This window comes from Centruroides vittatus, unplaced genomic scaffold, assembly GCF_030686945.1.
Source record: "Centruroides vittatus isolate TY-2023 unplaced genomic scaffold, ASM3068694v2 contig_3254, whole genome shotgun sequence".
NCBI lineage: Eukaryota > Metazoa > Arthropoda > Arachnida > Scorpiones > Buthidae > Centruroides > Centruroides vittatus.
Window position 1 is genome coordinate 121,117 of NW_027122087.1, and position 52,360 is coordinate 173,476.

A 52,360-nucleotide genomic window follows, 5' to 3' on the forward strand; every position below is an offset into this window, starting at 1 on the left:
CAGGATTAAGGCTTAACACTTCCATTGTTGATAGAAGTGTCAAGTAACAATGGAATTGTCAAGAGAAAGCGACGTGCAAGACGCAGATGCAGTTTTTTTCGTTTTCGCGGGAAATCGAACATATTTTTAGACCCATCTAAAAATTCTCTAATTTTTCTGGAAACGGGGGACCCAATTCTTGCATTCTGTGAAAACGGGTAAGGTTGAGTATAACGTAATAATCTTAATCTTCACTATCGTTACTTTTGCCCGAGCAACTCCGGGCCTACCTGCTAGTGTAATATATATATATTTTTTAAATATCTTTTTTTTGTAAGAATTATGTTTTAGTTTTTGTTAAATTTTTGCCAATAGATGGCGCTATGTGTAAATCATCAAATTGAATGTAGATAGAAATTAATTGATTTAAGAAATCCAATAGATATTTTGAGATAGGATGCACGGCAATATCTAAGTTAGGGGTATATTAAACGTAACTGCCGAGTTTCGTAGCTATTGGTCAAACGGCCTAGGAGTATATAGCGAACAAACACACTCGTTTATATATATATATAAATGAGGGTATATAGAAGATTTATCAATTAATCAATAAATAAATCATTGCAATTTAAAAATTTTATTTTTACATTTTTGTAAAAATTTATTGTTACTTTTTTAACCGAAGATTTAAAGCCAATTTAATATTTAAATAGAAGAAATTATAAATTATTATTAATAGCCGGGTTTAGTTTTTACATCTTTTCTGTGTACACGAAAGTTATATTTTCATACAGTTCTTTCAAAGCACGTTGCAATTCCATGCAATGATCATGGTCTCTAGTTTCACATACAATAGACATCTGTTATTACAAAAAAAATAAATATTTAAATATTTTTAATTTTGTACAAATATTTGAAGTATATAAAAAAAAAAAAAATTCCAGATTACCTCTTTTGTAAGAAACACTGCATTATATTCATCGCCACAATAAACATGTCTGATTCTGAAAGACAAAACGCTTTTATTAGGTGACGTCTATTTTGAAGATGGAAGTAATTTTTACATCAATATTATACTTGGCTCCTAATTTTAACACGTGTTCGATTGGTTCGGAAAGATTTGTTTCTCTCGGCAACGTAATTTGTAATTTAACAATTCTATTCTCAAATATCAATCCGTATTCCAAACAATAATTCAAAACTGTAATATCTATATTACCGCCAGTTAACAGAATCACGACTCTAAATTTGAAGATTGATTAACGTTAATTGTAATTTTCAAGACATTAAAACACAGAATTATATTTACTTCTTTCCGGCTAATTCTGGTAATTGACCAGCTAAGATGGCGGCCAAACCGCAGGCTCCAGCTCCCTCAACTACTGCCTTTTCTATCTGTACTAATCGATAAATCGCTAATGCTATATCTTCTTCTCTGGAAAATGAAATATAAGATAACTTATCATTTTCACCAAAGAACAATTTAATTTTTTTCAGAAAATTCAAAATGTTTTTAATTAGAATACGTAACATGTGTACACACACAAAATTTATGGAAGTGAATTTGATCCGTAAAAATTAAATTACCATTTTATCAAATTTATTTTATTTGCTTATAAAACTTGCTTTTATATCGAGCTTCAAGGCTATGTATACCGTCGACGAATTGTTGAAATGCGTTTTATAGTTGAGGTGTTCGTTTTCAAATGCAGGTGTGTACACAGGCGAAGCGACAAAACTGTTTCAACCAACGAGCTAGAATACACTACATAAAGTGGCTGAAGCGACGCCATGTTTGAATATACGTCCGCCATTTTTCTTTTAGTCAAGTGGCGTGGCATTTGTGTTGTGTAAAGGCAACGACCTAGAAATATTCTAACTCTGTAAAAGTGTGCAAAGGAAAGGAATAGTTTTAACTCTGAACTGAAATGGTGCGAATCAAAATGGACCCTACTTAGTTTTTTTTCTAATTTTAAAGGAATTTAACAAGACAGTTCTTTCTTTAACCCTTTATTTAAACTTTTCTAAACAAGACAAAATATTTTGTAGCAATAAGTTAAATGCATTTCTAAACATTCTTAACTTTACTTTTCCGGCTGTTATATATACATAACAAGGGAAAGCATTGGAATCGTGTCAAATTTCACTCACAGAATTTTTTTGTAAATCTCCACGTTTTCAGATCACCTAAACCAAAAAGTAAAACAAAAAATTTCGTGTGGTATGTGTTGGCGTTTATAAGAAACGAAATTTGGTATGATAGCTTGTGTATAAGGAGCATTGTTGCTCCTTATTGTTATTTTATAGCATCATAGCTCCTTAATATTAAAGGGGTGGGGAGATAGTATTTTCATGTTTCATATCTCGAGAAATAGGACTTAATGAAGATGTTATTCGTTATTATCATTTAGAATTTTTTTAAAACTCATCACTACCCTCAAAATTGAGCTTTTTGCCGACCGATAATTAAAAATATAAAAAGTAATAAGTAAAGGTTTCTTCTTTCAATAGTGAGACTAGTGATATTTATCACGTCCTTCTTAATTATTAACAGAGCGAGATTAAAACAGTTCACTTTATTTCGCCTATTTAACAATTGGTAATTTTCCGATCCTTCTCCAGGCTCACGGCTTCAGTGTCTAAGGTCGTTGTCTACAACTTAATTAACGAACAAAAGGTTAGTTCGTCTTAATATACTTTTGTTATCCAGAATGATAGATACAGTGCACAATTTGTACACATCCTAATGGTGTATTTTCTACATATCAGTCTTTTTCACTTACTGGGATGTTTTCTTTGTCTGTTTTTAATGGGAAAAGTTCAACACTTCTTCCATTTCCCACAATTGTTAGCTCCTTATTACCCCTTAGAAGGATTTTAACTTATCAATGTGGTTCATAACATGACAAAGGTCAAAATGTAGTTTTTCATTGTAATTTAATATTGTAATTTGTCATTTAATAAATATTTTCACAAGTTGAAATCAAATTTTTCACAAACAAACTATAACTTTAATAAAAACACTAAAACACTACTAATATTCTGCAAAAGAAAAAAACACTCCGAAAACATCAGCCGATCAGACTGACCTGAGTACACTAAATAAACAATCCTATCGCCAAGAGTAAGCCCTTCAAAACCTGGCTCGTACTTAGATTATAACAATATTGTTATCTTGAGGGTTACCACTTTAAACTCTGATCTTACCCTCTTTATAATGATTAAATAAAATCTAGAAAATAGTAAATTCAAGATGAAACAATCTAAATTTATATCACTTATCTAATTGCCTAAATCTCAAAGCACTCTATGAAGTATATTCTAGCTAGTTGGTTCCAACAGTTGCCGAAGTTGTGGAAGGCCACGATGCATTTTTGTATATGACTACGCTTGGCTGTCCCAACAAAATTAATTCGGATAATTTTGTCTCTACGGTGTAATCAAACGGAACCGTGTGACAATGCTGTCATCACTCACTAGATTGTCACCTTGCTGTTTTCAGTTAAAGACTGGTCACTCTCAATTGATGTCAAACGCAAGGATATATCTTTACGTATATAATTATATATATATAAGAGCCCATTATAATGACATTTACAACACAACAGTAAGGACAAAATGAACTCCAGTGCCTTTTCCTCGTTGGAGCTCATTTCGTGCATTTCTCGTAGCCCTAAAAACTGGTTATGAGAGCACAAATAGCAACCACTTCTATAACTTCTACTTGTTCATGATGCAAAACTGCTGAAATATAATATATCAGTTTTCCTGAAAATAATTCTGTGTCCTGTGTACACTCCTACAGATGGCGCGACTATTTTGCCTTTCAGTCGTTGTTAGTTAGAGAAATAAATGAGTGTTTCAACAATTTATCAGCTGTGTACACACATTCTTAATCTATCGTTTAACAAGGAAATTATAATAAATCAGCTCAAATTACTTAACGGTTACGACTTTATCAACATTATTCTTAGCTGTCTCCAATGAGTTTATTCCAACTACAGGCACACTTAAACCTACAATAAATTACAGTAAGTAATTTTATTTTATTATAAATAAGATTTTAAGCTATTCGAGTATAATTTATTTTACCGTCTGCTAAAGTTTTATCATCCAAAGGCTGAACGTAAACTTGTTTTCCGGCTTTAATTGCAGCAGAAAAACTGGGACAGTTTTCGGATTCAACGGCCTGTTATTGAAAATAAATAAAACTTGCAAGCATATCTTTCGTGATTTTATGTTGAGAATCGGTTCTATTTACAATTATTTGACACTTGGGATTGTGATGCTTCATAACAACACTAATTCCCGCAACCAGACTGCCGCCTCCAACGGGAACAATCACAGCATCCGCGTCGGGAACATCTTTTAAAATCTCCAAACCTGCGGTTCCTTGACCAGCGATGATTTTCGGATGATCGTAACTTAAATAGAAAAATGTATTATACGTATCATATTTATTTCATTAATAAAATAAAACTTATTGATATTTTTACTACCCGCTAACATAAATCATGTTATTTGTCTTGGCTAACTGTAGTCCATGTGTTTTTGCCTATAAAATAAATATTGTTCAATCTGCTATTATTAATTCAAACAACGAAAATCATTAAAATGTATCATTACTTCTAAAAGATTATCTCCTTTCAATATTACTGTAGCGTTGTATTTTTTACATTGATTAATTTTGTTCAATGCGGTATTGGTGGGCATCACTACCACTATCGGAATGTTCATCGAATAACCGTAGAAACACAGGGCCGATGAATGATTTCCAGCAGACGCAGCTATTAAACCTTTCTTCCGTTCTTCCTGTAATTAATTAATCGAGAATCGGAAAGCTCGTCAGTTTATTTTTATCAAAAGTTAAAACTAGAATTCATATTGGATTGTGACGATGATTGAAGTAATGAAAGACATGGGCGAGAGCTGCCAAACGAGAGGTGCCTTCCGGGACGACTCTATGGAAAACTGGTCCCATTTGCGTGTTAGATATGTAAAGAAAACCTGGAAATCGAACCCGCTACCAACTACTAGTGTTCGATGGTGGCCCCGGAATTAATATTTTACCTCGTTAAGAGTTTTCAATAGATAGTAGACGCCTCGTTCTTTGAAGCTGCGAAAATATATAAATACATTTGCTATACGGCATTAATCATTTAATTTTTGCTTATTTAATAATAAATAACATTAGCCTACAAATGATTACCTTCCCGTTGTTTGTAAAAACTCCTTTTTGAAATATATATCGCAATTTATTATTGAAGACATATTGGATTTCTAATACAAAAATTTGATATAATTTAGATATATGTTTATGAATTTCACACAACGTATAACAAATTTCAATTATTAAACGTATTGTAATCAATCCAAACTATTAATAAAATATATATGCAATATATGCAACAATTTAAAATAAAGGATGTTTTACTTTAATTGAACATAAAATTAAAAAGATATTCATATCTATCTTAATGTATTATTTTAAAATATTCGTAATAAATAAATACTGTAAGCAATATGTTTACCGTACAAGGAGTCCATATTATAGTATTTTTTATATAATCGAATGCCTTTCTTATATCCTTTATATCGATGATTACAGGATGATTCGGATCGCAAGCAGGATCTGCAATCTCAAAAGACGACGAACTACAACTTTCTGGTCCTTGGTGGTGTTCGGTTTTTTCAGCACTGTTCTTACTTTTAACTGTTACCGATCTGTAAATATCGGGTGATCCTAATAAATATATTACTTTCAACAAGTTGCGATTGTTCTTAAGTGCTAAATTCAGTGGCGTAGCGTGGGTGTTAGCCGCCCAGGACGGAAAAAAATTTCGCCACCCCTTATTTAGGTATAAGTAATGAAAAATTCCGTGCTCATTTCAATCGGTCCGAGTCGTAGGTGCGACAAAAATATGAAATGAAATGGTTCAAATTTTTACAGGATGATATTATTTATTGTGAAATTTTGCCGCCGCCCCCGCCGCGCTAAGCCACTGGTCCAAATGCAACCACATCTGATATGATGACATTTCAGAATGTGGAAGAAATTTACATAAAAAATTTAATACCAAAACCTCATCACTATGACACATTTTTTTTTAAACTCTTTCCTCTCAGTGGGCACCTTATAGCAAGCCCATTATGGGTTCGGCCAGGCCCGCAATGGGGCGGCCGGGTGGTAAGGGATGGGGACCAGACATATCCGGACGGACCACCCCCGAAAAATTCCTGGGGATTTTTCGACCCGTCCGGATTCGATCCCGGGTTCCTATGGTGGCGGGCTGCTAACCTTGACCGCTCGGCCATCCGGCCCACTATGACACATTTTGCGCTGCAAACATTTGATTTGTACAACACAATCATGCTATACAGAAACCTTACGACCGGCGCAAAATAGGCAATATCGAGGCAAACTGGTCGAAGCAATTTAGTTCGATCATCCCCTGCTTGATGACCATCGATTTCCAGTCATTGACTCTACGTCATACCCTTTGATGGAAGCCGCTGAAGCTAACATCAACTACAAAGGGGTCGTCATTTTACAAAACAAACTACTGAGCAATAGTTCGTAGAGGAGTAGATAAAACGCTCATTGGTTCTATAGAACTACGTCACGAATAATATCACAAGAGGCAAATTTGTCCGATAGTCGAAGCAAACTAGTCACGTGGCCATAAAATTTGCCTTTGACGTCACGTCAAAAACGATGGCCTTTAGAGATGCAGGAAATGCTGCTTATTCTACGCATTCTACACAAATAATCATATATAATTTAATTCAAATAGGATTTCTCAAACGGGATTCCGGTTGTTTTTTTATACCGGGAAATTTTTGTCATCTCGGGAAATCCCGCAAATTTCTTAAAAGTTCACTTTTTTCTTATTTTGTGTTAAGGTTGAGGAAATTTTTGCCAATTGAAAGTATAATTAACTCATAAACTGTCAGAATACATTTGTATTTATTAATTTTAAACATACTTATTAGTTTTTTTTAAATTTTTGCTCGTTATGGCATGTCATAGATTGTCAATAATCAATACATAGCCTATTTGTGACCGGACTCTGAAAATTCTTTACTTGTCAGAACATGTAATAGTTGGAATAATTGTGCTTACGCTGTCTTAATTTTTAACCGTGCCCAGTAGCTTCGAATCAGCGTAATGCCAGGTTGTGCAAATTGGGCAAGGATACAAACGAGTACGAAGTCTGCAAGTATAAAGTTTTTTTTCATAAACCTAATTATTAAAGCCAAACGAATTGCCTAATTATCGGGCTATAAGCTCGATGCCTCTATTAAAGCAGCCGAGGCAGACAAATCAAAAATACTATAGAGCAAAAGAAGTACTACAATCTCGAAAACGAACTAGAAATCTTCCAGGCTACAGGTGAAAAAACACAACAACTGTCTTCTCTTAAATGCATTAAACACGATTCCACTCATATCAATTGAATGGGAAAGAACATTCTCGATAGCGGGACTTTTCATTACTAAAATAAGAATCAGATTGACTGATCGGAGTATTGACCATCTTTGCTTTTTAAAATCTTATAAAAATTTACAATGATATTTTGTATTGTGTTTTATTTAAAAAACTAAAATTGTCTTCTAACTTAGAAGTTTGATCTAAGTTCATTTTATTCTTTAAATTTTCAACTCAATTCAAAGACATTTTTGTTGTTGTTGTATGCAGTTTCCAGCAAACTTTAATAAATTTTTTCTATTTGTGAAATTTCTACGTAATTCAAAGGTAATTTTTAATATATATCTTACACAGCATTATAATATGATTTTGGAGGTTGCAGATCGTATTAAATTACTTTTAAAAAATGAAAAATAATTATATCATTTGATTTCAAGATATTTTGTATATCTTAAAAATAATTAATTCTATCCCGGGAAACAGTTCACTTTTATCCCGGAATCCCGGGACAAGCAAAAGACCGGGAAATGAGAAACCCTAAATTCAAAGAACGTGTGAGGTTTGCCGAACGACTGCGTTAGTCAGAATGTCGCGCGGTCACGATCCACGTGTGGGAGTGAAAGAAACTCTCAAGAGACAGGTTTTCATTCGTAATCCGTTTATATAACAAAAGGTGCTTACAACTACGATACACTTTTATCAGCGGCGGCATTCGAGTCTTCTGGACCCCCTCTCGGAATCGAAAGTCCATAAGAAAAGTTCTCCGATGTTTCGCAGGAGTATGATGGCCCCGGGGCGCACTGTTCAGCTTCTCGAGGGAAAGTTCCGGACGCAGGGACGATTCAGATAACAGGTGACAAATCCAAGGGAGTGGGTGACCTTCCAAAAGAGATGTAATCCAACTGCCGAAGATCACAAAAAAAAAACCCGTCGTAAAATCGTGAGACAAAGCTTTAAGAGCCAAGAACCGAGAGAACTAATGACCGAGAACGTCACATCCTTTTTTCTCAGGGTTTTTATAACTTTCTTTTGAGTCCCAGATCGAACATTCCGATAGGTCGATGTCGACTTGCCTCCGCTCTCTAATTGGCCCCCCTCGTTACGCATTGTAACGAGATCGGAACCCCGGTCGTCGGATGAGTCAACATCGACTGACAATTCGATTCCTACCGAAGATGTTCGATCTAAGTACTCAAATTCATCTATTGTTTCAACCTGAGAAGAATGGCTTTCTCAGAAATTTCTACAGACATGTTCTTTTATGGACATGTAATATTCATTTTTCGTTTTTACTATTTTTTTCTTGTTTGACGGTTTCTTTTTACAACGTTAATTTATAATAACAACAATTATTATTATTTGCTTTTATACAAAAATTAGAAAAAAAATTTTCTTATTTGCACAAATAGTAGGCCCACTTCCGAAGCTTCACAAACGGTTAATGTTACCTATGGTTCCAAGATGGCGGCTTTTCTCTGATTCCAGAAAATAGAAGAAGGGAAGCAGTGGGGATGCACGTTCTAACCTAACCTATTCTAATAAATTATCATAATTACAGCAGAGCATCGATTATCCGACTCAATTGGGGACTGGGGTTGGTCGGATAACTGAAAAGTCGGATAACCGAAAAGTATGAAAAAATACATTATTAGTATAGTGTATTAGGCCTGGTTTAAATACTAGCCTCCCTTTCATGGTCGAGCCAGTGCTGCCAGCTGAAACATGCAAAAATTTAACAAAAATAATATTAAAGTAGCCAAGACATGACCAAATATTGTAGCGCCACATCACTAGCGGACATTTGAATTTGCCGACTAGAACGCGGTCGGTTAACCGATAAGTCGGTTAATCGGGGTCGGATAATCGATGCTCTACTGTCTAACCAACAAAATTATTAGAATAGGTTAGGTTAGAACGTGTTTCCCTACCGTTCATTTCTTAATGTAAACCCATAGACCACGTGTTGACAGTCGACAGAACATGGCGGCGATGACTCGTGTGTCGCTATTCTGATATCTAGGTACCCTACTTCAAACTCACGGGTAGCGCCACGAAAGTGGTTCACAAGAACTATTAAACAGTAATCAATCACGTTGATTCAGTTAAATCTCTGTTCTTATATTGTGTTGTAAATATTTTTAAAAAATTTTATTTAAATTATATTCCAATTTTATATTTTAATTGTAGATATCGAACGACAATAGTTTTATATTTTTAGAAATTTTTTGAACTTACATCTATTTAATAAGTTATTCATGGTTTAACGAAAATGTGTTTGTGTTTTTTCATCATATTTTGTATACCGTATACTCAATTTATATTATGCATAAAATATTAGTACATTTAATGCAACTTTATGTCTAATTTTTTTAGTTGAAACTTACAGTAGAAGTAAGTTTTAAAAATATAAAACTATAACTTTTATATGAATTTTGTATTGTGTTAAATATGAGCATATATTGAAATTTATGGATTAAAATAAAGTAATTTACTCTTTCAATAAACTATTGATAATTAAATGAGACAACATAGCTTAAATAATGTAAATTAAACTTACAAATTCATATGCTGAAACATTGTGTAAAATTAGTTTAAAAATGGAAGCTTGATTGTATTGATGGAATCATTCGTCCCATTCTCGTTCTACATTTCAAAAACGTTTCAAATATTCATTTATTCTATTGGAACTTACGAAATTTTAATTATTTGAAGTGATTTGTATATTCAAAGATTATTCTTAATAATCAAATTCTATGTTAAATTATTAATTATAATTATTAATAATACAGTATTTACTATAAATATTATGTTATATATTTGTTTTATTATTAAATGACAAAAATATTCAATGAATATTGGGACTAAAATAAAAAAATATACAAGGAACTGTCCCTAAATTACCTAACGCGGGTATGACTGGGTAGATACGAAATCGTTAACCCTCCGAGAGATGACCGTAGTCCGACGTCATTATTTGCAGACTTTACCGCAAGATGGCAGTACTAGCAACTATGGTGCCGTCTTCATGAGAGCATTAAAAAAGTATGGTAAGTGAAAAAGTATGATAACTTTTTTATTTTTCGTCTCCGGTCCAAAACTAGGGTACCGTTGAACTCCTCTCGGTCCCCTGAGTTCCAATATATAGAACTAGTGGAACTGCGTTGAGCCCCACCTGTACGCAGGCAAAGGAAACTTTTTCGGGAAAACACCAGCGTCTTTGGGTTAGATACGTACTGAGAAAATGATCGAAGCAAAATTTAAAAAAGAAAAAACATTAAAAATTAATTATTTTTAATTCTTATTTTTACGTAATTCGAACATCTTTTAACGTTTGTTCGAAATTCGTCACGCATGACGATTCGCAGTTCGATTGTGTTTCTTGTTGTGCTCTTGGATTGCGTTGCTTTTTTTGCTGTTTGAAGACTTTTGCAGAGAAGATTAAAGATTTTTCAGGTAAGTCTTAGTCCATATTGACCCTAGACGTAAGAATTTATTTAATATTACTTGGAGAATCGGTCCCAGAAGACATCTCGGCGCACCGTTCGATGGTCGGATTCGAATCTTTTAGGTTTAAAAAGGCGGCTGCCTATGCTCAAGCAAACTTACCCCTTCACGCGCTTCAATCGCGTGAAGGCTTAAGTTTGCTTGAGCGTAGAAACAGTCATCTGTAAACATTCGAAATTCTTTTAAAGATCTTCGTGCTCATTGTATATTTCATCACCTCGTAATTAAACTATAACACGCATATTTCATATAACCAACGTGCGAAGACGTCAGGTAATCGCTTTTAAAATGGCGTCGGATAAACGAAATTTAGTAAAAATTGCAATAGGAGAATACTGGACGAACGAGAGGAATGATTTGTTTTAGTTTTGGGGGTGGAGACGTTCGATTATAGAAAATCTTGCTTCTAACCCCTTGTGGAGAATGGAAGCCGAAGGCGTAGGGTGGTAGGGAGTGTCTCGATCCCAATCCGTCGTCATTCGGGGAATAGAAACGTAAAAAATGCAGATATTTAGCCTTAAAATTCAAAAAGAATTCATTACGTCAATCGCATTCGAATTCGTTAAGCGCTTTCTAATCTCCATAGAAACGGCAACAATTGCCGTTTCTATTGTTGCAACACGATTTTGCGTCACTTTGCACGTTTTTCGCTTGCTGGACGGACGTGTGCGCTCTGTGCTCTTGTTTTCGCTGTGTTTTTTGCCTTTCGTCAGTGTTTTTTGTTACCGGAACGTGGTTTTAAGAAGACTTTTGGACGCCTACATTATACCAAGTAAGATTTTAATTAGAATTTAGCTAGCTGTAAGATTTTATTTTCGTTTCGTTTAGTCCAACTTTCAAAGACGACATCGGCCGGCGTATTTGCGTTTAAATGTGCCGTCGCTTGTGAATTCTTCTTCTTCTTCCTGGTTTATATGGAGACGTTAGCCTTGTATGCTCTTTCTCCGAACAGACGTCGCTTGTGAATCAGGATCCGAAATGACTTTTAAACGAGCCGCCACATCGGAAAGCGACCGAAGCGCCGGAAACGGATTAAGTATTTGCTCATTGGTTTATTTTCGTAATTAATTCTTTTATATTTTATAAACACGGTCAAAGAATAAGGATTATTTATAGAAATTCAATTAAAAATTATTTAATGCTAACTTTAAATACGAATTCCATCGTAATTTTAACTGAAATATACTCTGGTAACATTGATGGACGGAGACCGTATTCCGAAGCATGGGATGTTCCTTGGACAGGTCAAAACTTTCGCCCTTTGACCTCCGACTTCTCCATGCAATTTATGTACTACTTACAACGCTTTTCAATGGCTTATTTTGTCAGAATTAAATTGTCTGCAAACACATCTAATACTAATACACTTAACAGTTATCTATACAGGCTGGACACAAAGAATTCTTTTCCTTAGGCTCTTTGTCTCTTTCCACGAGGTGGTCTTTTCCGAGTGCAGTCGATCTGCCTATGCTTTGTGCCAGTTAAACGTTCGTGTCCCGAATGGCGAGTTGGGATGCGGGCGGGTTTCGCTTCTTCGTACGTTTGTCTTGTGTTTTGGTCGACTCGTTGGCAATTTCTTTGCAATTTTAAATGCCGTCGTTGCGTTTATTTGACGTACACGTTAGGTAAATTGCTCTAGAACGAAACACTTGTTACGACTCGGGCTCGAGTGCCTTTTCCTCATGGCTACGTGCGGCGTGTCTTTAATTTACTGTCGTACAAATACAAATTACACGTAAGAGAGTTTCTTCGTTCCGGGTCGGTCTTCTCTACTGCAAATACAGTAGGAACGTTCTAGCAATTTCCGGTAGGATCTAACGCGAGCTATCCGAATTCCGATTCGTCGTGAGTATAATCTTGAACTTTTTCTGCGTTAATCGGTCCCAGAAGACATCTCGTCACGTCGTTCGATGGTCGGATTCGAATTTTTTAGATTTAAAAAGGCAGCTGCGGTGAGCATTCTGCTTATTCTCGGAAGAATTTAGACATTAATTTAAGCTTTTGTTTTAATCGACTAATTGCAATTTTTTTTTTTTTTCAGAATGAAGATGTTGGAGTGGTTTCGCCGGAGGTTCCGACGGAAGAATGCGGTGGCGCCGGCGCCGGAGGGAGGGGGTTCCTCGGACGGCTCCGATGAGACGTTCGAGGAGCCGGAGGTGGACTTGGTCTCTGCCGAATGTTCGGTGTCGTTGGAGACCGTCGAGCGAGAGGCAGCGGGTGGTGACGACCTTCCCCCAGTGCGTGTGGCGTGGGACTCTCCCGGAGGCGGGAGAGTTCTGAGTCCATTCCACTTGGTCAAGGTCGTCAGGGATCAGCCGGCCACAGGCTTTGTTGTGGAAGACGTAGAGAGTGACAGCAGTTCGTCCGAGCTCGCGACGGTGGCGTCATGGCCATCGTCTTTCCGACGTCGACGTCGGAACCGCGTCAGGGAAGAATCGGAGGAGAGCGCCGCCGAAGTCGAGGAACCGCGGTTTTGTTGCTGCGGGTGGCTGCGGTTCCCTTGGCCTAGGCGGTGATCTTCTTCGGTTTTACCCAACTCGTCTTTTGCACCCGGATGCGACATTCTGACCGGATTCGACACTTTTCACCTGGACATGACACCTTTACTCGGACGTGACCTTCTCTTACCCGGATGTGACCACGGACTTGTCTCCCGAACGTGACACTCGGTTGACGACAACGGATTTGACTCCCGATTGTGACCACCCGGACGTGACACGTTTCTTCACCGGACGCGACATTCGGCCGACCTTTCTTCCCAAACAGCTGTTACGAGGATTGAGCTTCCGGTTAGGTTAGGTTAGGCTAGGATAGGCTAGGTCAGGTCCTTCTCTCTCCTCATGACACTGTTCGGGAAGAAAGACTATCTGATAAAGGTAATAATTTTGACCTTAGATAATAAATGAATCAACTTCTCCTTTTCTCACTGTCTTTGTGTTTTGTAGGAACATTTGGGAGGGAGAAGAATCTCCCTCCTTAACTTTACCAGGAAGAGGACCAATTTGCCATTTATCGTACAAGTGAATATTTGCCGAAATCTCCGATGGTAAGAACTCTTTCGTTTCATTTTCAACACATCTTATTCTAGTATCGTAATTTACTGATTTTCTGTTTTCAGACATGGCGAAGATGTTCTTCGAACACACAGACACACACACACGCACAGACATAACATCACTGTACACGAAGATATACACCGTTTAATCTTTACTCGAATCCTCGCACTCACGCACTTACACGTCAAGCGCCTCGTTTTGCATAATTCCACACAATGAAACAACCCAAACACTCGCTTCCCACAAATCCAACCCCTGGGTCCTCGTCCCGGGAAGTGGAAACGCCAATTTTAAAGATTAAAATACTTTAAATTGGCGGCCGAAGGGGCTCTGGTAATCACAACTTGCATGGATTAATTGACATCCACGAATCCGTGTTTAAAGATACTTAACTCAAATTTAATATATATTTTATGATATTAATATTTATTAATACTAGGTAACCAGTTAATTAAAACTAATAAAATAATGATTAAAACTTTGGTTTTTACACAGAAAGTGAATCTAAAATTTAAAATAAAATTGTCAATTGAAACATAATATTGTGGATAAAATACTTGTGTGATATGGTTATATTTCATCAGGCAGAGTCGAGTCTTCTATTTACAGCACTTTTTTGTAAAGTGATGATTTCTGTTTTGGTTGGTGGTGAAGGAACATTTTGCTTTATATATCATCATCATCATCATCAACCCTGGGCTCATTGCCAATTGGTGTCTGATGCCTTTTCCACTATTTTCTTCCATTTCTCTCCATTGCTGATTTTCTCAATTCTCATACATTTGCTCCACATCACTTCTTCACGTCATCAATTCATTCTCTATATGGTCTGCCTCTTTTGTTGGATCCATTTATAATACCGTAGACTAAAGTCTTAAATTTTCTGTTTTCATTCATTCTTGTAATGTGTCCAAACAGTTGAAGTTTTTCTGCTTTCTTCTTGCCTTTTCAACTAATAGTTGTAATGTTACTATCTGCTGCATTGTACTTCTGTCTTTCCTGAAACCTGCCTGTTCATCTGCTAAGTGTTCTTCTATCAAACTACTTAGTCTCTCCTTTAAGATCATGATTACTGACCAGATAGATGACTTCACCTCCATTCAGTTCTCCCGATGCTGTCCAACCCATCTCTGCTAAGCCTAATATGTCGCATTAATATCTCTCCATTTCCTTCCGAAGCAACTGTAGTTTTCCAGGTGACCATAACGTTCTGACATTCCAGGTTTCTACTGAAAGTACTCGTGTTGCTGGGTGAAGCTTTCTTTTCTTTGTTTTGGTAGCCGATTTTTTGACCCAACCCTGATTGCTCGGTTGGTGTCTCGGACCTTGTTTATCCAGGCGACGTCCAAGCCAGATCTTTTATCTTTTGCTTGTATTGGCATCAGATTTCATTCATGTTGTTGTTTTATAGTTAGTGCATCGACACTCATCTAACCAACCCTCCTCCTTTTTCCAGGCTTGGGACTGGCATGTTTTCTCTAGAGATTGCATGGCAGAGTTATATATATATATATATATATTGGAACAAATTAAGTTCGAAAACTGGTACAATGGAGACGTGAATGACTCTGTTGGGACTTTTAAATTTTAAACAGATAAAAGAACATTGCTGTGCGAAATATTTTATATAATCAGTTTGGCAAACTGTTATTTTTAACAACCTGGTTTAGTGGATTGGTCGGAATGACATCACTGCCCGTAACATGATTTCTATATTTTAGTTTGTTTCATTTCTGCATTTGTACATCATTACCTTGTTTCATATATATATAAATATGAAGAAATAAAAAGTGAAATTTCTGAATGAAATTCAACTGTATAAAATTAATTCTATTCCTTAATTTAAATTTAGAAATAATTTTGAAATGAATAATTCAATACATGTGCAAACTGTTTATTTAAAAAAAGGGACTGAATGAAATAGACTCATCTAGTATTTATAGTATTCCAAGAAATATTTTTTTTTTTTTTTTCCAAACTATTTATATTACATTCAATATAAGCAAGTAAATGCAATTTTGATGTTGTATGATTTTAAAAAAGTTGAAAAATTTTGTTTGAAACTCGTCTTTGATCTATTGGTCTAATCTTAATCAAACTTAATGTGACAATGTAAATTCATACCCTAAAATTATTATTCTGTAAATTTAAATTTCTATATTAATCTGTCAAATCCATTCGTATGATGTTTAAATAAACAGTAGTTTTTAATATGAAGCATATTAAGAACTGAAAATTTTTTTATAATATATTTTTAGAGATATTTAGCTTTGTTTAATTAAAGTTTAAATTCATAGGCTAAATTATTAGTAATAATTCTAAAATATTTTAAATTTGATTTATGAAATTCAAGAATTGGATGTTCAGTACTTTGCCCTTATAAATATGTCCAATTGGATGTACTTTGTTTAAATAAATTTGATGTTTTGTCAATATTTGAATTAAATTTTATACAATTATTATGTATAATGATATTTTAAATGTATTTATGAACAATATTATAAAACTAGAAAAACTGTAGCATTTATATGAATTAAGACTTTATTTTGAAGAAAAATTTATTAAATATTTAATTTAATAAATAATTTACTTATACATCAGTTATTTTAAACTTAATAATACTGCAATAATAAATCCTTTACTATATTTGGAAAATCAACTTTCATTTTCATTTTTTGAAATTACAATTATAATTTCTTTGTCCTACCAAGGCCAACATGGATCGTCGCAATATTGCAAATATGTTTCTATTTTTCCTGTTCTTGCTTCCATTAATGAAGTATATGCAGTAAGCTGTTAATAATACATAAGATCAATGATTCTTACATCATTAAATTATTAAAATAATACTTATTAATTATTTGACATACTATGAAATTATTTTGATTTTTGATTATATCTTTGTCTACTTTGGACTTTGTTTATTAATAGGACTTATTACACTGGTGTAGTTTCCATTTAGCAAATTTCCTCTATTTACTAAACGGAAACTACACCAGTGTAATAAGTCCTATTAATAAACAAAGACCAAAGTAGACAAGGATATGATCAAAAATCAATAACAGTAAGGACACAGAAGCAAAAAGAATTAATATGAACTTACTTTATTTAAATTTGGTTGAGTAGAAAGAACATTAAATAAACCAGCAAATGAGGCATTCTGTAAGAAAGAAATTAAATTTTAATGTAATGTTACAAAGTTGAAATTTACTGGCTTAAAACATTTTTAAAATAATTACTTTTTGAGTCATTTTATTAAGGCATTTTATTGCAGGAGTCCTCCTATCATCAAAGAATGGAGGATTTTTCCAGTGATCATAATTTGTTTGAAGCACATACCACCCATTTCCCATAGTTAATATATCTGCTTTATTTGTACCTCTATCTCTCGTTATTATACAAGCCTAGATGGATATATATGAATAAAAACTTTTAAATATCAATAAACAGAAAAAATTTGATTATTGAAAGATTTATGCGCATACCTCGCCTTTTTTATTTCCACCCAAAATAAAATAAACAGGAGCAATTAGTTCTGTTGTTGCTAAAATATGCTTTGCAGTTGTATAATTAGGAGACTTTTCCATTACATCTCGAGTCAGAAATCCCATCCAATGACTAGAATGAAAACCTAGAATCCACTCTATAATGCCTTTTGAAAAATGTTGTTATTAATAAGATATATAAATAATACAATATTTAAAATCAATATATTTTACCTAGGTAACCTCCATTTAGTTTAAAGCGTTCATTGACAGTAAGAGTAAAATGTTTCTGGAAGAAAGGAATTATTAGTAAATTTCTTTTTCTAATTAAATTGATTTTTGTCTTTGTACTTACTGGTTTTATTGCTGTAATTACCCCAACATAACCTGCAAATCCTACAGATTTGTAAAGTAATTTATTTTCTTTATAGAATTCCAATTGTGCTAAAGTCCGTTGAAGAGTTTCAGTTAGTAACCAGGTATGATTCTTAGCATCCCAACTATAAAATATTTTTAAAAATATTTTGACTAATTGTAATTTATCAATCAGATTATTCCAGAAATTTATTAATTATGGATTCTTTTTAATTTTGTAATTATTTTTTATATTAAAACAATATATATGATGTATAGATTTACAAATATGGAATATATATTGTTGTAATGGTGATAAACTTACATTAGACATAATATCTGTATAATTGAATTAGAAGTAGATAAATTTTTAATATTAATATTAAAACCATTCTTACCCCATAAAAATACCAAAATCTAAATTTCTTCCGTGATATAAATTTCCTAGAAAAAAATATACAAATTAAATATATAATTTAAAAATAAATTTAAATAGATTTTAGCCAAAGAATGAAAAAAGCTTTAATGCTTGCAATGTTACATAATTATTAATTATTAGGGACTGGAAAATCTGACACAAAATTAAGTTAAAATATGTGAATAATAATCACTTTTAAAAAAAACCAAAATATTCCAAAACATACACATTTAAAAATGATTTATTACAACTTTTTAAGCATTTTAAATCAAGCAATAGTTTCATCACAAATGGTTTTGTAAATTATAACAAGTATTATTTATTGTGACATCGTCACAAATTTTAATTTATTTAATTTAAAATATATGCTCGCCACCTCAAGTTAGTAGTGGCTCTCCCCATACCTCATGCTTTTCCTTTAACAATAAAGTTGTGCCAGTCATCTATCTAACACCTTTCACAGGAAATTTTTGAATTGAATTGAAATAGCATGACTTCTGGTTTGCATTGGAAGTTCTTATATAGTTAATCGGGGCCTCCTGCCCATAAGGTTTCCATATCTGGTTTCATTTATCTAATCCATTTTCAAAATTAATGAAGGACAAACAGATGACAGTGGGAATTTATAGGTCTATGTATTTTCAAATTGCATCTCAATAAATTACATAATGAGACAAGTTTTCAGTTAAACACACACAAATATAAATTTTAATTTAACACTAGCACACTTTAATTCAACTTTCACAAACATTTTCAATCTAATGATATACCTGCTTCAGGTTTACCACATTGTTTAAAACTCATATTCATAGACCAAAGCAGATCTGAGTTTAAGAAATGTGGTAAACCTGAAGCAGGTCTATCATTAGATTGAAAATGTTTGTAAAAGTTGAATTAAAGTGTGCTGGTGTTAAATTAAAGTTTGTTTGTACATGTATATGAATGATTCATCCAACTTTTGTGAGTAATTGCAGATTTTCAAACTCTTTCCTTGTTGTTGAGATAAACAGCCTTATACTAACTAAATGACTGCTCAATGTAAACACTCATAGTAAATGCATGTTCCGATGCTTAAATTTTTCTATACAATAGCATCAAATGCATCCGATCATTTCCACTTAAAACAGCATCAATATCTTTAAGCTCTTTTAAACCAGGAATACTTCCATAACAGACAAGTTTCAAATAAATGTTCCTACCTCTTTGCATAACTGGTGACAGCTTCTCCTCAATATCTCTTAATTATTCCTATTGCTTCTGATAGTGATAACTTCTCACTTTCAAATTTAGTTGTGTTAATAAATGAAAAACAAGTTGAAATAAACAACATTTTTTGTTCTGCATTTGTGATTCAAAGTTAAGCTCTTACATAATATCAGCAGTGATTCAATGATCACTTAGACAGGCAGATGGCTGAGAGGTCAAGGTGGCAGCCTACCACTCTGGGGATCCAGGATTGAATCCAGACAGGTTGAAAAATCCACAGGAATCTTTCAGGAGTTGGTCTGTCTGGATATATTGGGCTCCGTCCCTCACCACTTGGTCGCCCCATTGTGGGCCTTGCCAAATCAATAATGGGCTTGCTAAAGAAGAGGCCCTCTTAGTGCCCACAGGGTGGAAAGAGGGAAAAAAAACAGTCAATTTTTACATGATCTAGATACGAGACTAGTTTGTTTTGTAATATTCCAAACAATAGGCTAATTTTAAATGAGATACAACAACAAAATTTATTGGCTTTGGAAGTAAATGTAAATTTGGATTTAATTCCTTAAATAACAGTAATTCTTGCATACTTTTTGAACACTTTATGCTCAAGACAAACATATGAGAATTGGAAAACTACAAGTGAATATATTTTAAGCAATCACATTAAGACCAGGAGCCAAGCAAGTTATATGAATGAGCTTTAAACCTTTAAATATCTTTCCAACAGATTTCATATTTGTGGCTGTGTTACTGATGAACAATAAAATACTTTTGAATGTAACGCTTTTATCATAAATTATTGAAGGCTTGAATAATTGCTTCTAAAATAATGTTCTTTTAGATTAAAAATATATATGCTGTACATTAGAAAAGTTTTAATTTTTTGAACTCAGCACACAAACTTCCAGCTAAAACATTAATTATTGTTCACTTTTGATGATTGTTTCACCCATCATCAACCAAATAAGTTTATCTTTCAAGTTGTGCGAGATTTTATTACAAATGACCTTTTTACAGTGTTGTCAAATTTGGTGGATAATGTTTTCATCCATTTCTTAAGAAATTCCCTCATTTTTGGATTGTCAATTTTGTAAGGTGGTTTGTCCATTGTTGCAAAAGCTTCCAGTCTTAGTTAAACAGTTATTAATCATCTGCTGTATTCTTGGTGCCACGTTATTGTTTCATTGTTTGAGTTTCTCTTGATGCTTTTTTGATGAGTGATATGTTGCTTGACTATGCCTTCTTACATTAATCAGTTTGTCACAAGTGATGTACCATATCTGGTGATATATGGATCATCTAACAGTTTAAATTTGGTTTTAAACACAGTGTAATAACTACTTAACATTTTCATGAAATCTGTTTCATATCTCTGGTCACCATTACTTTCACTCTTCAACAGCGCATATCAAGTATCATATACCAGTTTTATTTGAAAATATTCATATTTATGCAAAAATATGTCAAGAAGTCTAAAATATGCAAAATTAGTTCAAATCATTGATTTAGCAGGTATTTGGTGCTTTTAAGATATTTTCAGTACAATTATGCAAAAGTCATGATTTCCAATTCCTATTAATTATGGCAAAATATACATATATTAAGTCAATGTTATTAATTCTGAATTTTTATGTTATAATAAAACAATAGTTAAAATTTTGTAATTAATTACTTCAGTAAATTACAAAATAAATTTAATTCTTAGCTAAGAAAATTAAAGTACAGGGTGATTCAATAAGGACTTTACAACCTTAAAAAAATATAGAATTTAATCAGAAGATTTACATAATCAGTAGAACCATTAATTTATAACAAAAGACATAGTTTTAGCTCAAACAGTCATTTTGGTTAGCATTAACGATATTGGCAATGAAAAACTGAATTCAACTTCTTTCCAAACTTGTCACCTCATTAACTGCAACACTGATTCAAGCTTTGAGCTCAGTGAGATTTAAAAGCAAGAGTAGAATCATATCACTAATGCTGCTCACATCAAACCAAAATGACTGATTAAGTTAAAACTTGATGTGTTTTGGTTTAAATTAACACTTCTGTTGATTCTGTAAGTCTTCTGATCAAACTCCTAGATTTTTTGAAAGTTACAAAGTCCATTTTGAACTGCCATGCTTAATAATAATAAACAATCAATATATTTTAATTTACCTTCTATATCTTGGACAATAACAGACGTACAAAATGTAAAAATCTCGTAGAATATATTGTATAAAATTATTTCCCCTGAAATGTAATATTGATTGATAAATATATAAAGTAAAATCATGCTTAAAAACAAAAAATAAATACCTATAGGAATTTTAGAGATTTTAGCTATGGAAGCAATTTCAGTGGAATAAGGTTCAGGTAACGATTTTAGAATAAGAGGCTAAGAAATATTAAAAACAAATTTAAAAATAGAATTTAAATAATTTTAAATTCTTAGTTAATTTAATATAACGTATTAAAACAATAGTATTATTTAAGTTATAATAGATATTTTGTAATTTAAATAAAAATTTGAGATTTCATAATTTGAATAAATCAAATTATAACAAATTTCATCAAATTCCTGAACTTCGTTAAGGAAGAGAGTAGATAGATGGTGATAAGGGATGAGATAACATCTGAAGTGGGGTCATGCATTCAGGAAAGTCATGAAATAACCCTTGCCAGTTATTTATAATAGATACAAAATTTAAAATTAAATGACTATTCTAGATTATTATTATTAGATGTGCACAGAATAAGGTTTATTAAAATCTTGTGTTATCAATAGAAATAAATATTTTTATTTTTGGGAGAGTGTATTTGTTGGCTATATAAAAACACCAGTTGTATAGTTTACTGTCACTACAGAAAACAAATTTGATTTCTATTTTACTTTGATACTGATAATATCAAAATAACAATATTTTTGTTCTGTATTCTATATACTTTTATCTTACTGTTCAAGAATAAGGATTTAAACACTACAATATTTTTGAAAATTTGATCAAGGAGAAAATATAGTAATATAAAAGTGAGATTTATAAAATTTGGATAAGAGTAGAACGTAAAAATATTCACTACATTATTTTAAAGCAATTTTAGTGTTTGTATTTAAATGTATCATAGTATATATTTAAAATAGCTTAAACAATATAAATATAAAAATAATACATCTAAACCTTTTATATATTATATTATTTTTATTTGATATACAATAGAAGTTCATTAATCCAATATTGTGAAACCAGAGTGGTGTTGTATTACTGGACTTTTTGTATTTTTTGTGAAATTTGATAAGTTATATGGGATCTGAATTTTACAGACATTGTTGTACATTTTATACCAGCTCACACAGCCATATGCTTTTGATTTGTTTACAAACACTTTTTAATTGGTCTGAAGATAGTACAAAGCATTAATGAATAAGTCATTGCACAAATTCAACATTCACAATATGTATACTGTATACACATATTTATAAGCATATATGGTAATATTTATTTTCCAGTCTTGTACTTTATATGTATGATTTACAGTATTCTTGGGTGCACTATGACTAGTGTTCTACCAAATAAGCTGAGCAACATCTCAGGATTTTGATAGTTAGCTCAGAATTGCAGCTCACAGATCAGCTCTAGTCCACATTCCAAGTTTTTTTTTTTTGTAATTTGAGGTAGTATCCTGTCCATTTTGAGTTACTGTACTGTACCTGATTCTGCTTGAAATGATTGTTGTTAAATGTTACATTTTATTGCTTTTAACAATTCTCCTAATCTAAAAATTGTTTACAGTTCAATTGCTTACTGCTTAAGTAGTTTTCATTTAAATGCTCTCATTTCAATAACAGATAAATAAAAACATATCCAACACATTGTGTATCTGTTATTATTACAGATACAATTTAATTTCAAAAATGGCATTTGCTGCAACACTCCAGCTCAGCTCTGGTCAAAATTCACAGCTAAGATCATAGCTCATTTGTCAAAACCTCAGCCTAGCTTGGTATTTCCAAATAGCTGTGCTTTGCTGAATTCTAGCTGGGACCTCATGTCCAAATAAATTCCAATTTGTGGAGTACTATAAACCATGCAGCAAGAGTAAATGTGAGGCAGCCTGAACTGGAAGGGTCTGTATCGGATGGAAGGAGATATGTGGGATATGACACATGGATATGATCTCTTTCAGTTGTTTTGTTTTTTACATTTTTAAAAATGTTTGTTTTTATAGTATCTTTATCATAAATAATTTCATTGTTTTACTTTTTTACACATTTTATTACTGTGATCCATGTGTCAATTCTCACAAGTTTCCTTCCATCCCTTTCATCTAACATGGCTCGTGTCTGCTCTTAATTGGGCATGCTATAGTCCACACAATGAATTACAGATAATTCCAGTTTATTGGCTATTTTTCAGAGGATACCAGATTATCAGATACTGGACTCACAAACTTCTACTGTATTTACTTTAAACTATTTATGAAACATATCATATCTATATTATGAATCATATGAGAAAAGATCTCTGATATAGATAACAATTCATTATCTTATATGAAATCAAATAATATTATACAGATGAGTCAAAATGGGATAATTATGATCATGTAAAGATTCAATATTTCATTATATGTCATATATCATTTTGCATATAATAGAACAATATGTTATGACATTTCATAACTTTTTATATTTACAATATTTACAAATATTCCATTATAAACAATAAAATATTTTTAAATATCATGGGTAAATTAGTGACAATTTCAAAGTTTTTAAAAGATTCAGAAACTTAAAATACTGTGTATTAATCACTATAGGTAGGTGATTAGGTCACCATCTAATTATTAATAAATAAATAAATAAATATAATAATAATAAATAAATTTATCACATTTTTATTATTTTATGTTTATCTATTGAATATATTCATTGGTTTACATTATATATTATACTTAAAATATAAATAAATCCTTAATCTAAGCTAATGTTCAGTCATATGATTAAAAAAATGTGATAAAGATTTGTTTTTGACATAGAATGATTTGTTACAAATTGTAAGATACTACCAAGAAAATATTTCAATCAAGGACTTTCAAATTTGTTCAGTAAATAAAAAAAAAACCTATTATTTTATCAAATAAATTGCAAATGACAAAATATGAAAAAATTAAAATTACATTATATTTAAATACAGGCTAAGAAAAATAGAAGTTAAGTATAGAGTTTTTGCTTATATAAATTATTTCTTACAATTAAAGTATATATCCGCTGAGAGTAAAATAAATTGAAATGGATATCTAAAAAATTTTTTATACAGAGTTAAGAATTACAGTTAAAACTTTTTTGACAATCTATGAATAAAGTTTAAAAAATGCTATTGCAATAGTTCTAATGATTGATAGTTGTTTATATTTGCAATCATTAAAACTTTTCTTGCATTTATTTCATCACATTAAAATATAGAAAATATAAACAACACTATCTGTAAAAGGTAACATTACTCAAACTATACTTCCAGAATCTTATCAGGCTATAATATGGCTAATTAATTATTATTATATTAAGTAATTTAGATGTGATTAAGTTGCCATCTTGTGTTAAATTCATTAGAAATAAATAAATTTAACTTAGAATATTTTGAAAGAAAAGATCAACCCAGAATAAGACTCAAACCCATAACTCCTTATTACTGTGTATATATCAGCTATGTTACTCAGACTTCAGTCTAATCTTCACTTCCAGATCAATTCATTTAGAACAGCAGTTCTTAACCTTTTTAGTGGTCAGCACCCCCTTTAATCTGAAAATAAGCTCTTGCACCCCCTTAAAAAATGTGTGTATATTTGTTGTATGAGGGTTGTAAAGGTCGCTTTTAGCGTCCTACGTCGAAAAGCCACGTGACAGAGATAATTGGACCCACCTGGCGTTGGGGCCATAAACGGCCGGAAAGATCAAAGGAGTAGCGTCTCCGTTTAAGGGTCAATGTGTTTGCCACGTGCCGGCCGGCTTGGGGAAAAATGTAAACAAAGGGACGGACGCGAACGTAAGCTACGTCATCGGGAAATAGGGCGGACGTCTTTGGAAGCTCCCAGGGGAGAAGAAGAATCTGATTGGCCGCAAGTTGTTGCCGTAGAATCCCTTAAAAGCTAAGTGTGGCGGAAAACGGGGAGAAGGGCAAGAGACTGATAATACAGTAGTCTCAGGCACTTGGACAGCCCGCTGAACGTAGAGAGAGTGTTCTCCTCTGACAACGATCTCAGGGACGGGTAAGTGTGGAGACTGGACAGGCCGTATAGTTGAGCCAACTCCGGAAAGGCGACCTGAATTCCCCGAAGTTTAACAGTCCCCAATAGACAAGCTGACGTGAGATACTACATCTTTGTAGCATAGCATATGTAATGTGTCGAACATTGTACATCTTGTAAATATTTGTTGTGTAAATAAACTGTACATATTTACTTGTTGAGTGTGGAGGTGTAGCTTTCCTCGAACCATCTTACGGACATTCTCGAGTCACAAAACCCAACTCGAGACAATTCATCGTAAAGATCGTGACGAATTAATAAGGATCTTCACTAGGGTTTTACCCAATTCTCGAACTGTGTTAGAGTAAATCCGTGCTATAAAAGTGTCATGTTATATACCTGTAAATATTAGCGAGGTTGAGGCCAAAGTTTTAAACGCGAAAATGTGTACGTCAGACGTTCAGCGTCGCTTTCCTGTAAGCCTAGAAGTTTGACAATGGCATTTGGAATGTCGAGCATGATTCCACTGACTTTCCAAACACCATTGTCAAACTTCTAGGCTTACAGGAAAGCGGTACTGAACGTCCAACATATACGTTTTCGCGTTTAAAACTTCGGCTTCAACCTCGCTATTGTTATAAACCTTGTTTACGTTCTTATTCAAGGTATGCGAACACGTCTCAGCTAGTTTCTGTACTGCATGTTACAATGTGACTATATTAACTACATGTACTGACAACTGATGACAAGTGTGATGTGCTGAGAGACGGTAGGGTAGAGAGTGAAGAAGTGGGGGTGCCATGTTGCAGGGTACCATGGTTTGTAGAGAACACAGTCGCCTCGTTTGTATTTTTTTTTTTAATTTTGAAATTTTTCTCGCACCCCAGGTTAAGAAGCACTGATTTAGAAGATATAATCATACTGGTAGTCATACTCAATAGCCATATAAGATTCCAGATGTAACATTTCATTATTACAAGCATCAGATTTGGATTTATATGTGATAACAGTGCTGTTATTATTTTTAAATATATTGCATATAAAATTGTTAAATATGAGGAGAGATGCCCAGAAGTTGTTATTGAATGAGCTGAGATAACCATACAGTCTCAACTTATTTACAAGAAATAAATATTTCTTGTCTATTATTTATTAATTTAATTAATTAACAAAGAGGCAAGAATAACAAGAATGAAATAATCAAAGAAATTAAAAATATTGAAATGTGTTCTTGGAGATAGTTGCTTGTTTCTTAGATAACAAATCTTAAAGAAAATAGATTTTTCATTTCCATTTATATACATAAATATAAATTTATAGATAGTATTCTGTGATACAATAAATTCTTTCAAGTTTAACTGTGACGATCGTTCACCATGTTTTTCTGTTATCAGACAATGCCCCTTTGTTGCTTTCCCACGTTCCCTCGTCTGTTAGACCCGGAAGGGACAATGAAACAGCAGGGGAGAGGCAGGAGTGTATAAACGGGTGACAAGGTCGGGACTTTTGGACGGACGACCTCGGAAGCAAACGGGACGGACATCGAGGTAAGCAGCAAGAAAAGGTGATTAACAATCAAGCCGGAAGGTCAACAGCTGCTAGACAGTTTCACCCGTGTATAAAATTGTATAATATATATGTATAATTCATGTGTAACTTACACGTGTTGGGAGAAATTAATTGTCGCGAAAACTGAGAAGTTACTGTAGTACTTATTGAGCCAGATGTTAACTTATTTTCCTGTCGAGAAAATAAATCTTACATAACTATTTGCTTAAACATGAGACAAAAATTCTGTCTAATATAACTTCATATATTGTACATTTAATTAATTTTCTAATCTAGTTAGTTCATTTTTAATTATTTGATTGAAATATTTCTCTATAATCCCATTATTTTATACAATATGAAAACATCTAAAATTTTAAATATGCATAAAGATATGAAAATATACTTTTATAAATATTTGTTCTTTTACTAATTTATAGTTATGAAGGGAAGCATACCAAACCATGGTCCACAAGCCAAATGAATTTTCCATTAAAAACAGACTTTGTTAGATTCTTGATTACATTTATGGTTTCATTTAACTGAAATATATAAATAAATTTACAAATTAATTCTTTTTGCTTTCAAATATTTTATTTTTTATTATAAATAAAAATAAATAGTTCAAGGAAATCATTCACATGAGAATAATAAACTTTGGATAGTTGTCATCCTTGAATATCAGATAAAGTTTGTAATGTTTATAATTTTCAGGTTTTGTTTAACAAACTCTCAACAATCAATTGCACAAGGTTTCAAAAGACATTAAATTGTATACAAAATTTTATAATTACTTGTATTTAAAACTTAATTTTTTTTTATCATAATTACCTCTTTTCTTTTATCAGCTATAAGTTTATTCCATCTTAATTCTGGTGGCAAATCCAAATTTATAGCATAAATTGGCACTTTATTCCTAATTAAAATATAAGAACTAATATGTTTAATGGATAATGTAAATAATAATATAACAAGAATATAAATAAAAAAAGTTATATTATTGAATTTTCCATAAGTTTAATAAAAATAATATGAATAATTTGATTAGAAGCTATTTTAGTTTTACTATTAAATTAATTATTGAAAAATTTGCTTTAATATAAATTAATTTTAATAATAATTTAAAGTTATTTTATACAATTATTTTAAAATGTAACATTGTAATTTCATGATAACATATTCAGTGAATTACATGCCAAATAGCAAAATGATATTGTTATTTGACATGTATAACTAAAAAATTAAAAGAATATCAAGGAATAATTTCCATTTTATAAAGTCATATTATAAAAATATAAAATAAATATATATATATATAATTTTTCTACAGTTTAATTTCCTAAAAGTTAAAAACATATTAAGAAATTTAATTTTTAATCAGATACCTAATAAATCAAAATTTTTTACTTGTAATTACAATGAATCTGATATTTGAAATGAATATTTTAATACTGTGTAAAATATTATGAAATTTGAAACTATATAAAATAAATTGATCTCTTTAGTAAAATTACTTATTATAATGATGATTAATATTAAATTTATAAATATAACAAACATTGCAAAGTCCAATAAGTATATAGAAACTGATTATTTAGGTGATCGTTTGGTGTTTCTACATCATTACATAATGTTTTCACTCTACTTCCCTATTTTTTCCTAGTGAACAAACAATACTAGATTTCTTTTTGGTACTTTTTATTCCAGTATTGAAACCATTATTCTTTATTTAATACATTTTCTTTTTATATCATTCCAAGAGTCATATTTATGATTTATAACTTTAAAAATTGATAATTTATTACATATAAAATATAAAGTTTATATGTCAGATATAAAGACCTATCCATTCTACAGATTTATTGAATTTTGATATAAGTTTAATTAGAATAAATCATTATATCTTGCCTTTATCTTAATATAATAAAGATGTGGGAAATATATATATAATGTGTGTGTGTGTGTGTGTGTTAATTCCTATTGTTGTTTTTATCTCTACAACATCAAAATTATATTTGTTATCAGCATTAGCTATGACAAGACATGTCAGCAAGTAAGTGAATCCAATTAAGTTTTATACTTTTTCAAGATAAGTTTAGAAAGTATTTGAAAATTATTTTACATATTTATTAAACTTTTCCTGAAAATTTATATAATTCTAATCAAATTAAGAGAGGGGGGAAAAAAAACATTTAAAAGTTTGAAAATAAGAATTTTTTTTATTTGTTATCAATAAATTGATGTACGATAACAAATAAATATTTTTCATGTTAGTCATTTATTTATTTCAATTTAAACATGTGAATAAATTTTTAAATTTAAAGAATAAGAAATCATGAATGACTAAAAAATAAATAACATCATCATTTATATTTCATAAAAAATTATTTTTATGAGATAAAGTATTATAATCCTTACAATAAATAATTTAAAAAATTTATTATTTATTAATTATTCATATCTTACTTCAAAGGTGGTGGGTATGCATCTTTCACACATTGACCAGTCTATATAAATAAACAAAATGAAAATTATATTTCTTCTGTAAAAAAATTTTTGATAAAAGTAAATATATAATCATATTTTCAATATTATTTTTACAATTTATACTTTAATTTTTATTTAAAAAAATATTTTTATTAAAATCAAAATATAAAAAATTTAATAAATAAGTTGTTTCTTCATCATATATGATGGAATATATAAAATATTATTGGAAAGTTATACTTGTGAAATAAAAAGTCATTTCCATTCATTTCTTTTAAACTCTTTGTCTTGTGGGCACTAAGGCCTTTTAATCAAACCTGTCATGGGTTCAGCCAGGACCATAATGGAACTGGTGAGAGATAATACTCAACATATCCAAAACAGACCCTCTCCAAAAAAATCTGAGATTTTTTTGTGTGTCTGGATTCATTCTGTTTCTCAGAGTAGTAGGCTGACACCTTAATTGTTTGTCCATCAGTGTGAGGACCCAAACGAGGTCCGAAATCGCATAAATTGCAGAATTTTTGTGTAAAAAAATTAACGATAAATTATGTAAGAGAAAGAGAGAAAAAACAACGTGACACAAAATGTAAACAACAAGTCCCAGGATGACGCTAATGTGTGTTAAATGACTTGTTAATGTCAAACCCAAAGGTAGAACTCTGACACAAGCGCTCATAAACAGGTAGAAATCTGATTCAAGTATTCATAAATAGTCGATTTAGGAAAACAATTTCAGAAAAGGGGAAAAATTTGAGGGATAGAAAAACATCACATATGATCATTAGAATTTCAAAATGACAGCATTTACAAACAACGGGTTAAATTATGAGCATAGGTGTTGTGGTTCTATCAACAAACTCCGAGCATAGTCGACAAAGAATGTCAAATAGACACCTCGAATCGGACCGTTCTCATGACCTGAGTTGGTCTCGGTTTTTCCCCAGGAAAAAAAGGGGAGACCAATTGGGAAGCGAGAAATGGGACAAGGAACCAATCCGAAACATGGATAGTGGAAGAAAAACTATAAAAATCGAAGTTTCAAGGTTGAAAGGAGTCTCCTCTGGATTAAGCCAAAAGTTGTGCTCTGTCTATTATGTTGTGCTACTGCCAATCACCTAGGATGCCACAGCTTCATCTCGCCAATCATCTGCATCATCCAGCGATCCTATCTTGTCCACGCCAGGGCTACGACCAAGTTTGAAGTATTTTCCACGCAGAAGACTACAAAGAAGCAGAACTGCCCATTTGCTGATGTAAGCATAAATGTTGCAAAATAAATGGTTTTCCTTTTGTAAAGTGCTTGTCGTCAATTGCCTCCTCCATCACACCCACATTCAAACTTCCCTTAGGTTTATCCTGATGCGGTATTAACTGATCCCCACCTAAAAGATGGCAACTATATTGGTGCTGAAGAGCAGGTTTTCCAGTTCCTTATCACCACTGGTCGGCAAATCTTACATCAGTGATCCATTTCCATTCATTAGAAGTTTAGTCATGCATAATACAACTATGAAAGTGGAGTTTATTTCAAATGATATAAAATAAGGTATAGCCTTATTTAGGCCTGTATAAAACAAAGTAAAACTAAATAAAAGAAAGAATACAGACTTATATTAAGTAAGCAGAGAAAATCTTGTCATTGACTGTGAAAAGTCATTCAAGTTGAAATGACATACACACATTATTTTAATTGAAAATAATTAACATTCCCACTCTGTATTTTCCAAGCCACTAACAAGTAAGAAACATTACCACAACAACTTTGGATAGCCTACAGTAAAGTTTGTAGCTGGTGGGGATATCAGAGGAGCTGAAGTCAGATCACAACATTGTATACAACAACCATGGCTCATGTGAATTTGGCAGAGATGTCATCAATTGCAATTTTCTGGGACTCCCTAATTCATATATCACTTTGTGCTTTGATTATGTCTGTTGCAATGATTGTTGGTTGACTCAGTCAGTTCTCATCTCAGACAATGCACCTGCCCTTCTTAAATCTCTGGATTACACACCTCACGTTGTAATCTTCCATCTTCATACTAAGTCACAATCCTGAAATAAATTTTACTTATCACACCTTATGACCACAAAAAACAAAATCCAGCAACGAGTTGCTTAACTTTCCCAGCAACATTTGGTGGCCCCATCTGTTATGTAAAACAGTGTTTCTCAAACTTTTTGGACTGCGACCCCCCTTCTGCACTTAAAAATTTCAAAGGACCCCGAAGAATAAGTGTGTGTCAAAAAACATCCCGGAGGGAGGGGGTTAGGCTCGTATTTAAATATTATTTATATGTGCAATTTATTTAAGTAAAAATTATTTTATATATTTTTTATTTCTATTATTTCTAAACATGAATCCATAGTAAATTTATAAAATATTTGAAAAAATTGATCTGGCATCAATTTTTCAGCGACCCCCCCAAATATTTTTCACGGCCCCCACTTTGAGAATCACTGATGTAAAATATAAACATTTTAAAAAATAAAATGTTTATATTTTTAACTATTATAAAATGGCAAAAAGCTTAATTTTGAGGGTAGGGATGAGTGTTATAAGAAATTGTAAATGCTAATAACAAGTAAAATCATCATTAAGTCTGACCCTACTCGAGAGATTACATGTGACCTCTTTATCTCACCATTGCCTCGACCTTTAATTACCAAAGTTTAATAGCATCAATCCCACTAATAAACAAACCTCCCTGCAAAATTTCAGAAATTTTTGACAAAAAAACACAGGAGTTATTAAGCTTCAAAGAGCCATGCCCCTCATACACTAACATCCATACATACAGGAAAAAAATCCCCAATTTTTTTTGCATTTCTTGACGTTTCAATGGCCCAAGTCCAAAAATGTAAAAATCTGGAATGGAGTTATTTTTTGACCAATTACCATACTTTCCCTCATATATAATAACCAGGAAAGTAAAAGACATGTAACATTTTTTGTTGCTCCTTGATGGTGCACACTGACAGTTTTGCAGGGTGGCCATCTCTGATGTGACATTATGCATTGCATATAGTAAGTAGATTGCCAACATGAGCAAGTAATATGTGCTTAGATAACCACTTTGTAATATCATCTAGCAAATTTCAAGGAAGCATTGGTTTTGTTTTCATTACACCAAAATTGGCTTTAATTAATAACTTTTCCTCTTTTTATGCATTGGAAATTTATTAATCATATCATTATCCTTGGAAATTTATTAATCACCAGTTAAATTAGTTGTTACGAAATTATCAAAGTTCTATACAAGTTTAACATCTTGACAGTTTCCCATCATTAAAAACTAAAAATTATATATAGTAGAATTCCAATTATCCGAATTTATTGTTCTGCAGGTGATTCGGATAATCGAAAATTCAGATAAGTGGATTAACATGTAAAGAATGAAATTACAGGGTAACAGGACGGTATTCTATATGCACTGTATTTATTTATTCATCAATGTGTAAGTAACATCCTACTGATCATTTGGATCTGTCACGGCAAATAAGTGTGACTGATCATGCAGTCACACGATATAAGAGAATTGCAGTGTAACATCAGTGGGAGAGATAAAGTAGGGAAAGTATGACTCAGATAATTGGAAATTCAGATAATTGGAGTTCTATTGTAACAAGTTTTATAAAACTTTGAAATTGTTTTACAAAACTGAATAATTTGGAAACTGTTTTCATTCCTCTTTATTAAAGTTACAAACACAATGATTCAGCAATTTGCAATGAATATTTTAATTTTTATTATCAATAAGTCATATTATCCATGCTTTGAACAGGTTTCATTTTATTTTTGAATTAACTACACATTTTTATTACAGAAAACTTTTTACTGCTGACAAAATTAATATAAAAATATTTGTTATTAACCAAAAATTTGTTCTAGCAAGTTATGATTGTTTGGTCAAGCACCAAAACCATAACGCAACATCTTTGACCACAACAAATTCCTACAGACTGTCAAACGCAGAGGATAAGTCAACGAAAAATGCATACGCCTTCCTACATTCCCTTAAAAAAGTTTTCTGAATAACGGTGTACAAAACAAAAATGTTATTAAGTCAATCATCTGCAATAAATGATTATAGCATTCGTGACTATTATAGATTTACATCGTTCAGAGGAATCCTACCTTTCTCTACTGTATCTCCTCTCCCTCCTCCTTCCCCTTACCCTCTTTTCTGCCGGCTAAACACTTCGTGTACGGCCAATGTCTTTCTTGTATGTATGTATGTATGTATGTATGTATAGATTTACATCACATACATTCCATAAACTAAATTAATAGTGTCTCTTGATAATTCAATTTTCAGTTATTAAAATACAAAATATTTTAAATCTATATTTATAATTGATTACTGCGATCACAAGTTCATTATGATTGTTCATACATATTTCTATATAGATAACATATCATATAGATGTAAATATTTATTTATGAATCACCATTTAAGCAATAAAAGTATATGTTTCGAAATATAAAAAAATAGTAATTCTACTTTAGTCATTTTAAGATCATAGCAATATTTTGATAATTTCTAATATCACACCGAAAAATAAATTATTACTACAAATGTTTTATATATAATAATACTGTATTTAGGTTTTCTGTTAATCAGAAAAGTTAAAGTATTTTTATTAATATAATTTAACCACAAAAGTTCAATATTCAAAATTATTGTTAAACTTCTCCATATATCCTAAGTTTTTTTCTTTTACTTATAAATCTAAATAAAAACAGACATATAGAATTATCTACTACATATATTACTTAAAATAAAAACATTTTATCAAAATTAAAACAACAACATATTATAACTGCCAGTTAGTTTTTAAATTATTTGTTACAGAATAATTTTTACAACAATAATTTTCTAGTAGTACACTTTCTAAATCTATTATATCAATTCTTCTTAAAGTAGACTGTATGTCGAAACTAATCATTTCCTCTAATTAATTTGCATTTAGCTAAAAAACACATCTAAATCTGATACAGAATTCTTTAATAAAGGAAACTGTAATCATTAAAAATAACATTTAATGTGATTCAGCGTGGAGTAACTTCTGAATGACATTAAACATTATCTTTCATCAATCATTTTGGAATATTTATTATATGCTAAACCAAAATTATTTTTATTTCTGCTAACGTAACTCAGTTAATTACATATCCACTTATTTAAATTATCGCTCATATTAATGTACACGTATTAAAAAAAACAAAGAAAAAAGCCAATTATGTTTGAATGGATTCGTAGTGTAAATGTGTCTGTAACTGAATAATAATAGTTGTATTCATAAGCGATTGTGCGAATAACGCCATGTAATAAACAATTAATTGAAAGAGCTCACGTGCGCGTACTTTCTCTTTCAATTAATTGTTTATTACACAGCGTTATTCGCACAATCGCTTATGAATACAACTATTATTGTTCTGTTACAGAAAAAAGCGCCCCATGTAATAAGGATGGACTTTTACCGAAGTAAGCTTTAAATAAATCAATTACAACTGTACAAAAAGTGAAATTGACATATTAAATAGTAAACAATGAAACGTTCGCCTCGCGCATTAACTTACCGGAGGAACAACTGTCAAAACAAAAAGTGGACATAAACCGATCAACAGGCATAAACTCAAGAAAGAATTCATCTTTGGAATGTAAGACCGCCGTCGTAGCACAGATCTTACCAAATGCTACGATCCTTTCATTATTTCTGCTTTTGACGTTGACTTTGTTTACTGGCCTCACGTCATTGTCATGACAACCGGATCCGACTGACAAGCTATCCGGTTGTCGTGACATTGACGATATCTGTATGTGTTTATCTTATAGTTGTTTTCTATTATCAGTGATTAAACTTATTTTATTTTTAATTTTTACTCGCGTTAAATTATTAATAACGTAATATTCGAAACGAAAAAAAAAACAAAAATAAATATTCTCGTTTTACGGTCATTGCCAAATGGTGTCGCCACTAAACACGAGTAATTTTTATTTCGTGCATGGTTGATTTTCGAAATAAAAAAAATTAGTTTTACCTTATGTGCTACTTTTATTTATTTTTTCGTTTATTTTAATTTTTTTGCAAAACAACCGGAAAATTCGGAGGAAATGATTTACTAATTTCATACTAGGACGATGTTTTATGTCATCGCTATAAAACCGGAAATGACATCACTATATCCATCTTTTTTTATTGCTTCGTTTACTTTTGCCGTTATCGAGAATAACGGTAGGGTTAAAATGTTATTTATGAGTTAAAGGAAATGTCAAACTATAAAATAAAGTGCAAGCAATTTAAAATAAATTTGAATCTTTTTCTTCAAATAATTTTTAAATATTGATTCCATTAATCACTTGAGAAAAACAAGTTAGTTGCCACGTGTGTGTATAATTCCGATTGTACAGATGGTACTTTCAAAGTGCTATCTGTATAATCGCAATCTATACACACACACATGTGACACTGAATCGACAGAGTGGCGCACTCAGGATTTAATCTTGGGGGAGCCGAATTAAACGGATAAAAAAACTTTTTAATGCGAATTCAATAAAAGTCCAACCTTACGTGACAGCTAATTCAGAAGTAGTATAGAAATAGAAGACACACACGATATAAATTAAGTTTTCCAAAAATCTTTTCCTAATTAATATTTCTTTTGTGTTTCTTTCAGTTTTCTTTGGGGGATGCCAAGGCCCCTTGACCCCTTTAGATTTTCCACTGAACAAAGAACTACTTTGCCAGCCGGATGGCCGAGCGGTCAAGATGACAGCCTACCGCTTTGGGGGACCCGGGATCGAATCCGAACGGGTGGAAAATTCCTAGGAATTATTCGGGAGTTGGTCCATCCTGATATATCGGGTCCTGTCCCTCACCATCCGGCTGCCCCTTTGTGGACCTGGTCGAATCCATGTTGTGGACCTGGTCGAATCCAATGGGCTTGCTAAAAGAGGCCCTCTTAGTGTAAGGTGACCAGATTTTAACATGGGTAAAGCGGGACAAAATTCACGAAGAGGGGGAAGGGTTGTCTTGTTTAAAAAAAAATTGTTCTATAGCAAAAAAATTTTATCATAAAAAACGCATAAATTGTATTGCATTTTTTAAAATTTCAACATATGTAAAATTTACAAATATAATAAACATATATACTATTATGAATTTTTAAAAACTCTATTCTTTTACATATTTCTCATTTGAGTGAATTTTTTTTAATAAATTGCTGTCGTTGTTTAAAATGTCATAAAATTTTTCACAAGAATTTGTTAAATTATATTTTACACATAATATTGCTTTTATAGTCTCAACACTTAATTGTGATTTGTCGGATGTCCACACTACCATTTGTTCTCTGTTGAGATTTTCGCTGATGCCCAATATTTAACCTTTTCCTCATCAATATATTTTTTTAATACTGATACTTCATTAAAAAGATCATTTTTGGAAATATTGCTATCTGGAAAATGTTGACTAATGTGATCGAATGATTTTTGTACATCTTCCCAATTAAGTTCTTGTTTTAACATGACCCAATGAAAATGTTCAATATCATTGTAATATCCCAGCAAAGAATGCCTGTTGTTCACAGACACAGCCCTCGGGGTCACATTCCTCTTGTTCTAAAGGGATTAGTTACCACCACCCAAGTAGGAAGGGTTGGGAAAGAAATTTCTACAAGGGACAAACAATAGACGAAAGAAAGGAAAATATACAAAAATTAGAACAAAAAATATATATAATATGGCGTACACCACAATACGAAACGATCTTTACCGAATCTTAAATATAAGACGCAAGATTATGACACATAATTGACAAAAATTTAATCTTTCCAAAAAGTCGGGACTTTTTTAGAACTCGGCGGGACGCGGGACAAATTGTTAAAAATCGGGACTGTCCCGCCAAAAGCGGGACGTCTGGTCACCTTATCTTAGTGCCCACAGGGAGGAAAGATTAAAAAAAAACAAAAAAAAAAAAAAACAATACTACTACTACGTTGATGCTACAGGTGTCACATTGCATGACTTTCTCTTTGATTAGAAAGTTGAAATATTGTTATCAGGCTGAGACCTTGCTAGATGTCATTGAGTTTTTTTATCGTTGTATATTCGTCATAGAAGTCTTCCGACATATTTCATTATAAGAGCATATTTGAAAAGAAATGAGAAAAATTTTGCGTGTGATAAAATGGTAAATTTCCCAGCTGTTAAGAGATTTTACGTAAAAAATACCGACTTCGTCATCATTTATTGTAATAAATGAAATTGTATGTAGCTCCATCAGTTGAGCTTTTATTTAAATAAAATCTTGTAGCAGATGGCTCCACACAAAATAACATAAAAGTTACTTTCTAAAAAATATCTTTTATATTATTAATTATAATAAAAAAACAAAAGGCTTAATTTCCAGCGTAGAAATGAGTTTTTACAAATATTTTAAGTACCAATATTGATTAAAATTTTCATTAAGTCAGATCCAATCCGTGATATGGCACACGGCCTTCCTCTATTCATCCTCGAAACTAACCACCAAAATTTAGTAGCATCAATGCCTCTTACATACAAGTTCAATACATTCAAATCATACTTTATGAGAACTAAAAGAAATGATTCAGAAAAAAGTTTTCCAGAATATGATTGTGCAGATGAAATTTTATCAGCGATGCAAGAGACTTTTTTTCCTGTCGTTTTTTTTTTCTTGGACGGTGACATCTGGGTCATTGCGATCAAGGCCACTTAGATTCATAACTAAAGAAGAAACGAGATGACCTTACTCGCGATGGCCCTGTTAGTTTTTTAAGTGATGATAATGGATAGTGGATTATATTGTCCAAATTGAAATACAGATATAAGTTCAAAAAATACCAGATATTGTAAGGTTTCAAAATAAATAATATCGTAATGTAATCTGTGATAATTGCCCTTTTATGTAATTTTTTTTTTTAAATAAAATAATCAGCGATGGGTCGAATGAAATTTAGAACAAAAGAAAATGTTAAAGTATTCGAACGGGGCGTTTTTCAGTATGAATGATGTCCACGAAGAATTAGTGGTTAGCTGCCTAATTTTAGAAAAGAATGATGTAAATTATGTAATTCTTTGTAGTTTTGTCCTAGAGAAATTGAAGTCACATCTACATTGTTTTTTCAACTAATGGTTAAAGTAATAAAAGAAATGGGCACAATGATTTTTGCTAATAAGTGGGGTTTGGAAGGTTTCGACAGCTGGGTATCTTAGTATCCTTGACGGTTCGAAACAAACAGGTTGAAATGGCGCCGCCTCAAAAATGCGAGCCGGATATCCTCCCGTTCGATTTGTCCATTCCCCCTGCCCTTCCATCTTCCTAATGTTCTCATGTCCATAACTCATAATGCAAGAGGATTTTTTCATCGACCGTCCCGTCCGTCTGTCCACGTAAGTGCGTGCTTATCTTAATGGAATCAATTCAAGGGTAGGTGTTCAATGGTTGGTTGGTGATGTGCTGATAGGGCTTGAACTGGTGTTCAGTAGGAGATTAAATAAACAGCAGTGTCAAAGTTTTGCTCCAGCAGCCGAATTTTGAAATATGAATTAGAATTTTTTCCTGAAAATCGAAATCGTATACTCAGGACAGAATGCATGCCAAATTTGATTGAGATTTGCCAATAGTTTCCTATAGTGAGCTCATAATACTTCTAACTTAGATAATGTACTGTACTGTACTGTACATACCATGCCAAAATATTGGTTAAATTTTTATACTGAATATCAATTTCTGTCTACATTCGTTTGCTGTCTTTGCATGTACCGCCACCTATTGGCAAAACTTTTTAAAAAATAATTATGATTCATACAAAAAAGGATAGGATTAAAATATAATATAAAATATATATATATATTTACTTAATTAGCGAAAATTATACAGTGCGAAGTAGACGCGCTATATCATTATTGCGACGAGTAGCGCACAGCTGGAGTCGAAAGTGTTACACTGCGAAAACCAGTAGCGCGTCCAGAGAGGAGCCAATAGGCCCTGACACCCAAAAGTAAAAGAAAACCAACACTAGTAAATTCTCCATAATTTTTCTTAATTAAAACTCATTTTATTTATGTTATGTCAGTCTTCAGTCTCTCATTATTTATAAATCTGCGGTCACATATGGTGGGAATTTTATTGAATTAGTATTAAAACTTTTTATCCGTTCAACTCGGTTCCCCAAGATTAAATTTTGAGTGAGCCACTGGTGAAAACTATGTATTTAATTTTACACACCTAACAACTCTTGTTTTCTCATTTCTAAATGGTATTTTCTTAATTCTAAAAAGTGCCCACCAGTGGCCCGAGTGGATGAAACTACCGAACACCGGTAGTTGGCCATGGGTTTACGCATCGTCAACCGGCTGGCCACTTGGAGTTTTTCGGGTTTTCTACACGTTAACACCACCTAAATAGGGACCAGTTTCCCATAAAAGTCCTCCCGTCAGCAATTCGCCCACGTGTCACGTTGCCGTAACAAAGTAAACCAAACTAATTCTATTAATTTCCCTTTAAATTCGCTATTTATGAGGACATACGTCCCACGTAGTTTATAGTCAATTTGATAATGTTTGTCTTTTATTTAAATATTGGAGAGTGGACATTCTCTAAAAAAAACCCACATAAACAAACTAGATTTTTAGTATTAGTCATAAATCCATGTTAAGAAAATGAATGAAAAGTGTCATCTTAGAAAGGAGAATTTCTAACACAAGCTGACATCCGCTTCCAAAGGCAGATTTTCATCCCGAAAGACGAAGAGTTGGCAACAATGACACTACTTAAAAAATATATATATGACATTTTTTTTTATTTTAATAAAATTATAATTATTATATTACTGATATAAGCAAAACATATTAATAAATACAAATTTTAAGAATTAATTTACAGTATATTTTTTATTTACATTAAGTCACTTGGGCGTAACCGTCAGTGGCTGCCGATTTCATGTTGACACATAGCAGTCGTCTGTCTGTTAATCTGGACGTTATAAGATATTCTCTTATCATTTTCCCGCAAATTCCAAGCCATGGCTTCGGTAAGTGAATTACGCAATGAATAATTAACCGAATAATGTTAGTAACGCCTCGTTTCTTCTGTATGTGTTGAGTTACATAATAAATCGATGCATAATTCCATTTTCAATGATTGATACTTTTTCTTATAAACGGTAAAATCGATTCTGAGGGTGTAATTGAATGCTGGAGGTTTGAAATGTGATCCAATAAACAACTACATTAACCAAAAGATAAAACTTAACTCTTGTTTATGTTGTTTAGTTTATGATAAAATTGGTTGTTATACATCATTTTGTTTCATTTAATACTGCAATTTCAAAGTGAGGCGTTGTACTTAGGGCATTTCTAAAATAATATAAAGTAAAACTTCTTTATCTCAAATGTCTGTAACAGGAATATTTCTAAAACTCAAAGAAACTTGATATGTCGTTGCAATGGAATGGCATAGGGATTTAACATCTACAAGGTTGAAGGTTTTTGCAGTCACCCATCATGGATTTATGTTACTTTCAAATTTCCTGACTCAATTTTAAAATTTTTCTATCCAAAGTGATCATAATTATTGGATTTCCGTGAAGTTTTCAGATAGTTGTATCTGCCATCCAACACCTATTTGCAGACATCATTCCAGTCCAGAGTAAGAGGACACCTCAATTTTGTTAGTTACATTAAAAATTTATTGAAAGGCATTACAGGGATTTTTTAAAACAAAAAAACTATCAAGGGTTCTTATATAATGCAAGAGAGGTAAAAATACAAATCTATTCAGAATTGGCATTTTTCACTCTACTGTTCTTTAACTCAAATTGTCTGTAATTCAAAGTTTTTTTCTGTCCCTTAAAGCTTTGAGTTAAAGAAGTTTTATGGTATATTCTTGCTTTTTATTAGGCATCTGCTGTTGCTTTGGATCTGATCCCTTAGGAAGAAAATAGAGATCCAGAAGTAAGAGTAGCTCTAAGGGAAGATCAAAAATGAGAAACAGTTGATGTATACAGTAAGACCCCACTTAACGTGGGGGATATGTTTCTAGACGACAAAGTGCTAAACGAAACGGCGTTAAACGAGGTCATTTTAACACAGAGTAAGTAGGGAAAGGGGAACACGCGACCAAAAATAAACAGATTTTACTTTAATTTTAAGTTATTTTTATATTAATTTGCATGATGATAATGTTAAATAACACATAAACATATGCACACAGAAATGTAAAGTTCCTTTTTTGTGATGGTCCTGATCTTCCGAAATTCTTGATTTTTTTTTTTTTGCAATGAAATCGTCTAGTTTTATTTTTCGCTTTTTTTTACTTTCCTTAAGCAAATGTCGGTAGCAGAAGGTTGCATCAAAAACTTGCCTCATTTTGCTTTTGCACTCCTTTCAAAATCTGGATCATTTGCTACAATTTGATTAATGATTTCGGATATCATTACCAAAGTTTTACTAAGGAAATCTGTAGAGAAATTCTTTTGAGTTCTTCATTTTCAGATTATCTATTTTCCAGTTCTTCCTGAATTCCTTGTTCTGCCAGTTGTTGAAGGCTGTCGTTGGTAAGGCTCTCACCAGAAACCTGCAGTAACCCCTCGATGTCCTGCTGTATCGATTAGGTTGACAATTTGGTCAACCTAACGATATAGCAATAGGCTCTTCTCATTGAGAATTCTTGGATATGTTCAGCCATAACTTCTTCCACACTTCGTACATGCATTTATCAGTTAATTCTTGCCAAGCCAAGTCGATATTGCCTATGGCATCCGTGATGTTATATTTTTTCCAAAATTGCACCAAACAATCATAGATTTAAGGAAAGTACAGCGCTACGACGAATTGCCATTGGTTTGTGTTCGGAAATAATCATATTATATACCGATCGATGAAATGCCACGATAATTTGAATCGGCATAAATTTTTTTAGGCTTCGAGCAGACTGCATTATATTGAATCAGCATTAAGCGGATCATACTGTATTCTGTTATTAAAATTGAATACTTATTATTTAATGCTGTTATCTTCATTTGATGTTTATGATTTATATAATTTTTTCTCAACTTATTTAATACAGTTCAATAATTTATATGTCCATGTGGGAGATCTAATTTAATGCTGGCAAATTTGTCATTACTATTTAATTAGCTAAAATTTGTCTTAAATTTTTCTATAACTATTGAATACATAACATAAAAGCTGTGGCATGATGGAGTTTAGATCTTGTAACTTAATCATACTTTCTGATTGTAATTTAACTGAAATATAGTTTAACTTAAAAATCAAGTTTTAATTAATATAAACAATATAAAAAAAACTAAATAATTTCCACTCATAATTAATTTTCAAAATTAGTTTTGTAATTAATTACAAAATATGAACTTATTAAAACCATACTTCTAACTAACAATGAAAAGGTTAACATTAATTGGGCTGCAATTTGAAAAAATTATAAACCTATAAATTCCCATTGTCATGCATCCATCCACTCGTGACTTTCCTTAATCTTGAGAACAGAGTTAATTAGATTAAAGACAAGACCAGATATGGAAACCTTAGGGACAGGAGGCTTCGATTAACTATATGTAAACTTCTGATGTAAACTAGGAGTCATGTTATTTTGATTTAAAAATTTCTCCTGAAAGGAGTTAGATAGATGATCATCAGAACTCGATTGCTAAAGGAAAAAGTATGATTACAGGAGCAAGACACTGTTAATTTGAAGTAGGAGAGTATATATTTTAAATTAAATAAATTAAAAGGTATGATTAAAAATTGCAGCCAGGCATTGTGACGATGTTGCAATAAAATAATTGCTCATCTTTTCTTTACATTTTTATGCATTGTGTTTCCTTGATTCTAAGATAAACTTTTTTTAAATTTATTTTTACTTGTTTGAAGTAGAGGTGTCTTAGAAGAATGGCATCTTACATTTGCAGTCCGAAACAATAATTGTGAGCAAACCACATACGATATGATATAGCTGAAAACATCTAATGATGCATACTACTCAACAGTCACATCAGTTTAAAAAATAGTTTATACTAAATGCTCATTTAATGTCTAAAATGCCTTCAAGATGCAACATTAAAACAAATAGTGACTGTAAATACTGAAGAGCATGAGAATAGGCATGCCAAATACTGTTTTGTGAAATGTGTTATTTTTCTAACTTGCTATTAACAGAACTTAAAATTGAATATTTGAAAATGTTTACCTCCATAAAAACATCTTAAAATTCAATTTCAAACTTGGTATGTCGTAGAATGGAGAAATATGGTAAATATATACAGTATATATAATTGATATATTACATTATTTATTTTAATTTATCAACTGTAGGTTAATATTTATCTATTGTAAATCAAGTATAAGATTATGGGAACATATACATGTATAAAATCTCATATCTGTGATTCAAACACATGCTTTATATATTGTTACAAGACAAATTCTAATGATGAATATGTATTTTGTTTTATGTACGGTATATGTTATCTAAATAGGAAATTTGTATGATATAAAAACAAAAAATGTACAGTACATACATATTTTTAAATATAAATAGAAGGAATATAAAGTATATTTCCACTACAGATAATGGAAATCAGTTAAGATAAAATTTAATTGTTTTAATTTTAAAGAATAGAAATTTAGCTCTGTAAGGTTGAATCAGTCAAAAGCAGACAGACAAGGTCAAATATACATTTCTCTAAATGGCCAGATAATTTGATTATCTTCAGAAAAATGTATCAGGATAATGATAATGAAAATAGCACTAATTTTAGCAAAGTTTACTTTATAGGTTGCTGCAGAAGCAATTATTCGCAAGAAAAGTGTTTCATTGCATAAAATTCCGTGTTATTTAAATACTGTTTTATATATTTAATTCCATTTAATTCCAATTTGCAAACCCACAATAAAGATCCACAAATCTAACGATATAAAAGAGAATCGCTTTTGATTGATCAATTACTGGAAACAATATTTAAATCCGATACTGCATTAGTGATTTTTTGCGAATCGTTAAGCACTGCAATGTTCCAATAAAACAATTATAACTGACTAAATTAAGGTAAAGGATCCCTTATTAAATATAAATATTCCAGGAGGGTAAAAAACGAGCCATTGATTGCACCGTTCTTGAGGTAGACAAGCGATATTTGTCAGTTCTCACAGAGTGGCTGTGCCACTAAACAAGTATAGCATTCAGTCTGTACTATGTACTGTCGGCATTAAATCTGTTTGGTAATTGGATAGGTTTCAAAGCTAGTCGAAATGCTTTTATTTTAATGTACAATACTTTACATATCAGAATTACTTAATTATTTTCAAATTGATGTAATCAAAGTTTTATATGTGTTAAAAAATTGATGTAATGTGTTATCTAATTTGAACAATTAATCTTTTCAACAGATTAAAATACATTACTTTTTTCATTTATAATGAAATTTAATGGCAATTTTTTAAATTAAATGTACACTTATTGGTTTATTTTATAAACCTATTTAATACTTGATATATAATGTAATGTGTAAACGTTTTTTATATATTTTAAATCCTTTCTTAATATATCAGTTTAGTGACATTTAGCTTTAAAGAAATAAAATAGTGAAAAAATTTCAAAAATTTTAACTGATTTAGATTGTTTATATATTTCATAATTCATTTTTAAATACGAAAGATATTCAATGTGAGTCTAATGTCCAAAAGGTTATCTGATGTTAAATTTAGATTCATAGTTCAAAAATTATTCTAAACATAGATATAAAATCAGCTTAATATTAGTCACTTAAATTATTTCTTTTGCAATTCTAATTTTATTACTTATATAATAGCAAAATTAAATTATTTCTTCTTCTGCAAATTATTAAAAATTCATTACTTAGTCTTATTATTAACATTATTTCTTATACTTTCTGCATCTTTCTTGGATAACTGCCATTATAGGATATAATGAAACACTTATTGGGCTGAAAAAATTCAACCAATTGTAGGTTCTACAAACTTCTTTATCATTTCATTAGCTATATTATATGAAATAATATCAAGAAAGTTTGGCTTACCATACACCATATTTATGTGATAGTTTTTTCCTTTGTTCAAATATGAAATATATACTATATAAATATATTTCAGGATTAATTTTGATCTTAACAAAATTGTATTACACAAATATTCATTGCTGATTCTGAATGACATGAAAGCTTTCAAATATAACAATACTCTTTTAGTATGGAAAATATATATTATTTTTTTGTATTGTAAAAATAAGATATATAGTATATGAAAATTTATTTAAATATGCTTATAAATTAACAGGTTTTCAGATGTTTTTATCAAATAAATATCCCTCAAAAATAGAAACCTGATTATAAACTTTTATCATAAGTTAAAAGTGATATAGAGAGAAATTTTTATTAGTTTTCTTATTAATATTGAAACCAGACAATTTTGACTTAATTTTTAAATATTTTAAATTTGTAGACATAATATATTTTTTACATATATTTGTTATTACAATTTTAGACCCACGAATTTCAAGTTGAAATGACATGTGAAGGATGTTCCGGAGCTGTGAAGAGAGTTCTGGATAAATTAGGTATGAATTGACTCACTTTAAAAGTATATAAAAACTAGCAGATGAGCCCGGTGTTGCTCGGGCAAAAAGTAACAATAGCAAAGATTAAGATTATTAGATTATAGCCGATTTTACCCATTTTCACCGAGTGCAAGAATTAGGTCCCCCCTCTTCCGAGATTAATTAGAGAAATTTTAGATATCTGCTTATCATACCAGGATAATGATAATTAAGATTCACAGCAACCACTAAGTGATGAATAATAAATGTTTTCGTAATCCCTTCTGAGTTCTTCAGGTTTACTAAATTCGAAAAATAAGCCAGATCTTCCCAAATCATTCATAAATATAAATTTTAACATAAAATTGAACATTAAGACAAAGGGTCGAATAAAGCAAACTTATGCGCATGCGCTCCCCATGTCAACTTTATATACGATGGAACACTAAATATCATTGAGAATTTTTGAAGGGTCTAAAAATATGTTCGATTTCCCGCATAAATGCAAAAAAGACACCTAAAATAGTACAGTAGAAGCCAAGTTCTTCAGGGTATTCCTTAACTCTCCCTCTCTCCCTCCGCGGTGGGAATTTCGAAAAATCCCTTCTTAGTGTACATTCTCGTGACGTACTGTGTACCAAATTTCAACTCCTAACCATTTGGGCTCTGTGCTTATTATCGTCGTCATTATTACTATCAACCCATCTCGATTATATTATAAGATTAACTGAAGTCTTTAACACAAAAATATTTAGAATAAAAAATTTTAATAAAATAACAGCAGAGAATGTAAGCTTAGCATAAAATTTATTAAAATATTTTTTGATAATTTAAATGCTTTCTTCAGAAGACTAATACAGTAAACTCCCACTAACTTGTACTAATTGGGGTGAAGGTTATTCAAGTTAATGGCATTTTCTCTACTCTGGAGAATAAGAAAATGGATGTATACAGTAAAATAATTTATTATAATCAGCTTGATACAGAAGTTTTACTGATCTGATATTATATTGCTGAATTTATTATTATAAGAAATGAGCTCAAAAAATTTCATGAAAGTACAGTATACAGCAATGTACAGTCTTTATATTACTGTAGTCAGTAAGTTACTAAAGCATGGTATCACAAAGACTTCTGGATATTGAAAAAATTATAGACCTATAAATTTCCACCTTGTCCATCCGACTCTGTCTTTCCTTAATCTTGAGAACGGAGTTAGATAGATGAAATCCAAGACTAGATATGGAAACCTTAGGGGACAGACCCTGATTAAGTATATAAGAATTTCCGATGCAAACTGTAAGTCACGTTATTTCAGTTCAAACATTTTTTCCCGAGAAGTGTTTGACAGATGACTGGCACGACTCTATTGTTAAAGGAAAAGTATGATGTACAGGATCAAGCCACTACTAATTGAGATGGAAAGCATATATTTTAAATTAAATTAATTAAATATCATCACAATGTTGGGTTGCAATTTTTAATCATGTCACAATAAATAATTGCTAGTTAACTATAATTTTTCTATTATCAAGAAATTTTAAATTACTGTTTCAAGAAAATTTTTCTGAGTTAGTGGGGTTTACTGTATTTTGTATAGTAAGAATAGAATTCTCAATCTTTTTCCCTAACTATGAAATAAATGTAGACATTAAGACACTTTAAAAAGTTTTTAACAATGACTTATCATTTTACAAAGAGAGTAAATGGATATTGGGTTATAATATGGTGTATAGAGTTAAGAAATTATCATTTATCAATGATTTGCAACCAGATCATTTTTTCTGTAATGGTGTAGCACTATGATCAAAAGTATGCAGGCATGTAACCATGTGTATACAGGGTGTCCCATCAAAACCACATAAACTCTGAAGAGGCAGGTATGATGGGACACCCTATCATACCTGCCTCTGACAGGTATAAGAGTATCTAGATGAGTCCAGAAACCCCATATCAAATCAATATTAATAGAATGGCACGTAAAGAAGAGCCAGTTACTTCAAATATGGTCAAATGGCTGGGTGCTAGTTTTGAACAAATGTATTTGTACAAATATTTAAAGTAGTAAAATTTGTCTTAAAAATGTTTTATTTTTAATGTGCAGGTGATAAAATTAACAAAGTTGATATTGATCTTGATAAACAGAGAGTTTATGTAGAATCTTCAATGTCTTCAGAAGAATTACTTGCAGCAATTAAGAAAACTGGAAAGGCTTGTTCCTATGTTGGAGTAAAATCTTAAAATTTATTTCATTATTCATTCATCATCATATTATTTTGTTTTCAATGTGATTTATTGCTTTGTGTAAAAATAAAAACTATAAAATAAATTTCAAAGAATAAATTGTATTCTGTTTTTATTTAGACATTTCTTTGGAATTTGTAACAAGCATTATCATGCAAAAATTAAGTTTAATCTCAGACAAATTACAGTGTCAAATAAACGTTTTAATATAGACAATTCATAGTGTTATCGTACACGTACTTTTCGACAAAACTCTGTTGAAATCAGGCGTTCACTCGATATCGAAGTGATATGTCGGATATTGCTCTTTGTTTCCATCCAAAAGTAATTCAGTTGATTGACAAAATGTGCACCATAATGCAGCACCATTCTCTACAAAAATTTTCTATAGCTATAAAAAGCATAAGATATAAAGTTTCTAAAAAAACTACAGTATAAAAAAAGATTTGCTATTTTGCACAGACACAATTCACAAATAATATGGAAGCAGTTAAATATACTAGCATACAGTGTGATATAGTTGTTTTTATATTTATCACAAGAAATTATATTCTGTCAATTTATTTGATCATATTTTTTTGGCATTGAATTAAATTATCTAAAGTAACGTCATCGTATTTATAAACCACAAAATAGTCAAAATCCAGTTTCTGACTTAAACATTCTTAAGATATTCATGCAATTTACATAACATATTTAAGTGCAAGATTCAATTTCCTATCACAGACTACTAGTTCATTTTTTATGTACAGTATTTCTTTATGCATAATTTCATACTGTATAACTACCATAAGATTATTGAAGTACACTTGAGGTCAGTGAGTATCTGAGTGCTGTATTTTCTAAGCAATTTGTCACAATATAGTAAAGAAATAATTATACATAGTATATACCTATAATTCATTTTTAAATAGTCAGAGACTATGACAACTAGTCTTGGTATATAAGAAATACCACAGACTATAAATTATGAACACTAAAACCTTGTTTATCTGAAAAATTAATATCTAAATCTGTGGTGAGATAGATGTGATTATGACTATGTTTATTAAGGATGCACAACTCAAATTTTTCTGATGAGATTCAAATAAGGATAAGAGTTAACATCAAAAAATTGAATTTAAGTTAATAGTTTATAATTACATATAATACATAATTACACATCGGTCTTGGATGCACATTTTGCATCAATTAATGAGACGAAAACCAAATTTTATAATAATTTAATATTTATACTAAATTCTTCAACAGAAAAATAAAATTTGAATCCACAGTTTTATACCTTCAACCTACCAAACCATCAAAAATTTTAAATTAAATTTTTGAAAATGGAGAAGATATATTTACCAAATCGTCATCAGAGATTTGAGCTTTGTACATGTACATTTTCAAACTAAGTCTAACGAAGTTAACGAACATTATTATAGTACATCTTTGAATTTATTCTTGAAGTTAAACTTTATGAATGATTTTGATGTGTAATTTTTTACAAGAATATATGTGAAGTTCTGTATTAGATAATCAAGGTCCTAGTGACACACTTTAAAACTTTATCAAAAATTAAAGACAATATAGAGAATATTTTTGTTTAGAGATTTTTCAATAGCTTTATAAATGACAGTAATGAACAAATCACAATTTCTTTCTTATGAAGACAAATATATTTGATTAAATACATATACTATTTATCTATTGCAGTTTACAGATATTCTTAAAAACTTTTTTTTTTTACAGAATGACCATATAAGCTTAGTTTTTAAAAACTGTAGCATTATCTCATCCATTAAATGTTATTAACAAACAATAAATAAAATGATTTGTTTGCCTAGAAATATTTTTGAAATGTATCATCTAATTTTCTATTAATCCAGTTTTTTGCATTAATTATTATTAATTGATTAATTTGCAATTACTTAAACAAAAGTTTTATTGCTGGATTGTTTGTTCACGTCTAAACTAATTTATGAATCTCTAATACAGTAGTGTGTCGATTATCCGAAAGTGTTCCAGTTGGCAAATTCAAATTTCTGCTAGTACTGCGAAGCTGCAGCACTCTCCCCTTCCCTGCTAATCCAAACTGTAGGCCTACTTTAATGTACTACTTTATGTAAGGTATGTATTTGTAAGACATGTGATACAAAATATAGAGAGACAGTTTTGTGTTTAATATATTTTCGTAAATGATCAATTATCCGAACAACCCCGGTCCCGAATCGTTTCGGATAATCGATGCTCCACTGTATTCATATCTGCATTAAACTAATAGAAGTGATGTCTTAGGATTACAAGTAATTTTAGTATTTATGTATATTGACTTAGTACTGTAGAGTATTTTAGCCAAATCTACAAGTGCAGGTGGAAATTTAAACACAAAAAAATAATTATCAAATTTCTTCATTTAATCTCCCAAGCTTAGAATGATCATTCTGATTTTACTAGAATCTAAAATCAAATATATTAGATGATAAGTTTATTTTGTGATATTTAATAATTATTATTGTGTATTGACTTCGGAATATTTACTTATGGCACAGATTAACAGACTCGTTTTATATATATATACAGTATATATAATCTCATTTCATTTCGTAAAAGTTATGCACACGAATTAGTTATAATCAAACATTCAGACTATTTAATTACATTTAAAATTACCAGAAAGATATATGGAATCCAAGTTCAAACCTTTGTGAATTATATATTATTACTTATAAATTTTTGTTGTTCGAATAGTTACAAAAAACTTTGAGAAAAGTACCACAGTAATAATAAATCTCTACTGAGATTTGATGTACAGAACACAAAAAAGGAATAAATTAAAATATATTTTAAATATATTTTGCCATTACAATTGTATTTAAATTAAGAAATCGGCTAAGTACCATAATACAATTTAAGTTTATAATCGAAAACAGTTTGAAACTTACAATAAATAATTATGAATTTTGAAATCTGATCACCAATAATCCAACCAAGGATAAGATATTTTTATAAACTATTTTAACTGTAAAAAATGAAATGATTGACTAAAACATGATGTAATAATATATTGGGAGTATTGAAAAATATATATATTTTTTCTCTTAATTATCCTACTTCTTTTCAAATTTCATAGTGATTAGATTTCATTATTCATAGTATGAAGCATTTAAAACACAATTTTCTTCTAAAGAAGTCACTTTAAATTCAAAATTTAATTAATTCTTAAATTAATGGAAGATATGTAGTTTCATTTTTTATTAAAAATATTTTTGGAATGTCAAATTTAATTTTATATACAAAATAATATTAGGAATTAGAACCCGAAGCCTTAATAAATCTATATAAAACTGAGGAAAACTAATTACAAAAGAGTATTCTTCAAATATTTTATAAATAAACTAAAACTTAGAGCTGGTTACAAACTGATGTTACAACAAATAAATTATAAATAATTATGCAAAAATAATACAGAAATTTTAATATTTATAATTTTTTGCATAGCTAATGGATGTCGTGGAATGAAATTCGATAGACACGATATGTAACTATTACACGATATTGAATAAATAAATACGGTAAAACTCCAAAGTTTATTGTCGTCGGTGATAAAAAGATGCTTCGACGAATATTTAAGTTTAGAACTATTTACAAATTTGTTAATATGACTTTATTTTAAAATGATTCTTTGGCCAAATGAAAAGTCCATTTCTAAGAATTAAAAATTCTTGAATCTTTTTAAAAATTTATTGACAAGAATGGTATCAATGCATATGTATTTCATCTTTGGCATGTAAATTTTCGTAAAAGGCCAGAAGATATATATATATATATA

The 52,360-nt window shown here is 31.1% G+C and overlaps 3 protein-coding genes across 3 annotated transcripts; 1 reads left to right on the top strand and 2 right to left on the bottom strand.

Moving 5' to 3' along the window:
• Nucleotides 1–684: 684 nt before the first annotated feature.
• Srr (Serine racemase) lies at nt 685–10,106 on the bottom strand. The gene is made up of 13 exons (XM_067268379.1): nt 9,966–10,106; nt 5,511–5,703; nt 5,189–5,259; nt 5,050–5,095; nt 4,606–4,791; nt 4,479–4,534; nt 4,241–4,403; nt 4,072–4,168; nt 3,920–3,995; nt 1,289–1,414; nt 1,057–1,221; nt 929–983; nt 685–839 (listed from the first exon to the last, which is right to left on the bottom strand). Exons 1-13 carry the CDS (start codon nt 9,983–9,985, stop codon nt 732–734), a joined length of 1,362 nt encoding a protein of 453 aa, XP_067124480.1. The 5' UTR covers nt 9,986–10,106; the 3' UTR covers nt 685–731.
• A 6,385-nt stretch (nt 10,107–16,491) lies between these two features.
• Nucleotides 16,492–35,594, bottom strand: LOC136973626 (acid ceramidase-like). Its single transcript, XM_067268360.1, has 13 exons — nt 35,285–35,594; nt 29,677–29,717; nt 28,042–28,126; nt 27,669–27,752; nt 21,736–21,814; nt 21,595–21,669; nt 18,206–18,251; nt 17,809–17,953; nt 17,688–17,742; nt 17,454–17,620; nt 17,208–17,372; nt 17,072–17,128; nt 16,492–16,761 (listed from the first exon to the last, which is right to left on the bottom strand). Exons 1-13 carry the CDS (start codon nt 35,354–35,356, stop codon nt 16,672–16,674), a joined length of 1,161 nt encoding a protein of 386 aa, XP_067124461.1. The 5' UTR covers nt 35,357–35,594; the 3' UTR covers nt 16,492–16,671.
• Nucleotides 35,595–40,623: 5,029 nt separating this feature from the next.
• On the top strand, nt 40,624–48,645 carry Atox1 (Antioxidant 1 copper chaperone). Its single transcript, XM_067268361.1, has 3 exons — nt 40,624–40,762; nt 46,251–46,323; nt 48,407–48,645. Exons 1-3 carry the CDS (start codon nt 40,754–40,756, stop codon nt 48,541–48,543), a joined length of 219 nt encoding a protein of 72 aa, XP_067124462.1. The 5' UTR covers nt 40,624–40,753; the 3' UTR covers nt 48,544–48,645.
• The last annotated feature ends 3,715 nt before the right edge of the window (nt 48,646–52,360 follow it).

What these genes read in the sequence shown, in the direction of transcription:
- Srr (XM_067268379.1), bottom strand. Translation starts at nt 9,985, where the DNA reads ATGTTTCAGCATATGAATTT. An exon ending in AAGGAGATAATCTTTTAGAA is followed by an intron (nt 4,535 to 4,605) that starts GTAATGATACAT and finishes TTTATTTTATAG; the next exon opens with GCAAAAACACATGGACTACA. An exon ending in AACATGATTTATGTTAGCGG is followed by an intron (nt 4,404 to 4,478) that starts GTAGTAAAAATA and finishes TTTCTATTTAAG; the next exon opens with TTACGATCATCCGAAAATCA.
- LOC136973626 (XM_067268360.1), bottom strand. Translation starts at nt 35,356, where the DNA reads ATGAATTCTTTCTTGAGTTTATGCCTGTTGATCGGTTTATGTCCACTT. An exon ending in TTTTGACAGTTGTTCCTCCG is followed by an intron (nt 29,718 to 35,284) that starts GTAAGTTAATGC and finishes TTATTTATATAG; the next exon opens with ACTGGTCAATGTGTGAAAGA. An exon ending in GTGGAAATAAAAAAGGCGAG is followed by an intron (nt 17,373 to 17,453) that starts GTATGCGCATAA and finishes ATATCCATCTAG; the next exon opens with GCTTGTATAATAACGAGAGA.
- Atox1 (XM_067268361.1), top strand. An exon ending in GAGAGTTCTGGATAAATTAG is followed by an intron (nt 46,324 to 48,406) that starts GTATGAATTGAC and finishes TTTAATGTGCAG; the next exon opens with GTGATAAAATTAACAAAGTT.